Genomic DNA, 57,737 nt, shown 5'->3' on the forward strand with positions numbered 1-57,737 from the left:
CCAATGTTGTTGCAGAGGTCAGTTCTGCTGCATGTTATGTTAAAGCTGGCTAATATGTTAAATGAAAACATTACGTATGGTACCACTACACTGTACGGCGCAAAGCTAGATCTAACATTGGGGTTAGAATCTGCACATTTAAGTTTGCCAGGGATCTTTCTAACCATAAGGGCTGCTCAGCTACATTTAAGCAGACAATGGGGGTGATTCAGCATCATTCTTTAAGCAGCTGTCTTTCACTGCTTAGCAAGTGGGCTAATGCTGCCCGCTGGGCGAACGAATGCCCCCCCACTGAACCGGGGAATACACGCTGCAGCATGTGAATGGATGTGTATGCTCCCCATGTGCCAGCCTCCTGTCCGTCCCAATGTCTTCAAATGCCTCGGCAACTGTTTTGCCCGAAGGCGTTCACACAGCGCAAAACCGAACCATCAGTCATTGGAGCGAGTACACTGGGGACCACTGAATCACAACTGAATCAGGCTTAATGTTTGTTACACATGAACGGGAAGATTACAAGTCAATGAACACATGCTTTTCTCCAGATCTGCTCAGTATTATTATTAGCTCAGTAGTAGAAATGTTTTCATAGTTTTAAATATGTGCCATATTAAGATGTATAACATTGTATATAAATATGCACTAATTACATATTACTCTAGAACAGAGCCAGAGATAATTGTGTGAGCTTGAGAGATACAAGGAAGATGATGCTGTGTGAGATGAAGAACACAGCATAATTGTTGAAGAGGAGCACAGCAACACTAGGCCACACCCTGATGTGTGACCACACACGTTCCACAGTTGCCTTGTCCCTTGTTATATTCTTGCATGCCAAAAGTGCAGACAAAAGCCCCTACATTGGAGGCAGTGAACAAAATGTTACCTAGGGCACAAAATTGGTCAGGGCCAGCTCTGCTCTAGCACAGTGGAGTTGTGCTTATTCAGTATAACTGAAGGCACAGGCAGCTGGGCTGTACTTGTGCATAATGATAGTCAAATATTATTTCATTTTGATGCACAATAGAAAATGTCACAAGTTTACAGACTCATTTTAAAATAACAGTCTAAACTACTCATGTACCTAATGACATAAACCTAGTTGTGCTATTCATATATAAATATATAAATATAAAAATATAAATATTTTAAATTGAAATTTATAATCATAGTCTAAATATGCTGATAAATATTTGCTTGTATTGTACAGTACAGTTGGAGCCGCAGCGATGTTCACGGGGATGAGACGCACGAGCCTCTCATTGTATTTCTTTATTGGAAGTCATCAACAATGCTATTCTCACTTATCGGATGCTATCACCTCCACCTGTGATGACTTACTCCTCCATAAGGACCTCGTCTTCAAAACATACAAAGTCGATCCTTTATATGCACTGATACTTATGTTGTTACTTACCTCCAATACATTGTTAAAATGTGTCTTGTGATCCATGACATGTTCACTTATGTATACTTTAATCTTTTCAATAAAAATGTTATGGTTAAAAAAAAAAGAACTAACACAACTCACCTTGTCTGGGTCATTCGCACAGCTCATATCTGAGGGATTACCGCTGCCATTAGCCATATCCTTAAACTGGGGAAAATCCAGAGACTTCATATAACTGAAATCTTGCTGTTCGGGGGCTGGGGGAAAGTTAGTCTGGTAACATTGTCCTTGGGTCCCTGGGGGAACCATCCTGACCTCCATGTACTTTAAGGTTCCGTCTGTGTTCAGGTAAAGAGCCGGCTGATACTGATCTGTGTAGGGTTTGGATTGGGACCCACTAAGGAAGCAGCAGCTGCTGCTGTAATCATAACTTTCTTTCCTCAGACATCTCACCAGTAATATAATGAATGTAACAAGTGACACTAAGCTGATAGCCACTAGGGAAATGATTAGATACAAAGTCATATCTGATGGGGGTTTGGCATTAGTGATAAAATTACCAGATTTGGGGGTTTCTACTACAACCTCATCTGCTATAGTAATAAGCACAGTGACTGTCGCTGATAAAGGAGGATTCCCATGGTCACTGATAGAGATGAGAAGTTGTTGCTCTGTACTTTCTGTGTCCTGGAATCCTCGTACAGTTCTGACCTCTCCTGTATACTTAGACACATGAAACAACAAGGAATTGGCAGCGTCAATGAGACTAAAGACTAACCAGGCATTGTGCCCAGAGTCCAGATCCACGGCAGAGAGTTTTGTCACCAAATAACCAGCACTTGTAGATTTTGGAATCCTCTCTTGTACAATGAGATCCTCAGAGTGTTCTGGATACAGCAAGGTGGGGGAGTTGTCATTTGTATCCAGAATGAATATAAAAACAGGGACAGTGGAAAATAACTTTGGGGATCCAGAATCTTCTACTTTTATGGTGATTTGTAAAACCTGGATGTGCTCGTAGTCAAAGGAACGCTGAGCATATATATTACCATTATTAGAATTAATGTAAACATAAGAAGATACAGAGGAACCATCTATCTGGCTCTCAGCTATAGAGTAAGTCAGATCAGCGTTATCACCCTCATCTAGATCTGTAGCAGATACTGCACATAGGAGAGTACCCGGGTCACTGTTCTCCTTAATAAAAGCATTATAATTAGACTGTGTAAAGGTCGGTGCATTATCATTAATATCTGAGACACTGAGAATAACAGATGTCTTACTGTACAGAGGGGGAGATCCTAAATCAGAGGCCGTCAGCACAATAGTGTATTGGGATATTTTCTCTCTGTCCAGATTCCCATCTGTGACCAATGAGTAACGGTTTTTATTTTGTCTGATTTTGAAAGGCAGATTAGGTGACATATCCATCTGTATTTCTCCATTCTTTCCAGAATCCTTGTCTCTCACATTAATAAATCCAACAACAGTTCCTAGTGGTGCATTTTCTGATATCTCATTTGTCACTGTAGTAAATGTAATTTCTGGGGAATTGTCATTTACATCTTCTATTTCCACATGTACCAGACATTTCCCTTCTAGTGTGGGAATTCCTTTGTCTACTGCCTTAATAGATAATTCATAAAAATGTAATTCTTCAAAATCCACAATCCCATTACTATAAATCTCTCCACTGTCTTCATTTAAAGCAAATAATTTTCTAGCAGATTTATATGTGTTGTCACCAAAATAATACTGAATTTCCCCATTTGCACCATCATCCAGATCTGTTGCATTTAGTGTTAACAGAACAGTTTTTATTGGGAGATTTTCCTTTACACTGATTTTATAAACAGATTGATTACAGGCTGGTGCATTATCATTAATATCTAATACATGTATTGTTATGTGACATGACCCTGATCTGGCCGGCTCCCCACCATCAGTAGCTGTGAGAATCAGATTATGCTCTTGTTTATCTTCCCTGTCTAATGTCTTCTCTAATTTTAATTGAGGAATGAGGGTTCCGTCCTTATGGGTCTTCACAGACAGTGAGAAATAAGGATTTGTATTTAATGTATACTGACTGACACCATTGTTACCAACATCTAAATCCTCTGCAATTTCTAAGTCAAACAATGTTCCAGGACCTGTAAACACCTCTGTAATTTTAATTGTCCGATTATTATGTAAGAATGTAGGGGAATTATCATTTATATCCAGAATCTCTATTTCTAGACTGAAAAGCTCCAAAGGATTTTCAGCAGCTGCTTCCAAATGCAGCAAACAGCTCAGACTAGAACCACACAGGGTCTCTCTATCAATCCTGCTATTCACAACCAATCCTCCATTTGCCTTATTTACTGCAAAATATCTGTGATCATTGTCAGATGTTAAATGTAACCTGCGCTGAGAGAGATCTGCACGTTTTATCCCCAGATCCTGAGCTACATTTCCTACCAATGTCCCTGGCACAGACTCCTCAGCAATAGAATAATGAATCTGCCCAGAGACCCAGCCCCAGCTACAGAGGAGAAAGGAAAACACTACTTGCCATTTCCAACACTGAAAGCAGCCTCTGATGTCCATATCTTAATGATTTCCTTGTTATTTGATGTCATATATATCCTGTATTATCCAATATACATAGGAGGTTATGTATTCAGTCTTCTATCTCCCCCAAAAAATAAATCCATCCATAGGAATAAAACATCCACAGCGTTCTCATCTGAGCAGCAGCTTTTCTTTGTGTGAGAAGATGGGAGGATGATTCACTGAGCCAGGGGGAGGAGAGAGTGGAGTTTAATGAGCAGATCCACTGCTATAGCTGAATTAATCAAAAGAATGACAAGTCTGCCCTCTTCTGGTCATTTGTTATAACTTCATAACAGCAAGCAAATAACTAATGAATGCTTTTAGTTTTTCCCCATCATACTCAACAGTATTATATCTGAATGCTGTAGAAAGTTTAACTTAAATCCTTTACTTTTTACATTTATATCATCGGGTGTTATGAATCACCAAATGTATTTTCATTAAATAAATGTGTTCGTCTTGTACTCTTGTTCTAGAGTTTAATTGAAATACTCTCTTCTCTGAGGAACATTTTTGCAATCTTCTATACATGTTACAGTCATAATCTACTTTCCATTTTACCCTTACATATTATACACTATTAATACTTTATCATATTATTTGTAACAGTTTTTCTAGACCACCATTAACTTTTTTTCAATAATCTTCTGTACCCATCTATTTACAAATAACTAATACGGCAGTAATGAGGGTGAAAAACAGATATTTAGATAAGAGTTGTTGATGGCATTTTGTTATGAAATGAAAAAAAAATTGTAAAAAAGTTATTGAAGCTGTTTAAAACATAGAATTATAAAAAAAAAATATATTGCACCAAATTTAAATCCATACCACTATTTGAGAACATCATTCATTATACAGTATCTAGAGATGTAAAAATAAAAAATAATAAAAAAAAGAGACTTCAGTGGTGCGTTGGTGTTGATTTGCTAACTAATTCAGACTTAAGGAAAATATTGTAATTATAAAATTGAGTTATTTATATAATAAATGATAACATTTCAGGCATTTTTAATAAATGTTTTAAAAATATTTAATAACCTATTTTTAATCATATTTTGATGCAGCATTATATAGATATATATATACCATAAAAAATCATGCAAATAGAAATGTAGAAATGTTTTCATAGTTTTAAATATGTATCATATTAAGATGTATAACATTGTATATAAATATGCACTAATTACATATTACTCTAGAACAGAGCCAGAGATAATTATATGAGCTTGAGAGATACAAGGAAGATGATGCTGTGTGAGATGAAGAACACAGCATTATTGTGGAAGAGGAGCACAGCAACACTAGGCCACACCCTGATGTGTGACCACACACTTTGCATAGTTGCCTTGTCCCTTGTTATATGCTTGCATGCCAAAAGTGCAGACAAAAGCCCCTACATTGGAGGCAGTGTACAAAATGTTACCTAGGGCACAAAATTGGTTACGGCCAGCTCTTCTCTAGCACAGTGGAGTTGTGCTTATTCAGTATAAATTATGGCACAGGCAGCTGGGCTGTACGTGTGCATAATGATAGACAAATATTATTTAATTCTGATGCACAACAGAAAATGTCACAAGTTTACAGATTCTTTTTTTTTTTCAAGAATTGTAGAAAATAACAGTCTAAACTACTCATGTACCTAATGACATACACCTAGTTGTGCTATTCATATATAAATATTCTAATTTAAATTTATAATCATGGTCTAAATAGGTTAATAAATATTTGCTTGTATTGTACAGTACAGTTGGAGCCGCAGCAATGATCACAGGGATGAGATGCACGAGGGTCTCATACTGTAGTACATGTAAGCACGCTCCACTCAGCAAATGGCGCGGTTCCATCGGTATATCATTCCGCCGCTAGACTGGTGGAGCATTAGCCAATCAGCAGTGCCGATTTGTATTGCATGGTGAGAATCCACGCCCCTTGGCAGACGGGAGCGCAAGAAGAGATGATCGCCAAAACCTGTGCGATGGCACGCTGTCGGCAATAATGAGAAGTGCTCCATCTGTGTTTTGACCATGCTCATAGGGCATTACGCAGAACCAGCATATTTTAAAATTGAAAAACCTAAAGAACATTCTGTAACTTTTTCCAACAAATTGCTTAGACTTCTTCAAAATAGTTTGAACATTTCTACTATGTAGCTTTTTTTCTGTTGTTTTTTTTTGCCTACAGCACTTGGCATGGAAGCACTTGGCAAGCCACCCACATATATTTGAAAGACTTTTAAAGAGGAACTTCCATAAACATCTACTGCAGTTCTAGAATGAGTTCGCCAGCCATAAGGTTTGTTTCAACACATATACAGTATGTTCTTTAAATATTTCCATACTGGAGCTACTATAAAAATAACTATATCAGACACTGAAACTGAAACATTTAAATACTCTTTCAAAGTACACTATGTTGCATTCTACTTATAATAAAATGAAAATAAATTATTTAGACTTTTCTTAAACGAATTACAATTTTTACAAGTTCTAAACGCACTAAAGGACGTAGGGAATAGTACAAGCCAAAGACACAAATACTTTGAAATTAAATACCAATATTTTACTTTGCTTTAATGGGGTATTCAATCCATTCTGACTGTCGGAATGCCTTGACCGTCGGAATTGCAACCATTTTCTCCGGCTTCTGACACTATTCTGACTGTTGGTATTTAATGTACCAACAGTCGAGTGTCGGAAAGTCCTGAAATCGGCAAAAATGACCACGAATGGTCAGAAAACAGCCGTGAATTTGATCATCCACATCCGTTTTCGACAAAAGAAATCCTAGTTCAAAAATAGCCTTCAATGATGTCAGTAATGTCGACAACATTAAATAGGCGAGTTCTAATATTTCCCTAGTTTGGAAATATCAGCACAGATTAAATACCTCCCTAAATGTATGAATTCTATATACCTTTCCCTGGAATGCATGCCAAAGGTGCACAAGGAGTCCTGAATCAGCAAGCAGAAAAGTGGGTAGGTATAGATACTGTAGAGTCATTTATCACCAATGTTCTACTACATGTTATATTCAAGCTGCCTTCTATGTAATTCCTAACTATTACATATGACACTCTGCAGTAAACTGGAGCACAAGGTTTAACAAACAGTACATGAGAATCTGCTCACTATTTAATCAAGAAAAATGGAAATTATATAGTCCAAAAAATGTAGCAGTAATATACTAAGCCTCAGAAAATGAATAAAGGGATTGGGAAAAATACCAACCATATGTCCCTAGCTGTCATTTTTCAAATATAGCATGTAACGTGGAAGTTAGGAGCTGATTTGCAGGCAGTTTATCTCCATCCACATTATCTCTCATTAAGGCTTAGTACATAGACCCCCATAGTCAAATTTTTAAGACTAATACAAGCTGCTCAGCTACATTTTTTGCTGTTTTTGATTTAATCCTGTTAATGTTCATTAAATTAAGTAAACAAGAATGGATAAACTTTAATGGTGGAATTCAATTGTCAGCGAATCCTTTTGCATGTCAGAAGCTTCATGGCAGCCACCACACTTTACGGCATTAAGACTATGCACACAAGTTATTGCTATCTCATAGGGGAGCAGGCACTTTTGTGTGAATCGAAAATTCACTGCTGGTGCTTAAATGCTGTGACAACAGTAAATCACATCCTTCACACAGTAATATTCATTTCCTGTTACATACTTTATAGTTTAAGTGACAAATTATGTATATTGTATCCTTATAGAACAACTTAAGGAAATAAATACATAAATTAAGGATCTAACATAACTCACCTTGTCTGGGTCATTTGTGCAGCTCATATCTGAGGGATTACCGCTGCCATTAGCCATATCCTTAAACTGGGGAAAATCCAGAGACGTCATATAACTGAAATCTTGCTGTTCGGGGGCTGGGGGAAAGTTAGTCTGGTAACATTGTCCTTGGGTCCCTGGGGGAACCATCCTGACCTCCATGTACTTTAAGGTTCCGTCTGTGTTCAGGTAAAGAGCCGGCTGATACTGATCTGTGTACGGTTTGGATTGGGACCCACTAAGGAAGCAGCAGCTGCTGCTGTAATCATAACTTTCTTTCCTCAGACATCTCACCAGTAATATAATGAATGTAACAAGTGACACTAAGCTGATAGCCACCAGGGAAATGATTAGGTACAAAGTCATATCTGATGGGGGTTTGGCATTAGTGATAAAATTACCAGATTTGGGGGTTTCTACTACAACCTCATCTGCTATAGTAATAAGCACAGTGACTGTCGCTGATAAAGGAGGATTCCCATGGTCACTGATAGAGATGAGAAGTTGTTGCTCTGTACTTTCTGTGTCCTGAAATCCTCGTACAGTTCTGACCTCTCCTGTATACTTAGACACATGGAACAACAAGGAATTGGCAGCGTCAATGAGACTAAAGACTAACCAGGCATTGTGCCCAGAGTCCAGATCCACGGCAGAGAGTTTTGTCACCAAATAACCAGCACTTGTAGATTTTGGAATCCTCTCTTGTACAATGAGATCCTCAGAATGTTCTGGATACAGCAAGGTGGGGGGATTGTCATTTGTATCCAGAATGAATATAAAGACAGGGACAGTGGAAAATAACTTTAAAGATCCAGAATCTTCTACTTTTATAGTGACTTGTAAAACCTGGATGTGCTCATAGTTAAAGGAACGCTGAGCATAGATATTACCATTATTAGAATTAATGTAAACATAAGAAGATACAGAGGAACCATCTATCTGGCTCTCAGCTATAGAGTAAGTCAGATCAGCGTTATCACCCTCATCTAGATCTGTAGCAGATACTGTACATAGGAGAGTACCTGGGTCACTGTTCTCCTTAATAAAAGCATTATAAGTAGACTGTGTAAATGTCGGTGCATTATCATTAATATCTGAGACACTGAGAATAACAGATGTCTTACTGTACAGAGGGGGAGACCCTAAATCAGAGGCCGTCAGCACAATAGTGTATTGGGATATTTTCTCTCTGTCCAGATTCCCATCTGTGACCAATGAATAATGATTTTTATTTTTTCTGATTTTAAAAGGCAGATTAGGTGACATATCCAGCTGTATTTCTCCGTTCTTTCCAGAATCCTTGTCTTTAACATTAATAATTCCGATAACAGTTCCTAGTGGTGAATTTTCTGGAATCTCATTTGTCACCGTTGTAACTGTAATTTCTGGGGAATTGTCATTTCCATCTTCTATTTCTACATGAACTAAGCAGTTCCCTTCCAGTTGAGGAATTCCTTTGTCTACTGCTTTAATAGATAATTCATAAAAATTTACTTCTTCAAAATCCACAATCCCATTACTGTAAATCTCTCCACTGTCCTCATTCAAAGCAAATAATTGTCTGGCAGATTCAAATGTATGATCATCAAAATAAAACTGAATTTCCCCATTTGCACCATCGTCCAGATCTGTTGCATTTAATGTTAATAGAACAGTTTTTAAAGGGAGATTTTCCTTTATACTGAGTTTATAAACTGATTGATTAAAAATTGGTGCATTATCATTAATATCTAACACATGTATTGTTATGTGACAGGACCCTGATCTGGCCGGCTCCCCACCATCAGTAGCTGTGAGAATCAGATTATGCTCTTGTTTATCTTCCCTGTCTAATGTCTTCTCTAATATCAGCTGAGGAATGAGGGTACCGTCCTTATGGGTCTTCACAGATAAAGAAAAATAAGGATTTGCATTTAATGTATATTGACTGACACCATTGTCACCAATGTCTAAATCCTTTGCAATCTCTAGGGCAAACCGAGCACCAGGAATTGTAAAAACTTCTGTAATCCTAATAGTGCGATTATTAGATACGAATGTCGGGGAATTATCATTTATATCCAGAATCTCTATTTCTACATTGATAATCTGAAAAGGATTTTCAGCAGCTGCCTCTAAATGCAGCAAACAGCTCAGTCTAGAACCACACAGGGTCTCTCTATCAATCCTGCTGTTCACAACCAATCCTCCATTTTCTCTATTTAAAATAAAATATGTTTGGTTATTTTCAGATGTCAAATGTAACCTGCGCTGAGAGAGATCTGCACGTTTTATTCCCAGATCCTGAGCTACATTTCCTACCAATGTCCCTGGCACAGACTCCTCAGCAATAGAATAATGAATCTGCCCAGAGACCCAGCCCCAGCTACAGAGGAGAAAGGAAAACACTACTTGCCATTTCCAACACTGAAAGCAGCCTCTGATGTCCATATCTTAAATGATTTCCTTGATATTTAGTGTCATATATAGATCCTGTATTATCCAGTATGCATGTAGTTTATATATTCAGTTATCCATCCCCCCAAGAATCAATCCATGCATAGAAATAAAACATCCACAGGGTTCTCATCGGAGCAGCAGCTCTTCTTTGTGTGAGAAGATGGGAGGATGAATCACTGAGCCAGGGGGAGGAGAGAGTGGAGATTATATGAGCAGATACACTGCAATAGCTGAATTAATCAAATGAATGACAAGTCTGCCCTCTTCTGGTCATTTGTTATAACTTTATATACAGCAAGCACAATGAAACACATAACCAATGAATATATTTAGTATTTTTCATCATACTCAACAGTATTACATCTGATTGCTGTTGAACGTTTAACTTAAATCCTTTACTTTTATTTTTACATTTATATCATTGAGTTATATGAATCACCCAATGTATTTTTATTAAATACATTTGCTAAAGTCTTGTACCCTTGTTCTAGAGTTTGACTTATTTTTATTGAAATACTCTCTTCTCCGAGGAACAATTTTGCAATCTTCTATAAATGTTCCAGTCATAATCTACTTTCCCTTTTCTCCTTACATATTATATACCATTCATTTTTCATCATATTATTTCTAACAGTTGTTCTAGACCAGCATGAATTTTTTTCAATAATCTTCTGTATCCATCAGTTTACAAATAACTAATATGGTAGTAATGTGGGTGAAAAACAGATATTTAGATACGAGTTGTTGATGGTATTTTGTTAATGCAATTTTTGGAAATGTAAAACAATTGTAAAAAGTTCTTTAAGCTGCTTGAATGTTAGAATAATAAAATAATTTTTTTTTTTCTATTGCACCAAATTTAAATCCATACCACTATTTGAGAACATCATCCATTATACAGTATCTAGAGATGTATAAAATCAATAATAGAAAAAAACCCTAAAAGAATGGTGCATTGGTGTTGATTTGCCAACAAACTAATTCAGACTGAAGGAACATATTGTAATTGTAAAATTGAGTTGTTTATACTGTATAATAAGAAGCAAATTACAACTTTTCAGACATTTTTAACAATCTGTTTTAAAAATATTTAATAACCTATTTTTAATCATATTTTGATGCAGCATTATATAGCTATATACCATAAAAAATCATGCAAACAGACATGTAGAAATGTTTTCAAAGTTTTAAATGTACCATATTAAGATGTATAACACTGTACTAGTACAGTGGAGTTGTGCTTATTCAGTACAAATGATGGCACAGGGAGCTGGGCTGTACTTGAGCATAATGATAGACAAATATTATTTCCTTCTGATGCACAGTAGAAAATGTCACAAGTTTACAAATTCATTTTTTTAAAGAATTGTACAAAACAACAGTCTAAACTACTCATGTACCTAATGATGGGTGTGGTATGCGACTCCGACAGTCAGGATCCCGACAGTCATTATCCCGATGTCGGGATCCTGACTGCACGGAGTCAGACAGCATGGCGAGCGCAAAAAAAGCCCCTTGCGGGCACGCTGCGCTCACCACGCTGCGCTCGCCACGCTGCGGGCACAGTGGCTCGCTACGCACCACCTATTCTATTCTCCCTCTATGGGGGTCGTGGACCCCAACGAGGGAAAATAGCGGGTGGCCGTCGGGCACCCGGCTGTCGGCGTTTTGACAGTCGGGATCCTGTCGTCGGGTAAATGACAGTCGGGATCCCAACGGTCGGGCACCCATCCGGCACCCCCCAATGACATACACCTAGTTGTGCTATACATATATAAATATTATAATTGAAATTTATAATCGTGGTTTAAATATGCAAATACCTATTAGATGACTAAGGATTTCAAAAATATTTATGAAAACTTAACAGTTATAAAACAAAACTAAACAAAAGACAGAGTTTTTATAAAATACCTTTTGTCCCCATAACAGGGCTACACATATTCTTGATTGAGAAAGCCGAAAATTTTATTTGATCATTGTGAAAGCACTGATTTGATTCAATGAACTACAGTCAGTTTGCTAGCCAATTGGATACACACTATAAGATTATCTGTCTAATCTGGTTGACAAAAATCTGGTAATTTTGGGGAGCAAATGACAATATTCATTTGCTCCTAAACTCTGGAAAACAGACTAAATTGTCAATCAGACAAATTGGTTAAATCCATTCATTTAAGAAATGTATATGAATATCCATTTTTGCCCATTTTCTGGATTTTGGGAGAAAATGGTTGATTGCTCTTTGCTCTCATACACTACCACATTTTCATTCCATTCAACCAGATTGGAAAAACATTATTATAGTGTATATCCAACTGGTTAACTATCTTAAGATACCACCCTTATGTCCTGGACTAGCATCATACAAAGGCTATATAAATGTACTATGTTCAGCAAGAGTAATGCTAGGAACACACCAGAACAAAGCAGATCATGAGCAGATCGTAAGACAATCATACGATCGTCTCATTATCTGTTAAAACACATGATCGGCATATGATCAAATCCCGATCCATACCCAGTTGAAGGGGTAATTTTCAAATCCTACCTGCTGAAAAACGACCAAAAGACCATTGGAATCGTGCATCAGATCGGAATCAGATCAGAAGTGGCTCAAAACATGCTCAATTTACATACAATTGGTCGCAATTGTATTGAAATCGGGTGAATTGAGGCTAAATCATTCTGTTGTGTACCCTGTATTAAGAAGAAGGCCAAAGAGTTGAAATGTTAAAAGGAAGCTAACTTTTGTATAACATTTCTTAAACAATCCTTTATGTTATCTCAATCGGAGAGGAGGTAAACTATTTGAGCAAGTTAGAAACTGCTTAATTACTTAGTCGGTGGCAATAAGCATGTTAATTGTTTTCCTATGATTCTGCATCAGTTAACTTCCACCACATACTAAATACATTTTTCATAAAAGTGCCACACTGATAATTTTTCTGTCAAATGTACTGAAATAATGTACAATGCACAATTCAAGGACATTTAACAAATACAGACATATTACACCTATTTTGACCATGCTCCTAGGGCAGTAAGCACAATCAGAATCGGTATCTTTTAAAATTGAGAAACCTAAAGAACTTTCTGTAACTTTTTCCACAATTTGCTTTGACTTGTTCAAAATAGTATGAACATTTCTACTATGTAGCATTTTTTCTGTTTTTTTATGCCTACAGCACCACTGCATGGAAGCACTTGACAAGCCACCCACTTATATCTGAAAGACCTCTAAGGAGGAACTTTCATAAACATCTACTGAGGTTCTAGAATGAGTTCACCAGCCATATGGTTTGTTTAAACACATATACAGTATGTTCTTTAAATATTTCCACACTGTAGCTTCTTTAAAAATAACTATATCAGACACAGAAACATTTAAATACTCTTTCAAAGTACACTATGTTGCATATTACTTATAATAAAATGAAAATACATTATTTAGACTTTGCTTAAACTAATTACAATTCTACAAGTTCTAAACGCACTAAAGGACGTAGGGAATAGTACATGCCCAAGAAACAAATACTTTGAAATTAAATACCAATATTTTATTGTGCTTCAATGGGGTATTCAATCCATTCTGACTGTCGGAATGCCCAGACCGTCGGAATCCCGACCGTTTTGTCAGGCTTCTGACACTATTCTGACTGTTGGTATTCAATGTACAAACAGTCGAGTGTCGGAAAGTCCTGAAATCTGCAAAAATGACCATGAATTGTCAGAAAACAGCCGTGAATTTGATCATCCACATCCGTTTCCGACAAAACAAATCCTACTTTAAAAATAGCCTTCAATGATGTCCGTAATGTTGAGAGCATTGAATAGGCGAGTTCTGATATTTCACCAGTTGGGAAATATCAGCACAGATTGAATACCTCCCTAAATATAGGAACTCTATGTACCTCTTCCAGGAATGGGTGCCAAAGGTGCACAAGGAGTCCCGAATCAGCAAACGGAAAAGTTGGTAGGTATAGATAGAGTCATATATCACTAATGTTGTGGCAGACGTCAGTCCTACTAATTGTTATATTCAAGCTGCCTTCTATGTAATTCCTAACTATTACGTATGACACTATGCAGTAAACTGGAGCACGAGGTTTAACAAAAAGTACATGAGTAGAATCTGCTCACTATTTAATCAAGGAAAATGGACATGATATAGTCCAAAAACTTAGGAGTAATATACCAAGCCTCAGAGAATGAATAAAGGGATCAAGATAAAATACCAACCAAACAGCCCCTAACTGTTGATTTTCAAATACAGCATGTAACATGGAAGTTAGGAGCTGATTTACAGGCACTTTATCTCAACCTACCTTATCTCTCTTTTAAGGCTTAGTACGTAGACCCCCATAGTCACATTTTTAAGACTAATACAAGCTGATCAGCTACATTTTTGTAGTTTTGATACAATCCTGTTTATGTTCAATAAATTAAGTAAACAAGAATGGATAAACTTTAGTGGTGAAATTCAATTGTCAGCGAATCCCTTTGCCTGTCCGAATCTACAGGGCAGCCATCACACTTTACGGCAGTGGGACCATACACAAAAGTGTTTGCTATCCCATAAGGTAGTGGGTGCTTTTGTGTGAATTGGGGATTCTCTGCTGGTGCTTAAATGCTGTGACAACAGTAATTCACATCCTTCACACAGTAGTAAATCCCCCCTGACTATGAACATCTGTTTTTTAACATTGATGATGTTCCATATTACAATAGAACTTTAAATATATTATTTTTATTTCTTCAATTATTCAAAGCAAAAAACATTTGTTTTAGGAAAAGTGTAACAAAAATCACAAAATACTGGTCATACATTTTTCATGCTTTCTAAAAAATAACGTAATTAAAAGTAGGAAATGTTAGAAGTTGATCAATTCATTAGTGTGCAACACATGGGATTCTCATACATGACTAAGGGCCTTATTCTGGTTGGTGCGGTCCGTTCCGAATTCTTTTGGATGGTGATTTTTAGCCACCTGCGCATGCGCAAGCAACGCAATGCGCATGTGCAATGCAGTGTCTTCGCACTCATTCTCAGCAATACCGTCTACATATGTCTACCGAACTCCCTTGGGAAATATGGGCGTAATATGGGCATCATGTGGGCGTACACAAGCGTGCGGTTTCAAAGTGGGCAAAACTGGGCGTAAATCTGGGCGTACACGTGGGAGTGCACGAACAGTGGTAGGTGTGCATTCGGACTGGACACCGAGCGCAAGTGAACCAACACGGCAGAAATCTTCGGTGTCAATAAGCAGCTTTCATTTCTCGGAGGGCAATGGTTCATGCTCTAGGCATTCAGATCGCCCAATTAGTACGCCCGCACCTTAAACACTCGCAGCTGAGCACAATACAATCCAGTCCTCTAGTCATTAGTGATTAATTAAACACTTTCCACAGGTTCAATTGGAACCACTAAGACAGGTAAAGGTGCAACAATGAAGTAATAAAACTTAATATGATGTAATTGATTACATTAAAAATAAATATATATATATGTTATGAGGTACCCTAATTGGATAAGTGTGTCATGTTGCTGAAGCATGACTTTCGAATAGATTACTGAGGTTTGCGCACATATACCAACTTGGTGCGTACGGTCAGCTTCCCGTCCGTTCAGACACAGTAAGACCGTCCAGAATCTTTGAGTTCCCACTGCACACGCACGTTTGGATGCAGTCCGAAGACTCTTCTTAGAGAGTCCGTCTGAATGGATGCGGACGACCTATGGGCATGTGTTCTTAGAATGTCCACTGTGTGTTCCATTCGGGCATTTTCGAACGAACGCGCATTTCCAAAGAGTCAACCAGAATAAGGCCTTAAGTGCTAACATAAGGTTATTAGTAACAGTAATCATGATCAGGGCCGGATTATAATGGGGCACAAGGGGTCAAGTGCCCCTGGGCCCCCCTCTAACTAGGGGCCCCCTGTGGTTGGCATGTATTTTTCAAAAAAAAAAAAATTTAAATTTTTTTTTAGCTAAAGGTTTTGTGCATGGGAGTGGGGTAGTGCTGCAGCTTCACCTAGCTGCCAATGTGACAATGATTAATGGTGCTGAGCATTGGGAGCCAAGTGTACAGTGCATTACTGGGAGTTGACTAAGTCCCATGACACTTTGCACCAGAGGACAGAGGCTGAGACGTTTGTGCTGAGCTCTGATTGGTGGAGCTCATTACATGCTTCTCAGGCCCAGCAGCCTAGTCATGGGAGGGTTTTTAATCAGAGGCAGCACTGGGACTGTGAGGTCTCCTACAGAGTAAGGTGCAGAGGGACAAACACAGGCTTTTCATGTGGTATGTATGTATGTATGTATGTATGTATGCGTGTGTATATATATATATATATATATATATATATATATATATCCCCTGAAGTTACCCATTGACCAAGTTTATACTGCCTTTACTCTGTATTTTGACAGTGTAATATTCCCCATGCAGTTTGCGGCCAGTAATAACAAGTGCAAGGGGGCCCCCCTGTCTAAAGTGTCACGGGCCCCCCGAAGGCTTAATCTGGCACTGATCATGATACAGTAATATACATTTCCTGTTACATACTTTATAGTTCACGTGACAAATTAAGTAAATTGTATCCTTATAAAACAACTTAAGGAAATAAATACATAAATTAAGGATCTAACATAACTCACCTTGTCTGGGTCATTTGCACAGCTCATATCTGATGGATTGTCACTGCCGTTAGCCATATCCTTAAACTGAGGAAAATCCAGAGACTTCATATAACTGAAATCTTGCTGTTCCGGGGCGGGGGGAAAGTTAGTCTGGTAACATTGTCCTTGGGTCCCTGGGGGAACCATCCTGACCTCCATGTACTTTAAAGTTCCGTCTGTGTTCAGGTAAAGAGCCGGCTGATACTGATCTGTGTACGGTTTAGATTGGGATCCACTAAAGAAGCAGCAGCTGCTGCTGTAATCATAACTTTCTTTCCTCAGACATCTCACCAGTAATATAATGAATGTAACAAGTGACACTAAGCTGATAGCCACTAGGGAAATGATTAGATACAAAGTCATATCTGATGGGGGTTTGGCATTAGTGATAAAATTACCAGATTTGGGGGTTTCTACTACAACCTCATCTGCTATAGTAATAAGCACAGTGACTGTCGCTGATAAAGGAGGATTCCCATGGTCACTGATAGAGATGAGAAGTTGTTGTTCTGTACTTTCTGTGTCCTGAAATCCTCGTACAGTTCTGACCTCTCCTGTATACTTAGACACGTGAAACAACAAGGAATTGGCAGCATCAATGAGACTAAAGACTAACCAGGCATTGTGCCCAGAGTCCAGATCCACGGCAGAGAGTTTTGTCACCAAATAACCAGCACTTGTAGATTTTGGAATCCTCTCTTGTACAATGAGATCCTCAGAGTGTTCTGGATACAGCAAGGTGGGGGGATTGTCATTTGTATCCAGAATGAATATAAAGACAGGGACAGTGGAAAACAACATTGGGGATCCAGAATCTTCCACTTTTATGGTAATTTGTAAAACCTGGATGTGCTCATAGTCAAAGGAACGCTGAGCATAGATATTACCATTATTAGAATTAATGTACACATAAGAAGATACAGAGGAACCGTCTATCTGGCTCTCAGCTATAGAGTAAGTCAGATCAGCGTTATCACCCTCATCTAGATCTGTAGCAGATACTGTACATAGAAGAGTACCTGGGTCACTGTTCTCCTTAATAAAAGCATTATAAGTAGACTGTGTAAATGTCGGTGCATTATCATTAATATCTGAGACTCTGAGAATAACAGAGGTCTTACTGTACAGAGGGGGAGACCCTAAATCAGAGGCCGTCAGCACAATAGTGTATTGGGATATTTTCTCTCTGTCCAGATTCCCATCTGTGACCAATGAGTAACGGTTTTTATTTTGTCTGATTTTAAAAGGCAGATTAGGTGACATATCCAGCTGTATTTCTCCGTTCTTTCCAGAATCCTTGTCTCTTACATTAATAAATCCGACAACAGTTCCTAGTGGTGCATTTTCTGGAATCTCATTTGTTACTGTGGTAAATGTAATTTCTGGAGCATTGTCATTTACATCTTCTATTTCCACATGTACCAGACATTTACCTTGCAGTTTGGGAATTCCTTTGTCTACTGCCTTAATAGATAATTCATAAAAATTTAATTCTTCAAAATCCACAATCCCATTACTATAAATTTCTCCACTGTCTTCATTCAAAGCAAATAATTTTCTGGCAGATTCAAAGGTATGATCATCAAAGTAAAACTGAATTTCCCCATTTGCACCATCATCCAGATCTGTTGCATTTAATGTTAACAGAACAGTTTTTATAGGGAGATTTTCCTTTACACTGATTTTATAAATTGATTGATTAAACACAGGTGGGTTATCATTAACATCTAATACATGTATTGTTATGTGACAGGACCCTGATTTGGCCGGCTCCCCACCATCAGTAGCTGTGAGAATCAGATTATGCTCTTGTTTATCTTCTCTGTCTAATGTCTTCTCTAATATCAGCTGAGGAATGAGGGTTCCGTCCTTATGGGTCTTCACAGACAGGGAGAAATAAGGATTTGCATTTAATTTATACTGACTGACACCATTGTCACCAACATCTAAATCCTTTGCAAGCTCTAATGCAAATTCAGCACCCGGACCTGTAAACACCTCTGTGATCTCAATACTTCGATTATTAGATAAGAATGTCGGGGAATTATCATTTATATCCAGAATCTCTATTTCTAGACTGAAAAGCTCCAAAGGATTTTCAGCAGCTGCCTCCAAATGCAGCAAACAGCTCAGACTAGAACCACACAGGGTCTCTCTATCAATCCTGCTGTTCACAACCAATCCTCCATTTGCCTTATTTACTGCAAAATAATGCTGATAATTTCCAGATGGTAAATGTAACCTGCGCTGAGAGAGATCTGCACGTTTTATCCCCAGATCATGAGCTACATTTCCTACCAATGTCCCTGGCACAGACTCCTCAGCAATAGAATAATGAATCTGCCCAGAGACCCAGCCCCAGCTACAGAGGAGAAAGGAAAACACTACTTGCCATTTCCAACACTGAAAGCAGCCTCTGATGTCCATATCTTAATGATTTCCTTGATATTTGATTGCATGTAGATCCAATATTATCCTATATGCATGTAGGTTATGTTTTCAGTCATCCATCCCCCCAAAAAATCAATCCATCCATATAAATAAAACATCCACAGGGTTCTCATCGGAGCAGCAGCTCTTCTTTGTGTGAGAAGAAAGATGGGAGGGTGAATCACTGAGCCAGGGGGAGGAGAGAGTGGAGCTTAAATGAGCAGATCCACTGCTATAGCTGAATTAATCAAATGAATGACAAGTCTGCCCTCTTCTGGTCATCTGTTACAACTTCATATACAGCAAGCACTATCAAACACATAACCAATGAATATTTTTTCCCATCATACTCAACTGTATTACATCTGAATACTGTAGAAAGTTTAACTTACATCCTTTACTTTTCTTTTTACATTTATATCATTGAGTTATATGAATCACCCAATGTATTTCCATTAAATAAATTTGTTAAAGTCTTCTCCCCTTGTTCTAGAGTTTGACCTATTTTGATTGAAATAATCCCTTCTCACAGGGACCTTTTTGCAATCTTCTTTTAAATGTTCCAGTCATAATCTACTTTCCATTTTACCCTTACATATTATATACCATTATTTTTTTATCATATTATTTATAACAGTTTTCTAGACCAGCATTAATTTTTTTTCAATAATTGTCTGCACCAATCTATTTTCAAATAACTAATTCAGCAGTAATGAGGGTGTAGAAAAATATTTAGTTGAGTAGATGGTATTTTGTTGCAATTTTTGGAAACTAAAAAATAATGGCAAAAAGTTATTTAAACTGTTTGAAAGACAGAATTATAAAATATATTTTTTCTATTGTACCAAATTGAAATCTTTACTTCTGTTTGAGAACATCATCCATTATATATAAAAATGTATGAATAATAAAAAAAAAAGGACTTCAATGATGCATTTGCTAACTAAATAATTCCGACTGGGAAGGAAAGGAATGTAATACAGGTTGAGTATCCCTTATCCAAATTATTCCGAAAACCATACATTCCAGAAAGTGCAAAAAAACATTTCTATACTTGCTAAAACACTACTGGGGATATCTTTAACAGCACTGCTATGTACATGATATGTAATTGGTTTTAAGTATATACAAGAAAATGATTGCTTGCTATTCAAATTCAGTACCTGAGATAGTACACAAACTTTGATTCCTGTTTTGGAACCTTGTTTTGTGCAAAAATAAAATATATTTGTGTGTATTTCATGTGTTTGATGTGTTTGTACAACATAAATGCAAGATACAGATGGAGCTAGCCTCCCTCTTGCTGGCGAATTGCCAGATTGTATCCACTGGCGATCTGCCAGCGGCGAGGCGCTCCATCTGAAAATCTGACTGAGACGCACGTGCGGCGGGGCGACGGGAACTCTGTCCGTCTCCGCTTCAGGGAGACAGACAGGGTTAGGTAGGACAGCGGGGAGGAGGCGGAGACCCCGGGTGACCGCCGACAAGCCGGCGGGACCCGGGGGAAGCGCCGTCGGAAGGGGATGTGCGCGCGCGTCCCCTTTCACAGAACAGATGGCGGGGGATGGCGGCTGGCGATTGTTCCGCCATCCCCTGCAAGACTGAGTCCTGCTCCATCTGTACATCATTGAAATATAAAAATATTCTGAAATACGGAATAATCCGTTATCCAAAATTCTTCTGGTCCCGAGCATTTTTGGATAAGGGATACTCAACCTGTAGTACAATTGAGTTATTTATATAATAAGAATGAAATAATAACCTCCTTTAATAATATTTAATAACCTATTTTGAGCATATTTTGACACAGCAGAATATAGATATAGACCTAATAAATGCAAAAAGACATGTAGGCATGTATTTATAGTTTTAAGCATGTTGCATATCATAAGATGTATAACATTATAGATAATTATACACTAATTATATATTACTCTAGCACAGAGCATAGGCAGTACAAGCAAATACTATAGCTTCATTGTTATTAGGGCTTTATTGATTAGAGCTGCCAAAATAAAGTTACTTTTGTTCTTCGATGTCATGGCGTCATGCAGCACAGCTGGTAGAGCCAAAGCAGTAAAGCCATAGGAGAGCAGGCAGCCAGTAGAGATCAAGGATAACCATGGTAGTTGGAGAGACACGTTTGTGGGCTGGAGACGGATTCTGCAGAGATCATGTTGTTTGAAATATTATATATATAATATCGCATCCTGGAGCAAGACATACAGACATACTTGTGTAAGCTAGAAAGATACAAGGGGGATGAGGCTGTGTGAGATGGGGAATACAGCACGATTGTGGAAGAAGAGGACAGCACCGCTAAACCACACCCTGATGTATGACCAGATGCCTTCTACAAGGCCTTTTCCCTTTTATATGTGCTGGCATGCCAAAGGTGCACACAAAAGCTCCTACATGAGAGACAGCATAGAAAATGTTACCTAGGGCCCAAAATTGGTTTGGTCTAGCTCTGCTCTAGTACAATTACAGATGGGGCCGGGCTCTTCTTTGCTGGCGAATCGCCAGAACGTCACCGCTGGCGATCCGCCAGCAGCCCGGCTCGCCATCTGACTGAGACGAGCGTGCGTCTCAGTTTCCATCGGCGGGGCGACGGGAACCCTGTCCGTCTCCGCTTCAGGGAGACGGACAGGGTTAGGGGGTGTGCAGGGAGGCGGTGGGGACCCAGGGTGACCGCTGACAAGCCGGCGGTGACCCGGGGGAAGCGCCGTCGGAAGGGGACGCACGCGTATCTCGTGCGCGCACGTCCCCTTTCGCTGTACAGATGGCGGGTGGTGGGGGATGGCGGCTGGCGTCGCCATCGCCATCCCCTGCAATGATGAGACCTGCCCCATCTGTATGCTTATTAAAAGTACAAATGATGATACAGGGAGCTGGACTGCACTTGATTATAATCTGAAACAAAGTTACACATTCGAAAACATCACAAGATTACTGATTACATACAGATTACTTTTTAAAAAATTGTACACAATAACAGACTAAACTATTCATGTACCTAATGAAATAAACATATTTGTGCTATACCTTAAATATTCTAAATAATCTAAGGATTACAAAAATATTTATGAAAACGTAACGGTAATAAAACTAAACTAAAAAAAAGACCATTTTATCAAATAAATATAATAAATAAATGTTGTCCCCGTAATGAGGGTACATATATTTTTTGATGGGAAATGGCCCAAATATATTATATGATTATTGTGAAAGCACTGATTTCTTTCAATGAACTACAACCAGTTCATTAGCCAGTTGGATACACACTATAAGATTATCGTATACAGTAGCTAACTATCTAAAGATGCCACCCTTATGTCCTGGCCTAGCATCATACAAAGGCTATATACATGTACTATGTCCAGCAACAGTAAGAAGATGGCCAAAGAGTTAACATGTTAAAAGGATGCCAACTTTTGTGATAAACTTTCTTGAACAGTTATTTATGTTATCTCAATCAGAGGAGGACTTCCTAGTAGAGATGGCAAAACTATCCGAGCAAGTTAGAAACTGTTTAATTACTGTACTTAATTGTTTTGCTATGATTCTGCATCAGTTAACTTCCACCTCATACTAAATATACTGTTCCAAGTTCGACATAAACTGTAAATTATTCTGTCAAATTTACTAAATAAATGTATAATGCATATTTCAAGGACCTTTAACAATTACATACATATTACACCTACTTTGACCATGCTCCTAGGGTAATGAGCACAATCACATTTAGCATCTTTTGAATTGAACAACTTAAAGAACTTTCTGTAACTTTTTCCACATTTTTTTTTACTTCTTCAAAATAGTTTTAACATTTTTACTATGTAGTATTTTTTCTGGCCATTCACAGCTATATGTAAGACCTTGAAGGAGGAACTTCTATAAACATCTACTGAGGTTCAAGAATGAGTTCACCAGCCATAAGGTTTGTTTCAACACGTATATGTATATGTTCACTAAATATTTCCATACTGTCGCTACTATAAAAATATAACTATGTCAGACACAGAAGCTTTAAAATACTCTTAAAATACACTATGTTGCTCGTGACTTATAATAAAATAAAAATGAAACACAGATATACAGTATTTAGACTTTGATTAAGTGAATTGGAATTCTACAAGTTCTAAACTCAATACGGAATGTAGGGAATAGTACATGCCCAAGAAATTAATACTTTGAAAATGAATACCAATGGGTTTATATTTTACTGTATTTCAAATATGAGTTCCATGTATCTTTTTCGGGAGTGCGTGCCAAAGGTGCTCAAGGAGACCCGAATCAGCGAACAGAAAAGTTGGTATAGAGTCAATGTTATAGAAGAGGTCAGTTATACTTTATGTTATTTTAAAGCTGCCTTACAGTTTATGATGCCATATAACATACCATATGGCAACACTCTGCTCTAAACTGGAGCACTAGCTTTAACATAAAGTACAGTAGTAGAATCTGCTCACTTTCAAAGTTTACCATGAAGCTTCATAACCTAGAAAAATGGAACTTATATAGTAAAAAAAACTTTGGGGTTATATAATAAGCCTCGGAGAAAGTATAAGGGGATCAAGATAAAATACCAACCAAACAGTCATTTTTCAAACACAGCCTATTACATGGAGGTTAGGAGCTGATTGGCTTGCATTATCTCCATAAACTTTATCTCTCTCCAAGGCTTAATAAATAGACCCAATATTCAAATTTGTAAGACTAGTACAGGCCGCTCAGCTGCATTTTTTATATAATCCTGATACTGTTGATTATATTAAATATACAAGAATGGATAAACTTTAAGGGTGGAATTCAATTGTGGGTGAATCCCTTTGCCTGTCCCAATCTGCATGGCAGCCACCACAATTTACGGCAGTGTGACCATGCACAAAAGTGTTTGCTATCCCGTAGGGTGGCGGTGCCTTCAAGCGAATCAGGCATTCATTGCCGGTGCCTAAAAACTGCGATAACAGTTATTCTCATCCTTCACACAGTAATAAATTAAATTAACATCTTTTTTACCAGTTTTGGTCCGTATTACATTAGACCTTTACTTACAACATACATTTTTCAGTTCATACATTTTTCATGTATTTCTTAAAATAATGTAATTAAAAATAGTAAAATGTTAGAAGTTGATCAATACATTAGTGTGCAACACGTGCAAATATAAGATTATTCGTAAAAGTAATCATGATAACAGTAATATAGATTTCCTTTGACATATAGTTCAAATTACAAAATTAAGTATATTTTTTATAGAACGTTATGAGAAAAGAAAGAAATACAAAAATCTTATATAACTCACCTTGTCTGGGTCATTTGCGCAGCTCATATCTGACGGATTATCGCTGCCATTAGCTACAGCATTAAACTGTGTAAAATCCAGAGACTTCATATAACTGAAATCTTGCTGTTCGGGGGCTGGGGGAAAGTTGGTCTGGTAACATTGTCCTTGGGCCCCTGGGGGAACCATCCTAACCTCCATGTACTTTAAGGTTCCGTCTGTGTTCAGGTAAAGAGCCGGCTGATACTGATCTGTGTAGGGTTTGGATTGGGATCCACTAAGGAAGCAGCAGCTGCTGCTGTAATCATAACTTTCTTTCCTCAGACATCTCACCAGTAATATAATGAATGTAACAAGTGACACTAAGCTGATAGCCACTAGGGAAATGATTAGATACAAAGTCATATCTGATGGGGGTTTGGCATTAGTGATAAAATTACCAGATTTGGGGGTTTCTACTACAACCTCATCTGCTATAGTAATAAGCACAGTGACTGTCGCTGATAAAGGAGGATTCCCATGGTCACTGATAGAGATGAGAAGTTGTTGCTCTGTACTTTCTGTGTCCTGAAATCCTCGTACAGTTCTGACCTCTCCTGTATACTTAGACACATGAAACAACAAGGAATTGGCAGCGTCAATGAGACTAAAGACTAACCAGGCATTGTGCCCAGAGTCCAGATCCACGGCAGAGAGTTTTGTCACCAAATAACCAGCACTTGTAGATTTTGGAATCCTCTCTTGTACAATGAGATCCTCAGAGTGTTCTGGATACAGCAAGGTGGGGGGATTGTCATTTGTATCCAGAATGAATATAAAGACAGGGACAGTGGTAAATAATTTTGGGGATCCAGAATCTTCTACTTGTATGGTGATTTGTAAAACCTGGATGTGCTCATAGTCAAAGGAACGCTGAGCATAGATATTACCATTATTAGAATTAATGTACACATAAGAAGATACAGAGGAACCGTCTATCTGGCTCTCAGCTATAGAGTAAGTCAGATCAGCATTATCACCCTCATCTAGATCTGTAGCAGATACTGTACATAGGAGATTACCTGGGTCACTGTTCTCCTTAATAAAAGCATTATAAGTAGACTGTGTAAATGTCGGTGCATTATCATTAATATCTGAGACACTGAGAATAACAGAGGTCTTACTGTACAGAGGGGGAGACCCTAAATCAGAGGCCGTCAGCACAATAGTGTATTGGGATATTTTCTCTCTGTCCAGATTCCCATCTGTGACCAATGAGTAACGGTTCTTATTTTGTCTGATTTTAAAAGGCAGATTACGTGACATATCCAGCTGTATTTCTCCGTTCTTTCCAGAATCCTTGTCTCTCACATTAATAAATCCAACAACAGTTCCTAGTGGTGCATTTTCTGGAATCTCATTTGTCACTGTGGTAAATGTAATTTCTGGTGCATTGTCATTTACATCTTCTATTTCCACATGTACCAGACATTTCCCTTCTAGTGTGGGAATTCCTTTATCTACTGCCTTAATAGATAATTCATAAAAATTTGATTCCTCAAAATCCACAATCCCATTACTAGAAATCTCTCCACTGTCCTCATCCAGGGCAAATAATATTCTGGCAGATTTATATGTGTTGTCACCAAAATAATACTGAATTTCCCCATTTGCACCATCATCCAGATCTGTCGCATTTAATGTTAATAGAACAGTTTTTAAAGGGAGATTTTCCTTTATACTGATTTTATAAACCGATTGATTACAGGCTGGTGCATTATCATTAATATCTAATACATGTATTGTTATGTGACAGGACCCTGATCTGGTCGGCTCCCCACCATCAGTAGCTGTGAGAATCAGATTATGCTCTTGTTTATCTTCCCTGTCTAACGTCTTCTCTAATATCAGCTGAGGAATGAGGGTTCCGTCCTTATGGGTCTTCACAGACAGTGAGAAATAAGGATTTGTATTTAATGTATACTGACTGACACCATTGGCACCAATATCCAAATCCTGTGCAATCTCTAAATCAAACACTGTACCGGCACTTGCTAATAATTCTGTAATTTTAATAGTGCGATTATTATGTAAGAAAGTCGGGGAATTATCATTTATATCCAGAATCTCTATTTCTAGACTGAAAAGCTCCAAAGGATTTTCAGCAGCTGCCTCCAAATGCAGCAAACAGCTCAGACTAGAACCACACAGGATCTCTCTATCAATCCTGCTATTCACAACCAATCCTCCATTTGCCTTATTTACTGCAAAATATCTGTGATCATTGTCAGATGTTAAATGTAACCTGCGCTGAGAGAGATCTGCACGTTTTATCCCCAGATCCTGAGCTACATTTCCTACCAATGTCCCTGGCACAGACTCCTCAGCAATAGAATAATGAATCTGCCCAGAGACCCAGCCCCAGCTACAGAGGAGAAAGGAAAACACTACTTGCCATTTCCAACACTGAAAGCAGCCTCTGATGTCCATATCTTAAATGATTTCCTTTATATTTGGTTTCATATACAGTAGGTCTTGTATTATCCAAAATGCATGTAGGTTATATATTCAGTCTTCCATTCCCCCCCAAAAAGCAATCCATCCATAGAAATAAAACATCCACAGCGTTCTCATCGGAGCAGCAGCTCTTCTTTGTGTGAGAAGAAAGATGGGAGGGTGAATCACTGAGCCAGGGGGAGGAGAGAGTGGAGCTTATATCAGCAGATCCACTGCTATAGCTGAAATAAATTATTGCATGGCAAGTCTGCCCTCTTCTGGTCAAATATGCTAACTACATACCCAACTAGCAGTTCAAATATAAAAACACAGAAAATATTGGTATGAGTTATAAAAATAGATTTAGTTTTTTTCCACTGCATAGCTGGGACATTTTTTTTTTTTTTTTACCAAATACACATTGTGCCCTATTTTCCTAGAGTTTTAACATTTTAATTCACATTACAGAATCTTGTTGAAAAAATTATATACTTTGTATACTTTGAAATTAAATTATTGTTCATTCCATACATTTATCTCTTCTAAACTCTAAATCACAAAATCTTAAATCAGATTTTTGAATCAGAAAATGCCCTTCTTTGGACATTATATCACTTTTTATGTTGCTAATATAATGAACACAATTAAATAATACTAATAATTATGACAATGATTGTAGCAAAGTCATAATAGGTTTGAGTTTGGTGTTGCAATTTTATTGATGCTTTTAGCTAACCAGTTCAATGAAATATATAATTAATTGCTAGGTTTTTTTTCAATTTTATTTATGAATAGTATCATCTTCAATTTAGTCTCAATACAGTCCTTGTTTTTTTTTTTTACGTAAAAAACACTGCAATATCAACTTTATGATTTTAAATATGTAAGCAATTAACTGTACTCATTTAAGTAAAAAATATACAGCAACAGTGAAAATAGTTTTTGAAAAAGTTAAAGGTTGTAATTTTGCTAGTGTAATTTTAGTAATTTTTAATATTCTCTTAGCTATTATTTACAGGTTTTTGTTTTACATAGTATCAGACTAGCTAAACATATACTGCAGTTTCAGCATTTACACACCAACTGTATATGAATATATATATATATATATATATATATATATATATATATATATAGTGTATTAATATTAACAATAATAACAATATTTCTATGGCTGCATACATTATGAATTGAAGATATTTGAAAGCATCACAACTGAATTCATTCATGATTTGGTCTAAATATACACCAATAAATGAATGCAAATTGCAGAACCCGACCACTTGTAGTGACAAAAGTGCTACACCATTAGATACAGTAATTTATGATAATCATAAAAAATAAGTTGATGTGCTGTGAATAGATTCTTACATCATGTAATGCGTACACTAATGGGGTGTACACACAGTTTACTTTCTATTAGATTTCCTTTAGATGTCCTTTAGATATGACCTATTCAACTTCCTTTCGATACAGTCTTGCCTGCACAGCCTACGTTCTATTCAATACAGACAAAACAGGAGCGCAGCGCACATCAGCATCGAATCAAGATCGAATGCAGCTGGAAACTGTTCAATTTTGATTTGATTTATTTCGATTCCGACTATATATGTAAAATCTAATAGAAACTTAGTCAAATTAGATCCGTGTGTACACCCCCATAAGCAATAAATGCATTTATTAAAAATAGATATTTTGCATATTAAGTGTAACACTAAGCAATAATTGTATACTGTGACTTCTCTGAAGTGTGATGGAGGTGTCCTCATTCAAAGCACCAATAGTAATACAAGTACAATAAGTGAGATCAGACTGATTCTCACATAGGGGTATAACGATGGTCAAAGATATTTTCCTTAATATAGCCCTCTGATAACAAAGAATAGGACTTGAGAGTAGAATAGAAAGAGATGTCGACCTTTGTGAAACCTTTTGGTCCTGCTTGTTATCACAATGAGAAAAAAAACTATCTAGTAGAGATGCCAAACTGTATAAACATGTTTATAATTGGATCCAACAGGTCAGTTCAATTGTGTCAATCTTGTTCATGGTTCAGTCACTAATTGGGGTCAGTTTGATTGCTACTTATCCTAAAATACAGTAACTTGAACTCAGCCATTGATGTGCTACAGTATGTGCACTACATGTGTGTTTGTCCTCATTGCACACAGTGGGGCACAGTTACTAAAATGGGAGTTCTACTGAATATAAGATGTTGCCCATAGTAACCAATCAGATTCTATCTATTATCTTCTAGAATGTGCTAAAGAAGTCGAATCTGATTGGTTGCGATGGGCAACATCCCATCTTCAATAAAACTCAAATTTTAGTAAAATTACCCAAGAACCTCTATTTTATAGACAATCAAAGCATATGTTACACCTTATGTTGGTACCCCATGAACATAACGAACATCTTTTAAACTTGTAAAAGTTTAAGAATTTCCCACAAATATTAAAACATTTGCTATGATTTGACAAACTAAATCAAAATGGTTCAATCCTTTGAATTCATTAGTATTTTGTTGATATATCCTAGCAGCTTCGCTGCACACAAATACACTGCAACCAAATCAGCAGGTCTTTAAAAGTTATCTAAGGGCAATATTACATAAGTCTTATAGATTTGTAATACTCTGCTCCATGACTGAGCTCTCCGTGCAAGAATCCCACATAGTCTATGACTGGGGTAGCCAACCCTAGTCCTCGAGAGCTACCAACAGTGCATGTTTTGCAGGTCTCCTCACAGAATCACAAGTGAGCTAATTAGCTCCATCTGTGGATCTTTTAAAATGTGTCAGTGATTAATGAGTGCAGCTGTGCAGCAGCTAGGTTGTCTGGAATTGTGAACTGTTGGTAGCTCTTGAGGGCTAGGGTTGGCTACCACTGGTCTATGAGATACTGAAGGCTCGCTCAGTGTAATTTGTTTAAAAATATTGAAAGCTGGGGCAAAGTACAAAGAATAAACAAACCTCCCAACATCGTCTTTAAGGAAAATGGAATTCAGGGGGGATCCCTGCACTGTGAATAGATGTCAATGCACCTGTACACTGCATCAATTCACCTGCTGTTCTGCATGTAACAGAGATGACAGTGCTTTCCATCAACATTTTCTATCCAGTGGGACACTACAGCCTGTGGATGGGACTGTCCCACTGAAAGTATATTTCATGGGAGGAAACCGGAGTACCTGGAGGGAAACCGCACAAGCATGGGGAGATTATACAAACTCCACACAGTTAGGGCCATAGTGAGAATTTAACTTATGACCTCAGTGCTGTGAGGCAGCAATGCTAACCATTACACCATCCGTGCTGCCACATAAAAAGCATACAGCTTTTACTTATAGAAAAGTGACATATTGCATATCAACATAAAAGTATAAGCTGCGTTCAAATTATTAAGTCTTAAACTTCACTGAAATTTAAAAGATCGCTATCCATGATGACCCCATAACTGCTGTAAAGGTGCACTAAAAGTCATTGGTGACCAATTTTCCTTGAACTTTCTTTGTCCTGGATGAAATGCATACGCACTTAACAATTTGACAAATGATGAACCATCTATCTCCAGTCTACAGGCTTTTTTAAAATATATCCAAATTCAGCTGCCTGCACAGTTGACAAACAACCTTGGTGAACGACTGGCGTGTACACGCATCATAGTTCGTAGTATACACACAGAACAATATTTTTACCAATATCATATCAAGAGGGGCCAAAATGAACAATATTGGTCAAAAAATTGTTGAGTGTGTATACTTGGTTATATAACGTATAAAAGTTGGTTTAACAATGAGTTAAAGTATTTTGGACCTTTTTACATCCTTTAATTGGGTGATCCTAATATAAGTATGCAGCACTTTGATGTGTTTGAAAATGGGAATGAATGAGAATAAATTCTAATATATGATAAACTATATGAGCATTGTACAATTGTAAATTCCTTTGCAAAATCTAAAGCATGCAAAACAAATCTGTGATTTTTGCTGATTTTTTTTATGACCCTGATAAAGTTTTACAAAATGAACCAAAGAAGAATGGGAAGATGATATACTCCTGCATTTCTACATCTGTATCAGGCATCGGTTATTGAGAAAGGTGGTTCTATAGGTTTATCATATAATCTGCCCAATTTATGAATGCATATATTTTAGGAATTAATTGCAACAGAATAGTATATTGAATCTACAGTTGGCAAACAATTATATTCATTTCTTCAATAAGTACTGTAGTAAAAACTAACTAAAAAAAAACAAACAACAGAAATATTTTGGTTCTACAGATATAGAAAAACAAATGAAACATTATTTATGCAAACAAAATGAGGAAATATTAGGAGTTTATCAGTATTGTAAATGTACTATTTATATTACTAATGGTATATCTAAAATTAATAGTGAAAAACAATGTTCCCTTCATGTTATATACTGTATCATTAATGTTCAAATTACAAATGTAACATAGTTAATTGGTATAAAAAATGGAATTACACAAGAAACAAATGTTCTAATACTAACTCACCTTGTCTGCGTCATCCGCACAGCTCATATCTGAGGGATTACCGCTGCCATTAGCCACATCCTTAAACTGGGGAAAATCCAGAGACTTCATATAACTGAAATCTTGCTGTTTGGGGGCTGGGGGAAAGTTAGTCTGGTAACATTGTCCTTGGGTCCCTGGGGGAACCATCCTGACCTCCATGTACTTTAAGGTTCCGTCTGTGTTCAGGTAAAGAGCCGGCTGATACTGATCTGTGTAGGGTTTGGATTGGGACCCACTAAGGAAGCAGCAGCTGCTGCTGTAATCATAACTTTCTTTCCTCAGACATCTCACCAGTAATATAATGAATGTAACAAGTGACACTAAGCTGATAGCCACTAGGGAAATGATTAGATACAAAGTCATATCTGATGGGGGTTTGGCATTAGTGATAAAATTACCAGATTTGGGGGTTTCTACTACAACCTCATCTGCTATAGTAATAAGCACAGTGACTGTCGCTGATAAAGGAGGATTCCCATGGTCACTGATAGAGATGAGAAGTTGTTGCTCTGTACTTTCTGTGTCCTGAAATCCTCGTACAGTTCTGACCTCTCCTGTATACTTAGACACATGAAACAACAAGGAATTGGCAGCGTCAATGAGACTAAAGACTAACCAGGCATTGTGCCCAGAGTCCAGATCCACGGCAGAGAGTTTTGTCACCAAATAACCAGCACTTGTAGATTTTGGAATCCTCTCTTGTACAATGAGATCCTCAGAGTGTTCTGGATACAGCAAGGTGGGGGAGTTGTCATTTGTATCCAGAATGAATATATAGACAGGGACAGTGGAAAATAACTTTGGGGATCCAGAATCTTCTACTTGTATGGTGATTTGTAAAACCTGGATGTGCTCATAGTCAAAGGAACGCTGAGCATAGATATTACCATTATTAGAATTAATGTAAACATAAGAAGATACAGAGGAACCGTCTATCTGGCTCTCAGCTATAGAGTAAGTGAGATCAGCGTTATCTCCCTCATCTAGATCTGTAGCAGATACTGTACATAGGAGAGTACCTGGGTCACTGTTCTCCTTAATAAAAGCATTATAATTAGACTGTGTAAATGTCGGTGCATTATCATTAATATCTGAGACACTGAGAATAACAGATGTCTTACTGTACAGAGGGGGAGACCCTAAATCAGAGGCCGTCAGCACAATAGTGTATTGGGATATTTTCTCTCTGTCCAGATTCCCATCTGTGACCAATGAGTAACGGTTTTTATTTTGTCTGATTTTGAAAGGCAGATTAGGTGACATATCCAGCTGTATTTCTCCGTTCTTTCCAGAATCCTTGTCTCTCACATTAATAAATCCAACAACAGTTCCTAGTGGAGCATTTTCTGGAATCTCATTTGTCACTATGGTAAATGTAATTTCTGGGAAATTGTCATTTACATCTTCTATTTCTACATGAACGAGACATTTCCCTTCCAGTTTGGGAATTCCTTTGTCTACTGCCTTAATAGACAATTCATAAAAATTTGATTCTTCAAAATCCACAATCCCATTACTATAAATCTCTCCACTGTCTTCATTCAAAGCAAATAATTTTGTGGCAGATTCAAAGGTATGATCATCGAAATAAAACACAATTTCCCCGTTTGCACCATCATCCAGATCTGTCGCATTTAGTGTTAACAGAACCGTTTTTATAGGGAGATTTTCCTTAATACAAATTTTATAAACTGATTGATTACAGACTGGTGCATTATCATTAATATCTAACACATGTATTGTTATGTGACAGGACCCTGATCTGGCCGGCTCCCCACCATCAGTAGCTGTGAGAATCAGATTATGCTTTTGTTTATCTTCCCTATCTAACGTCTTCTCTAATATCAGCTGAGGAATGAGGGTTCCGTCCTTATGGGTCTTCACAGACAGGGAGAAATAAGGATTTGTATTTAATGTATACTGACTGACACCATTGTCACCAACATCTAAATCCTTTGCAATCTCCAAAGCAAACCATGTACCAGGACTTGCAACTAATTCTGTAACCTCAATAGTGCGATTATTATGTAAGAAAGTCGGGGAATTATCATTTATATCCAGAATCTCTATTACTAGACTGAAAAGCTCCAAAGGATTTTCAGCAGCTGCCTCCAAATGCAGCAAACAGCTCAGACTAGAACCACACAGGGTCTCTCTATCAATCCTGCTGTTCACAACCAATCCTCCATTTGCCTTATTTACTGCAAAATATCTGTGATCATTGTCAGATGTTAAATGTAACCTGCGCTGAGAGAGATCTGCACGTTTTATCCCCAGATCCTGAGCTACATTTCCTACCAACATCCCTGGCACAGACTCCTCAGCAATAGAATAATGAATCTGCCCAGAGACCCAGCCCCAGCTACAGAGGAGAAAGGAAAACACTACTTGCCATTTCCAACACTGAGAACAGATTTTGTCGTCCATATCTTAAAGTATTTCCTTGATTTTAGATGTCATGTAGATCCTATATCATCCACAAACCATGTCATTCATTAATTGATTCTTCCATCCGTCCATAATAAATAAATATCCACAGGATTATCATCCAAGCAGCAGCTCTTTGTGTGTGAGATGAAAGATTGGAGGGTTATGGGAGGCTGATTCACTGAGCCAGGGGGAGGAGAGTGCAGGGCTGACATAAGCCTATGCACTATTATACTTGAACAGACAGATTGTATGACAATGCTGCCCTCTTCTGGTCTACAGTAGTCATTTCATACCCAGTAATTGATCAGAATAGACATTTTATTCAGCAGATATCCATACAAATATTTTATTTAAAAATACATTTCTTCAATACAATTGGTCACCTTTCATCATTAAAAAAAATGAATGAAAGAATTTACATGGTATTTTTAAACTTAAATAAATCAGATTATGTTATATGCTTTATTTTGCACAGTTGCATCTTGTTTTATCAACATTCCTTAATCAGGTCAGATCTGATAAACTTTAAATAAGGAATGAGGAACCTTTGTCCCTCCAGCTGTTTTTGAACTACACAGCCCAGCATGCACTGCTACAGTTTTGACCATGCTAAACTGTTGCAGGGCATGATGGGATTTGTAGTTCAATAACAGCTGGAGGGCAAACGGTTCCCCATCCCTGCTTTAGCTTAATGAGGAATGTAATACTACAGTCATAGTAGGCTGGACATGATGTTTCTATTTTTTCTGAAAATTAGTATTTTGCAATTTTTTCAACATGAAGGGTATAGCACTCTTTAAATAGCTGTTATTTCTCAGTGTTTATTTCTTATCTTTGTATTTTAAGAAAAATATTATTCTCATAATTGTTCATTATTTAACAACATTTTGCGACATGTATAGTGCAATATAGAGAAATAGATTTTAAAAGGCAACCACATATCATACTGGCCAACACTGGCCAGTGGTGGGGTGCTGGAGTTAAAGGTGAGTGATCACATTGTGCAATTGTTTCAATATTACTAGTTGATGTCCAAACTATATATAAATATATATAAACATTTTATAATGCGCACCAGTGATTACTGTGTGTTTACAATGTCGGTTTAAGACACACCTCCCAACAGTTCTGGCAGTCCACAAAAAATCCTGAATGTTTGTGCAATGGGACAAACTCTCCCAACTGAGAGGTATGGCAAACACACACACACCATACTTGCCTATCTGACCCTCTCCATGCGGTAGAAAATGCTCTGTTTCTGGATTTCCCTGGTAATGTATGTTCGCCATCACCTGTGGGGAGCTAGGTAAAGGTGTTTCACCACAGGTAGTGTGGCCAATCCCGCTGCCCGGCTGTTCCCGTAACCTGACCCGGCGTGCGGCCTGCGTAGCGTGACAGTAGAGGTCACGCTGCGCAGGCCACACATCACCAGTGACCGCCTACCCGCCTCTTCTCCGCCGCCCGCCAGCATGCCGGCCTGACTCCGCCCGCCTGCCCGCCTCCGCCTGCCCGCCTCTTCTCCGCCGCCCGCCTGCCTGCCTCCACCCGCCTGCTGTCTTCTATGGAGGTGCACTTGCCGGGAGGCACCGTGCACCTCCAAACCCACTCCCGGCCGCCCGCCCGCACCCTAATGTAAGTAGATGTGCGGGTCGGCTGGGGTGGGTCCTATGCTAAAAATGTTTTTTTTTTGGTGGGGATGCCAATCCCGGGATCCCGGGAATTCTGGGATTGAAAAAATGCCCCGGGATTGGCATCCCTAACCACAGGTGATGGCAATCATACATTACCAGGGAAGTCTAGAAACAGAGCATTTTCTCCCACATGGAGAGGGTCAGGTAGGCAAGTATGACACACACAAACATTTCAAATGTTTCAAAGTATTCTGAAGGAATTGAAATATAACTGAAATAGGTATTTATCCATGCATACATATATGTCGACTAACATCCTGGCTGCGATTTGCCTTCGATGAAGGAAGGATAATGCCGCATAGTGGGGAGTGGCCATTTGCATGCTCCCACTATACCACTACATTGAATGGGACTTGGCATGCCCATGTGCCCGCCTGCCATTCACTTCAACGTGACCTGGTAGTGATGCAAATAAGCATGGATACCAAACATTGCAGTCCCGCTACAGTAGGCTGCTATATGCATCAACAATATAGCAGGACACATCTGTAGTTATGACAAATACTTAAAGCAAATACAGATAAAGCGCATCTCTTCTTGCTGGGGAATTGCGATGGAATGACCAACCGCCACCCACCGGAAGGGGATGCACGCACCCCCCTAACCCTGTCCGTCTCCCTGAAGTGGAGATGGGGAGGGATACCATTCCCTGCCGTCGAGTGTTAACTCATCAGTCAGATGGAGTGCCTTTCCGCCTGCGATTACCAGCGGGGGCTTTCTGGCAATTTCCGGAGCTGCATGAGAGGTGCCATCTGTAAATACTTACCTACTTTCCCAGAATATCAATGAGACACCAGAATTCTGGGTATACCTCCGGGATTCTGTATATGTTAGAGAAGTGTTCCTTATACCATTCACTGCTGGTCCCTTCCTGACTGAAGTGTCTGGACAAATTTATGGTATCTCATAGGTGGCAGCTTAAATATTAATAAGTACTGTTTCCTTTTGTTCCTTTGTCCTTATTCTAAAAAAACTTTAAAGAAACAAAAACTAGTGCAATATTGTCTGCATCAGATGGAATTTTTATTCAGTCAAGTTCACACTCACATGTGCCTCCACATAAATAGGCATATCATTCCATCCATATGCCTATTTATGTGGAGTTTTCTCAACGCCTGTTGTATTATTTTAATTTTAGATTCCCAAGCTATACAGTTTAATACATAAGCAATGTCACACAAAAAATAAATGGTAACCTTATATATCTAATAAATGAAATAAATACATTCACTAAATTTTGTTATTATGGTGTAATATTTGGTTGGTATTAAAGTATTCTTAATATATATTCAGTATTCAGTATTCATATAAACATCTTTTGTATCTTAAAATACACATCTCTAGCAAGGTGAGTTGCAACACAATAATTGTGCTTACACTAAATTGCAATAAATGTATTGATTTATTTGAATATTACAACATTACATACAGTACAGTCCTTAAATGTACATTTTAAATTGCTTTGGTTGAAATCATGCCTCCCAACTGTCCCAATTTTCTAAGGAATGTCCCATTTCTGTTCCCATTTACCACTCTGCAGTGAAGAGGTGCAGGCAGAGGATCTGGGGGCATGGCCAGCAGCTCACAAAGCCACTGCCCATGCCTCTCCACGGGAGTGATGCAATTTATAGGCCATGCCTCCTTGATGTTAAACCACGAGGGTCCCTCCGAGGGACAGTCTAATGTCGGAGGTATAGTGAAATGTACAGGATTATCTCCCCAGATGATTCACAAGAGAATGTTTTAAACTGGCAGGTTCACTTTTATATTACATTCATTATAAATATTAGTATAGTATACAGATGTAGCACCTGTCAACTTTGCTCGGCGCCTGCCAGAACCTCTCCTCTAGCGATCGCCGGCTGACAAGGACTCCATTGAACTGGGACGTATGTGCGTTTCATGCGCACACGCGTCCCAGTCTTTCGGCAGCAGGGCAGCGGCATCCTGCCTGTCTCCGCTTCAGGGAGAAGGGCAGGGTTAGGAGGGGGTTGGCGTGTGAGGGGGACCGGTGGCAAGGGAAGCTGCGGTGATCGGCGGGGAGCTCCGTTGCCACGGGGCGCGCAAGCCTCTCGTGCGCAAAAAAAAAAAACCCTGGCGGGAGCTGGCGTGGGCTCGTGAAAATTTTGCCAGCCCCTGCCTGGATGAGCCTGGCTCCATCTCTATTACCCTTTTATCTTCTGCTTGGAATAATGTACCCTGTATTATGTGCTCAGCATCGGTCATGATGATATAGTATAAATATAATGCTACAATAACCTTCTTGGATTATATTTGTAAAAAGGAGGATCGATGATAGTAATATAATATATGGCAAGTTATCCTAAATGAATAACTACCTGTAGCATTCCAATAATATATCTATAGTTTTCAATTTAGAAATACATACATGTATGACACAAAGTAGGTGCTAATAATATTTAATGTAGGACCACCAGAGCAGAGACATCTGGCTTCCCATATGTTTGCAAATGTATGTAGCTGACATCTCTGCATGTTATTATCATATACAGTATGATGCGTGGCTTGTTTGCATGATGGTGTTCTGGAGGAATTTGTTCATACCTTTTTTTTATAGTCTAGATTAACTCCTCCCTTACAGGCAACTGTGATGCAATAAATAAACGGACTCAGCAACTGCCATTCGGTGTGCCACAACAGTACACAGATGGAGCCACACTTCGCACAGCTGCATCCATCTTCGGCTCGCCAATCCCGAGAAAGGGATGTGCAGCAATGGGGTGCACGAGCATCTCACATGCACACGCGACCCACTCTCGACAATCGGCGAACAAAGGAGGGATGATATAGAGCAAAGGGAGCAAATATAATTATATAATGTTATATAATACAGCTATTTAATATAAAATGTATTAATGCAATTAATGACAGTTAATAATTGTAATTGCCACTTTGTGCTCTGTTTCAACAAATAAGAAACTGAATAACCCAATAGCTCCAAACACATTTATATAAAAATGACATGCAGTAATCAGGCATACAAAAAAAATCCATACAGAAAATGTTTAATGAGCTCAAAATAACATCGCCCAGAAGAGAGCATCCAAAGTTATTTTTAGCTTTACAGCTAACGCTGTTCATTTCATCTCCTCCCCCTGGCTCAGTGAACTACGCTCTCTCTTTCCCTTTCACATGCACACACACAAGAAGAGCTGCTGAAAGCAGAGTAATGTTCTTTATGCCTCGCACTGAGTTAATCATTCAGATTCCAATCCTTTATTCAGACAAATCAAACATTCTAACTGTGATTTCAAGAGGGCTAAAAGGCAATATGGCGAGACTCGATTGCAGATGCTTTTAACCCAGTAATTAGAAAATAATGACTTTAGCAGATAATTCTGTAAATTGTTTGGGTATAACAGAATACTATTGTTATAATAATAATTATTATTATTATTATTTTTATTATTATATTATTTTACAATTTATACCACTGGACCCTAATTTGAGGAATCCATTATCCTCAGCTGTTGCTATAAGCTATAAAAGATTAATATGTTCATAGTCCTAAAAATGTTCTATATTACTGTGATTTCTTAAGTTAAATAGTTACTCTTGAATAGAGCAGCATCCTTATAATCCAGAGATTTATTTGTCCTTTAATTGATAACTCATAAGAATGAATAAAATATTTGCTTATTAAACATCCCCAATTTTCTAAAATTGTAATTTTGTCTGTCTGAATTATGACTGACTGTGATCATCAATATACTTCAATATACAATTAATTCCTCACCGAAATCTGTAAAACTAAGCTTTATAATACCCACATTTTGTTTAGATTTTTTTTTTAGATTTATTTTATAGTATTAGTGTTCATACTTCTACAGTGCCATTTAAATCTCAAAGATAATTATTGTCCATTTATCAGGGACAAGGCAGTGCATCCCCATCTAGTGTATTGAGAACATAGTAATACAGGTTGAGTATCCCGTATCCGTATATCTATTATCCGAATTATTCCAAAAACCGTGGTTTTTGGAATCATTCAAATTTTTTTTTTTTTTTTTTTTACCCTCCCTAACCCTCTTTTTATACTTACCAAGTCCCAGGGCGTCCACAGCAGGCCTCCGGCATCTTCTTCTGGGTCTCCAGCGGTCCCAGGAATGCATTGCGCGAGTGTGCGCGCGCGCCGGTGACGTCACTGGTGCGCGCGCACACTCGCGCAATGCATTCCTGGGACCGCTGGAGACCCGGAGAAGATGCTGGAGGCCTGCTGTGGACGCCCGGGGACTGCGTGGACGCCGAGGGACCACCGGACACCATCAGGGGACAGGTAAGTATGGCTAAAACAATTTATTCTAAAAACCGGAATATTCCCCTATCCGGAATGCTCGTGGTCCCGAGCATTTCGGATAGGGGATACTCAACCTGTACCTTACCATGGAGATGTTAGGAGGAGGAATGTTAGGGATCAGCTACACCCAAATACACATTTTCAGTGTGTATATATATATATATATATATATATATATATATAGAGAGAGAGAGAGAGAGAGAGAGAGAGAGAACGATCTGAAGCAGCACTCCTCAAATGGTATCAGGTGCGGTGCCGGCCAATAGCACCCTGTGCCGGGGGCAACAAATAGCAGTCTGGATGATGGCAGCATTTGCTCAATAAAGATCAATATACATGTCTTGTAGTCAATGTTGAAGCTTTAATAACACGATTCATTTTTTCCTGAAGAAGCGTGTTATTAAAGCTTCGAAACGTTGACTACAAGACAGGTATATTGATCTTTATTGAGTGAGTGCTGCCATCATCCAGACTGCTATATATATATATATATATATAAAAAAAGGGGGGGGATTGGAGTGCGCAACCTATTGTCTCAATGGTGACATATATATCATGTACCACCCAGTTCATCCAATCAGTCTATAAACTCAGAAGTCCTTTCTGAAGGTGATTCCTGTATGTCCAATATTGAATATGTTCGCAATGATCATGCAATTTTCATTTTTGAAAAAACTTTTTATTTTAAAACAGCCCGACGCGTTTCGTCTTTACGACTTCATCAGGGGTACAACCGATGTATGATCATATGAATGATGATCCATACAGTAAGTTTTGCTGATCTAAGTAGATTATAATATATCAATATGGTATTGTGGGTATAGCCAACCTATTACAAATAAAGAAAAAGAAGAGAGTGGGGGTCTACAATGATCTGCGCAATAAAAAGCTGCCTGTATTTATAATTCAAGTTGGAAAAGGACACACCCGAGCCTTTTATAGAAACTGTGCAAAAAAAAAGGGATTACTTGAACCAGTGAAATATGGGCGCTAATAATTGTGTGTGAAGGAAGGATATTCTATGTAAAAGGAGACTTATACTCCCCTGTTTATGTCCTCCTGTTGTCTTCTTTTTCACTGTCCCCTTCCGCGTTTATGTATTTATTGTATATAAAGAGACAAGGAAAGAAGAAAGAGGGCAATGTCCCTCGTGTAATACTGTTTTGACTGATTTGTCAAACACAAAGATATTTTAAAATTTCAAAAGACAGGGAGTAGTAATATATATGTATATATATGGATATTGGAGGTTTTATCCCCCGTTTCCAGTACACTCACAATATATCAATTTCAATAACGCTTATCACAACTCATGTGTATGATCACAAGGAAACTTCAAACAACGACTTTATGTTGGGGGTAGGTCCCCCTACCCAAAGTACTCACTCAACGTCCGTTTGAAAATTCGTATATCGTATGGGTCTTTAATCCTTAAAATCTTCTTATTTTGGGTCCTGTAATACAACTCCCAAAATAGAGGAGGAAAAGCAAAAAGACACTGCGAGATACTGTATATGGTAAAAACAAGTATCTCTTTATTTCAGAATAAACAGTGTCTAAAAATGTACAATAAAACATGTACCACTTTGGAGCCACTAGTACTACTATAGACCGGTCATACCTGGAGACCTGAGATGTTGAAACAGTGGGCAGGGTATCTGGGGCCCCGTTTACCTGACCACTGGTGTCTTGCAGGTGTTCCCGTCCAATAGACCATAGGCATCCAAAGGGTCAAAAAAGTAGGTGTAAGAGAGGATCGTCCACCGACGCGTTTCGACCCAAACTGGATCTTTTTCAAAGGTGTATCCTCTCTCTATAGTCTTCTTGTATATATAGTAGATTTCCTGGTGTTTGATTGGGGGCGGTATCCTCCCGTTTCCCGCCATTTTTCTCAGCGCTGTATACTTCATATAAATCCCGTTCACTTTTGCTAGTGTTATATATAAATACATGGTATCACGAAAAGGCTGGTTAACAGCTTCCTGGTTTCTATGAAGTCACATCCTGTCCCCGTCTTTAAACAGTCCCGCCGTCACTTCCTGTAGTTACGTATCCTGGACTAGCGTGGACCTGGTTGGCAACTCACTACTAGTTTCCGGATGGCATCTAAACGTCATATCCTGTCTTTAGAGAACGTCCTGCCGTCATCTCTGATGTCCCCTCACCAGACGTGGTGCGTCCTGGCCGTTGTTTCTCCTTTCAGTCTTATGGTGACGACTTCCGGTTTTAGCGTCTTTTTGCGTTCCAAATATATTTCCTGTTTGCGTTCCATCGGCGTAACTGTCATTCCATGCTACTATATTGCGGTCTCTCAAATCTAATAGCAGTTGTTCACAGACCTGAGAATGAAGCTCTGTTTTAGCGACATCATAACATTAAATCCTACAATGGGCAAAGCTAATATAGTGCTTAATTATAGAGCTACATTTTGACATCCTAATCAAATTCTATTTTATAATTAGAGAGTTCAATAAGGTGCTTGAGAGGGGGATTTGTAAAGTGCATAGTGCATAGCAGCTCAAGAGGGATGATACCGTGCCTGAATATTAGTATAATTTATAAAATACTATTTTTTTGTTTTAAAAAGGAAGGTACAATGATATATAGGGAAAGAAGAATAAAAAATCAGGGACGAAAAGACTTATAAAAAGAGAAAATTTTCCATTGGGAATCTAAAAAGGGGTTTCCTAAAAGAGGGGGGAGGAGGATTTTGAACGATGCAAAAAAAGAAAAAATTAATAAAAGAATTAATACAAACTATAAAAACCACTTCAGTTCGAAATCTTGGTTCAATCCTGAAGGCACTAGTGTTTTATAATTGTAAATGCACTTCATCTCTGTCTGGGCCAAGAGTTTGCTAAGATTTTTATTCCTTTCTGTGGTTTTTACGAGTTTGATCCCCCAGAAACCTTTTATATGGTCTGTAGAGCACTGATGTTCTTTTTTAAAATGTGCAGACAGTGAGTGTACTTCAAGACCCTTTCTGATATTCCTCAGATGTTCTCCTATTCTGGTTTTAAGGGGTCTTGATGTTCTCCCGATGTACACTTTGTCACACGTGCATTTGACTGCATACACAACATTTGGGGTATTGCATGTGACGAATTCAGTTATTTTCACATTTTGTCCATTTATTTCAATTTCATTGAATTTGGATTGACTAGGACTTTTTATGTTGCGACACCCCAAACAAAGCCCGCATCTATAAAAGCCAATAGAGCGGTTATAGCTATGGCGAATAATGTCCGTAGGGCATAGACTACGGACTAATTTATTCTTAATATTTTTGGATTTGCGGTAAACATGTATTGGTTTGTTGGGCAAAAGTTTGCCCAACACAGGGTCCTGTTTCAGGATAGGCCAGTTTTTCTTAAAGGCTTTTTCTATTGCCTGATGCTGGGAATTAAATTGTGTGATGAAAGCCCACTTCATTTTCTCATTTTCTTTTTTCTTTCGTTGTGGTTTCAGAAGGGTCTCTCTTTCCACATTTCTGGCTACCATCAGGCTCTGTTCTATATTTTGACCCTCATATCCACACAGTTTAAAAGCCTCCATCATTTTTTTGGACTGGTCTTCAAAGGTGTCTTTATCCGTACAATTCCTTCTTATTCGCTTGAACTGGCCTCCCAGAATTCCGTTAAGCCAGTTTCTATGGTGGCAACTATCTGCCTGGATATATGCCACGGAATCCGTCGGCTTCTGGTAAGTTTTTGTACAGATGTTTCCGTCTTTGATAAAAATAGTCAAATCCAAAAAATTAATAGTACTTTTGTCAATGTTAAAAAGCAGTTTGATGTTAAAAGGGTTGTTATTTATTTTTAGATTCCCAATGGAAAATTTTCTCTTTTTATAAGTCTTTTCGTCCCTGATTTTTTATTCTTCTTTCCCTATATATCATTGTACCTTCCTTTTTAAAACAAAAAAATAGTATTTTATAAATTATACTAATATTCAGGCACGGTATCATCCCTCTTGAGCTGCTATGCACTATGCACTTTACAAATCCCCCTCTCTAGCACCTTATTGAACTCTCTAATTATAAAATAGAATTTGATTAGGATGTCAAAATGTAGCTCTATAATTAAGCACTATATTAGCTTTGCCCATTGTAGGATTTAATGTTATGATGTCGCTAAAACAGAGCTTCATTCTCAGGTCTGTGAACAACTGCTATTAGATTTGAGAGACCGCAATATAGTAGCATGGAATGACACTTAACCCGATGGAACGCAAACAGGAAATATATTTGGAACGCAAAAAGACGCTAAAACCGGAAGTCGTCACCATAAGACTGAAAGGAGAAACAACGGCCAGGACGCACCACGTCTGGTGAGGGGACATCAGAGATGACGGCAGGACGTTCTCTAAAGACAGGATATGACGTTTAGATGCCATCCGGAAACTAGTAGTGAGTTGCCAACCAGGTCCACGCTAGTCCAGGATACGTAACTACAGGAAGTGACGGCGGGACTGTTTAAAGACGGGGACAGGATGTGACTTCATAGAAACCAGGAAGCTGTTAACCAGCCTTTTCGTGATACCATGTATTTATATATAACACTAGCAAAAGTGAACGGGATTTATATGAAGTATACAGCGCTGAGAAAAATGGCGGGAAACGGGAGGATACCGCCCCCAATCAAACACCAGGAAATCTACTATATATACAAGAAGACTATAGAGAGAGGATACACCTTTGAAAAAGATCCAGTTTGGGTCGAAACGCGTCGGTGGACGATCCTCTCTTACACCTACTTTTTTGACCCTTTGGATGCCTATGGTCTATTGGACGGGAACACCTGCAAGACACCAGTGGTCAGGTAAACGGGGCCCCAGATACCCTGCCCACTGTTTCAACATCTCAGGTCTCCAGGTATGACCGGTCTATAGTAGTACTAGTGGCTCCAAAGTGGTACATGTTTTATTGTACATTTTTAGACACTGTTTATTCTGAAATAAAGAGATACTTGTTTTTACCATATACAGTATCTCGCAGTGTCTTTTTGCTTTTCCTCCTCTATTTTGGGAGTTGTATTACAGGACCCAAAATAAGAAGATTTTAAGGATTAAAGACCCATACGATATACGAATTTTCAAACGGACGTTGAGTGAGTACTTTGGGTAGGGGGACCTACCCCCAACATAAAGTCGTTGTTTGAAGTTTCCTTGTGATCATACACATGAGTTGTGATAAGCGTTATTGAAATTGATATATTGTGAGTGTACTGGAAACGGGGGATAAAACCTCCAATATCCATATATATACATATATATTACTACTCCCTGTCTTTTGAAATTTTAAAATATCTTTGTGTTTGACAAATCAGTCAAAACAGTATTACACGAGGGACATTGCCCTCTTTCTTCTTTCCTTGTCTCTTTATATACATAAACGCGGAAGGGGACAGTGAAAAAGAAGACAACAGGAGGACATAAACAGGGGAGTATAAGTCTCCTTTTACATAGAATATCCTTCCTTCACACACAATTATTAGCGCCCATATTTCACTGGTTCAAGTAATCCTTTTTTTTGCACAACCTATTACAAATAGTTGGATTTCAATGTTGTGGGTGATCAATCGGTCACCGACTTGGATCAGGAACTTTTTCTAAATGAATGCCTCCTCATCAATACCTCTGGTGTCCCAGGAGTGCCTTCTCCACAAACCTCTGTATTTGGCGAGCGATTGCCATTAGACAGGCACCCGGGCAAGTTGATTTCTATTTCTGTATTTGAGTGCCGATCATCCCTGCAACATATGTGTGTTTTGTAGATGAGTTCGCAAAACGCTATCCACTAATAGCAAAATGACCATGCCAGGTCAGATAGTAATATAGCGGTAGATCCCAATGGATAGGGAAGACCACCACCAGTCCAATTAGTATTTAAATCAAACTCATGTTTATTGTCTAAAAAATACCAAAAATACACTTTTCATGCATCATCATGTCAAATGGAATAGGATAAGTGACACCCAACAGGTTATACTTTACATAGTCGTCAAAAACATCCTCTCCTCAACGGTCATTTTGGTGCTGCTGCACATTTGCCAAGAGCAGTCATCAAGAAAACAGCGCACAAAAATGCATTAAATAAGGTCTCACAAGCCATCTCACCTACATGTTATCAGCGCTCATCTCCGTCATGCTGGACCACCTCCTTGTCGTCCATAGACGACATGTAGGTTAAAGATTAACTAGAAGCTTCACTACTAAACAGTTTTTATCTATTTTTCCTGTTTACTTTATGTCTATTTATGTTTTATTAAATGTTTTATTAAATGTGATTGTTCTAACTAAGGTGGCCACCTAAATGATATCTTCTAATAAATTTGTATATTTATAAACATAATTTTTATATTGTTTTGTGCATTTGAAAATGGTTCAAAGTGCTCATTAAGCTAATTAGCGCAGAATTTAAATTTCTTTAGTTGAACATATACGGAATATCATACTGCGTTCGCTATAAGCAGCAACAATGGAGCAGGACACGGTACTTGTGTATTATCACGGTGCCCATCGCATACCATAAGGCATACGATGGTATGCGATGTGATGCGATACAATGTTAGCAGATGTTATACAATTTCAATACCTAATGGGTGTTTTCAATGTTAAATGTGCCCCCTATAAGATAAATAATTGTATAAGCACCATAATAGGTGCTTACAATGTTAAAAGCACCCCCACGCCACCCGTGCTATTAATGCCAACCCGAAGCATGGCGAGCGCAGCGAGCCTGCGAGGGGCGTCGGTACGTGTCCTCCGACCTTTTCATACCCCCACTATCCACGTCGGCGTGGAGTTGACCTTATATAGTGCCCTGCGAGGGGACGCAGAACACTATCCGACGTGGATAGTGGGGGTATGAAAAGGTCGGCGGAAGCGTACCACCGCCCCTCGCGGGCTCACTGCGCTCGCCACGCTTCGGGTTGGCGTTGATAGTGGCAGTGGCGTGGGGGTGCATTTAACATTGTAAGCATTAAACTATTAAGGTGCTTATACAATTAAAGATTGTATATACAATTTAAAATTGCATCTCATTGCATTGTATGCCATTGTATGCCATATATAAAATGGTATACAATTTTAAATGGAATACAATGCCATACGACTGAATATCGTGGGCGCCGTGATAATACACAAGTACCCAGGACACATCTGTATTGGCTTTATCTTATGACCAAACTTATTGGGGACATCTGTAACAGCACTACTGAGAAAATGATATGTAACTAACACTATATATGTGCAAGAGATGCCTGGGATAGTAAACAAACTTTGTTTCATGTTTTGAAACTTTGTTTTTTGATCAAATAAAATTTATGTGTGTGTATGTCATGTGTCTGATGTGCTTATACAGCATAAATGCAAGATACTTCAAAATATATAATTGAAATATAAAAATATTTCGAAATACGGAATAATCCGTCATCCAAAATTCTCCTGGTCCCGAGCATTTTGGATAAGGGATACTCAACCTGTATCAGTAATATATTCCATATATACAAATATGCCTTTTAGCAAGTACTAGCATATACCTTTCAGCCAATTTCCCAGCACTAAATGAATAATTCACAGACTATGTACAAATTAACATCTTATTAACGAGTTTATATGCAAACTAATTATGGTTTAAAGAAATATTCCTAAAATACATTTCTAAACTGCAATATGTTATGTATGAATATAATTTTATTATATCTAAGTTTCAACTGCATGCTATAAATGTACAGTTATTATTAGTATTCCAGTTCTCACTTTCTGTTATTTCTAATTATCACTTGATGATTTACTGTATGTTGCACTTTGAATTATAATACAATATGTCCTTTAAGAAGTATGACAATGATCCCCTAGGAAATAGAGACCAGTCAATAAGACTTTCATATTATCATCCAACATACAGTATAATCGAATTCAAGATAATTTCTTGTATTGTACTTTTATAATGTATTGTACTTTTAACAGCAATTGGCAAATAGAAAATGTGACTCACACACGTACATGTGGGCAATAAGTAGCCCTCCAGTTGCTGTCAAACTACACATCAAAGAATGCTGCCACACTTTTAGCATGCCCTAAGAACAAAGCTATGGCACAGTATACTGAGATGTGTAGTACCACAGCAGCATTATGGTCGCTTATTGGCCACTCCTTAAGGGGTGTTATTGGCCACTCCTTAAGGGGTGTTATTGGCCACTCCTTAAGGGGTGTTATTGGCTACTCCTTAAGGGGTGTTATTGGCCACTCCTTAAGGATTTTGTGTGTGATTCGATCCCGGTTCGATCTAATCAAACAACAAGCAAAACTAAATTGATTTTGACTATACAGTACAGATCTGTACTATATAGTGTTGCCTGCACAGTCTATTTTTCTATTCGATTTTGATGCTGCAGGGCCGCGCATCGGGGTTGAATCAGCTGAATGCGGCTGAAAACCGTTCGATGTCCATTCGATTATATAAGCAAAATAGAAGCAAAATTGAATAGAAAAATGGACCAATTGAGCAGTGTGTATGGAGCATAATAGTGGGTACACACAGTTAGATTTCGTTTTAGATTTGTAGTTTACTTGTTCTTTATAATTTTACTATAGTCTTTCCTGCCAAGACTATTTTTCTATTCGATTTACGCTACATTTGCGATCAAATCTGCATCGAATGTGGAAAAATCATTTGATGCCCATTCGATTCCAATTAGATTCCGACTTGATTTTGCTTCTATAAGCAAAATCAAATAGTAAAAGAGTGGAAATCTCACCATTTGTAACCACTAAAAGAGTGATAATGTGATCACACATAGGAGAGACAAAGCATTTCTTTACAGAACATTATTACTACATTACAATGGATCGCTAGTGCATTCGTATACTATAGCAGTAAGACAAGGATTCTAATTTGGGAAAGGGGCAAGAGGTCAGGGGCTAAAAAAATTAATTAGACATGTACGCATTAATATCATTTAAAAAAAAAATCATCCAAACCCATAAAATAAACCAGAACTGAGAATTTACCATATCAAACTAGACACTATAACGTTCATTATCAACTTGGACTATCAAAGAAAACATGTCTTGTCTTTAGAAAATATCTATCTCGCTTTGCTTTGGACTAATACATTAGTATGCATGTGAATATGTAAATCCTCCAATACTTCATTTAATCCTTACTAATTGAATTACTACATATAATGCACGGAAGACAACATGAGATTTACTAATATGTCAGGGTTCCACATTATTGTCATGAACATATTATTGTAAAGTTAAGGTAAACATTACATTGTTTATAGTCTGAAGTGAATAAAGTTGTATTCGTACTTAGACAATAGTAAACTCAATTGCATTTGTCATGAACGGAATCCTCACCTGTATTACCTCGCTGAACCCGCTATTAATAGAGAAGGAATCTTCATCATTCAAAATATCCTTTAGTTGAGGGAAATCTAAAGGCCTCAAAAAGGTGAAATCAGTTCTCTCTAATGCTGGTGAAATGCAAGTACTATAACATTGATTTGTAGGTCTAGTCAACGTCTTCACTTCCATGTACCTTAAGGTACCATCCGAGTTCAGCTGTAGAGTTGGTTGGTTGTGACATTGAAAATCATTAATTTCAGATGCACCAAGACAGTTGCAGTTACTTTGGGTACTCTTTGTCCTTAAACACTTGGCAGTCAGAACAACGAATGTGATGAGAGACACTGTTCCGACAGCTACAAGAGATATTATTAAATATAAAGTCATGTCAGATGATTTGTTCTGATCTGTCTGGTAGTCTTGGGAGTTAGGTGTTTCATCATGTACAAACTCTTCAAATGATACAAAAATAGTAGCTGTGCTAGATAAAGATGGCTCTCCATTGTCTCTTACAAGAACCAAAATGGTGTAAAGGCTTTCATCTGAATCAAGTAAACGTCTCATCATTCTTATTTCTCCTGTATGTTGAGCAACTCTAAACATGGATGGATCAGATGCCTCCAAGATACTGTACGAAAGCCAGGCATTGTAACCTGAATCCAAATCTACAGCTGTTACTTTGGTGACCAAGTAACCTGCAGATACAGGACGTGGTATTTTTTGATGCTCAATGGCTTCGCTAGTCAAAATAGGGTAAAGAATTTTTGGATAATTATCATTTTGATCCAAAATAAATAAATAAAGCGTAGCATTTGATTTTAATCTTGGTGACCCTCCATCTTCAACAAAAACAGTTATTTCTAAAAGCTGGATCTGTTCATAGTTAAAGGAGCGCTGAGCGTAAACTTTGCCATTGTGATCATTTATATATACATAGGAAGATATTGGAGAGCCTGCTGTATATATTTCTGACACGGAGAACCTTAGTTGGGAATTCTCGCCATCATCCGCATCGGTTGCAAATAAAGTGCAAAGTAAAATTCCCGGGACATTATTCTCATAAATGTACGCATTAAAAGAATGTTGTGCAAAAATAGGATAATTATCATTGACATCTGAAACATTAAGAACCATTGTTCTTTTTGTGTACATTGGTGGGAATCCTAAATCTGTGGCAACTAAGTGGATATTGTACTGAGGTGTAATTTCCCTATCTAGCACGCCATCTGTAATCAAGGAATAGTGGTTTTCGATGGATTTAAATTTAAATGGAATCCCTGGAGTTATTTCTAACTGTACTTCTCCATTTTTGCCTGAATCTCTGTCAATTATATTAAACAGACCAACCACTGTGCCAACTGCTGTATTTTCTGGTACTGAGCTCTCCAAGGAGGTCACAAAAATTTCAGGAGCATTATCATTAGCATCTTCAATTTCCACTTGAATAACACAATGTCCTTCCATCACTGGAACACCCTTATCCCTCGCTCTTACATAGATTTCATAGAAAGTCATTTCCTCAAAATCAATACTTCTTTGAACATGAATCTCACCAGTAAGTGGATCAAGATGAAACAACTGCCCCACCGATTTTAAGGTATGGTCCTCAAAGAAGTATTCAATTTCACTGTTTGGACCATCGTCCATATCTGTAGCATTAAGTTTAATTAATAAAGTTCCTGGTAGATTATTCTCTAACAAACTGGTCTTATAAACTGGTTGATCAAATGAGGGAGGATTGTCATTGTTGTCCAAAACTTGCACAGTTATTTTCGTAGTCCCCGATCTGGCCGGATGGCCGCCGTCTAATGCGGTCAGTATCAGGTGATGCTCGGCTATTTCCTCTCTGTCTAAGGCATTTTCTAAGACTAGCTCGGGAAAAATCTTGCCATCTTTTAACTGTTTGACATTCAAAGAAAAATATTGACTTGGGCTCAACTGATAATTGCTTACGGCATTTGTGCCAACATCCCGGTCAATTGCATTTTCCAACGGAAACCTCAGCCCCGGAGCTGCCAGCTCAGCAAATTTAATGAGCCGTTCATTATTACCAAAATGAGGTGAATTATCATTTATGTCCAACACTTCAATCACCAAACTAAACAGCTCTAATGGCTTTTCTATGATCAGCTCAACAGGCAGCACACAGCTTGCACTAAAACCACACAGACTCTCTCTGTCTATCTTTTCATTCAGTAGCAAATCTCCGCTTTCCAATCTAATAACAAAATACCTCCTGCTTTCTTCAGATCCCAGTCTCAGTCTCCGCTCGGAGATTCGTTCAGCATTCAAGCCCAGGTCATGAGCTACATTTCCTATAAGTGTTCCAGGCTCAGATTCCTCAACCATGGAATAATACAACTGTGCACAGACCCCTTCCCAGCAACCAAGAGAGAAAACATACAATACTTGCCATATCCAAACATTCCAACACTTCTGGAAGTCCATTTTAATTGAAATGCTTCCCTGGGATTAATAAGCCCAACATGTCAGCTTCTTAGATCAATTCACAAGTCATGATGTGGTCTCAATTAATCCAATAAAGCAAATTAAATCCTTCCCAACTGTTCCGTTTTTCAAAACGACTTTGCAAAGCTTTGTTATTCTTACTGATCAAAGTGAGAGAGGGAGGGTGAGTCACTGCCGGGGGTGGAGAGAAAGAAGACAGTAATAGCATATATTATGTGCTAGCTCATACGATTATTGGGTGAGAGGAACTCCCACTCTTCCAATGACTAAATCTGCCTTGGCATTACAACACACACTAATATTATAGCACAGAACAGCCCGTATTCTCAAAGGCTCATTTAACAGCATTAAGCAGCAATTTTGGTGTAGAAAAAAAAACAGACTGCACACAATAAATAAATTAAAAACTCTAGAAAAAAAATGTTTTTATGAATTTTGAATATATACTGTAGTCACTTCCCTACATCAGATGGATCAGAGATACAGTCGTTGGTTCTGTCCTTAGCATACTGTATATTCGAGCGCTTCACATTTTGTAATTATACATTTGCTAATTCTACCATGGTGATATGCAAATCAAATAACAGATTTCTCAGCATGGGGGAAAAAAAGACATAATTTAATGCTCGCTTTATCTGTGTTTGAAGTGAAAATAATGTACAGTAATCGCCATTCATCTTACAAAGCAGAAATGTTCATGTTCCATTACTTTTGTATGTTCTTTCTAGATTCTTATTCTGTTCCAGGAACACGTGGGTACTGAATGCTGAAGCCCCGTCTGTTCCAGTGTTATTAAAATCTGACTGAGTGGGCAGTTATCTAATTCCGCAGCTTCGCACACAAAGTACTTCTGCTTATAGACAAGATTATATAATACTGCTAACAAGAATCACATATAGCAAGTATTATGTAGTTCATATTATCTAAAGGTAGATACTGTGAATGTCTTTACACAAGGAAAGTTGTTTTATGTAGATTTCTTGACTTTAAATTCTGCATCAGTAAAAAAAATAACCGCAGTAATTACGAGTTGTCAGATTCCATACTGTAAATGTGATTGCTACTATATACCTAAAAGTTGTGCTTTCTGCAGGAGACTCCCTGAAATAGTAGTCTCATGGAAGAGTATAACAACCTAAGGATAGCCATCGACCATCGATGATGATTCAAAATCATCGATGGTTCATGGCCGATGTCGAATACTTTTGCCATCGATGGGGGAGAACCAGATGGTTTCCCTCCGTCGATGGAATAGCAAAACAATGTTTTGCTTTTTTTTTTTCAAAGTGCTGGGACACGGAGCATAGCTCCGCCCCCCGACACCCGCGAAGCCCCGACCCCGTGTTTTGATTGGCCCATTATGTAAAAATATCGATGGTCATCCATTGCATAGTTAAGCACTATTGATGGCCAGTTGCAGAATTGCCATCGATGTCAACCATCGATGGCAATGGCAACGATGGCCATCCCTATAACAACCTCCCTGATTTCACCTGTCCTAATGCATTATTTTAAATTTTTCGTAAAAAAAAAAAAGTAAATCCTCATTTGTTATAAAGCACAATGGGGCTAATTCAGTAAGCCCTGTAGATGTGTGAAAATCATTATTTTTATAAGTCCATGTTTGTACTTCTGCACATGCGCAGTGCCCGCAGTGCGCAAAGCTCGAAGTGTGACTGCATCCCGGAAGGGGCGGGGGATGGCGGGGGAGGGCGATGCAGTGTTTGATGGACGTGGTCCAGACAGCTCAGGCATGTCCGGACCATTTTCAGGACCTCTGCTTGATGTCACACAACTGCCGTTGCATCTAAAAAAATAGTGGCACTGCGTTGGGGGCTACCCTTACCACTGCAAATGCAGTAATTTCTGCAATGCTATTGCAACTTAATTGTGATTGCATTACAGGGAGGGACTTTACAGACTGGGTGGCCTTTCCCTGTGCTGGTGGCCCCTAGTATGTTAGAGACAGCGGCTCCAGTTTTGCTATGTTAGCAAAACTGCTGCTGAATCGGGACCCATACAGCTACCGTACTTGCATTTCTCCTAGCCACTTATAAGAACCACGTGTAAAACAAAGTACATGAACAAGCCCATACACATAAAGATGTACTTTCTTCAACAACTACAGAAGCTCTTATTAACTGCTTTGGGGAACATCTACATTTAGACATAAATCATTTTAGGACTCAAAAGTAGGCAAGTATGAATTACATGCTTGTGTTGTGTCATATATTCAGCCGAATATGGTAAGTACAATAACAAGAGCCACTGCAGGCAGCAGACTAGATTGTCATATTCATAATGACTTTACTCCAGACTTGTTATAGACAATGATAGGAAAGTGGCAAGTAACAAGACAAGACCATAGAGAGATTGCATGGGCCTTGGTAAAGTTAGTAGGTGGGGGATAATCATGAGATGGAGCCATGCCTACTTTTAAAATCCCCTAAAACCCTACTATAGGTGCACCGACCTAGAGAAGGGGGGGGGATGGATGGACAGGGGGGGTGGTTGTGAGCAGGGATGATAAGTACAGATCTTGGTGCACCTCACTGTGTATATTGTGGAAGGACCTACAATGTGTGTTTTAAAACAAAATCAAAGTAAGGGAGGTGTGGGTGGGTTATAGTCAGGATGCCGATCAAAATACTGGCAGTAGCCAATAAAATGAGCCTGCCTTCTCTACCTGCCCGACTGCATCTTCAGCCTCTTGTAGAGACAGAGAAGTCTTGCCTCACAACAACCCTCCCCCAAACACACACACACACCTGCAGGCATTACAGGATGATGGCATCAATTAATAATGAGACTCTCTTAATATGCCATAAAGTTCTATTTTTGTTCAGCATTAGATGGTCCTCTGAGTTATATCTTTATCAATCTTTCCATTATTTGGTCACAATGGTACAACATACTGTAGATATGAATGCTACAGACACAATATACATGTACTGTACATTTGTTCTAATTAGGAAAACGTGTCACTTTACAAGCAGCCGGTCGAGTCACACACACACACACACATACACACACACACACACACACACACACACACATACACACACACACACATACACAAGGCATTTTACCCATTGGGTAGAAGAAGCATGATGAGTAAGCTTACAGCATTTTGCAAAATGTACAGTACATACTGTAAGTAGTAGCAGACTGGCTAATTATATGCATTTATATGAGTGTTGAGGTTTACGGTAAAGTACATAATATTATTAACCTTAAAATACAGTATTTCCTTATTGATTCCCTATTTCACTATGAACTGTATTTCATAAGTAGCATCAGTTATTTCCATTATTTATAAGTGTTCCCTTTTAAAATATGAGTTTTAAAGTCAATAATAAGACTTAACCTATCATACATATGCAATTAAGTAAGTGTGTGTGATTGTGAAAGAAAGAAGGTGAGAGAGGGAGAGAAAGACAGATAGAGTTAATAGTAAATGGGTAACCACTCATCCCGGTGCTCAGGCATCCTGACACTGCTCATAATGCCGATGCTGGAATCCCAAATGTAAGCATTCCAAACATAAAGTGAGGGAGGATAAGGCTGTGTGTATGGGGGATGTTATGTTTAGGCACTATGGGGAGGGTTAGGGTTACGCCATGGTAGGGTTAGGATTAGGCACTAAGAAGGGTGGCTAAGGTTAGGCACTAAAGGTGGGCAGTAAGAGTTAGGCACTACGGGCCACGTGTAAGCTTGAAAAGTAATAAAATGGAGAGTGATAAAGTACTAGCCAATCAGACTCTAACTAGTTGGGCTTTATATATGACAGTTAGTAGCTGATTGTTTGGTGGTTTATAACTCTCCATTTGATCACTTTTCAAGGCTTAGTACATATCGCCCTAAGAGTGGACAGTTAGGGTTAGGCTGCAGGACGAAGGGTTAGTCTATAGGTAGGGAGGGTTAGGGGGTGGTGGGAGAGGGTTAGGATACCTAATACCTAGGTATAAGGTTCCTGACCATCAGCATGCTGCTGACGGTCATCCGACAGCATGTTAGGCGACAAGATCCCGTACCCAACCCATTTGAACATATGATTTCTCTTGTCACATTAAAGTTTATGTACATATAAATTTAATTACAAATAGCGCCAGCAAGAAAATTGATAATACAATGTTATCTGTAAAAGGAAAGAATCATTTAATTTATACTTGTTACAGATTTACATTTAATTATACAGTTTATTGGCTATATAAATATCCAATGTAATGTTTACAGTAATATACTTTTAATACTTTTGCTGTTGGTGTCTATAGAGAAAGGTACTGTAACTGCTTGTATGTATTGAAAATTCAATATAAATAAATTGGGGAGTTTTACAGCAATGACAATTGTTTTTCCTCCAAAATTAGATAGATTTTAAGCTTGCGAGCAGGAAAGTGTTAATAAATAAATGTAGTCCCCATCACCATCACTCCATCTATTCACTGCGACCAATGTAAGAAACCTCTTTTGATTGGCTTTGAAACTAAACTCCATGATAATTATTCTGTAATTTTGTAGTAGGACTCCCACCAACAGTTTTCAGTGTCATGTGCCCTTATTCTGGTTGGTGCGGTCAGAGCCGCACACGGGGCTCCGACCGCACAAACCAAGGGCCGCCCACCCGACGGATCGCCACGGCCGTCCGTACACGGACGGCTGGCGATCCGCACAAAAATGGTGGAGGCTACGCCTCCACCATGGTGGGAGCTGCCCCCTGCCTTCGATGGTCGACGACCATCGAAGGCAGGCCCGCACGCCGCGGCAGCTCCCGCAAGCTCAGACCACACGGACAATCGTCCGTGTGGGAGCTTGAAAGGGGGCTGAAAGCTGACATCCGGCGACGTCAGCTTTCCGCCCCCATGTCATGGTAATGAGGGCGTCATGCCCTCATTACCATGCATACGCCCCGCGTTTGCATGGGAACGCCCATGAAACGCGGGGCGTACACATAGGGTAATGAGGGGCTGAAGCCCCTCACGCCCCTATACGCCCCCTTTGCGGCGGACGAAATCCGTCTGCGGCGAAGGGGGCTGCACATGCGCAGAATGACCTCTGCGCATGTGCAGAACAAAAACATCGGCGGTACGGCCGCACGCGGGCCGTACCGAGCCGAGTAGAATAAGGGCCATGGTTTTTTTTTCCAATCGGATTACAAAATACACAATTAGTTCTGCATGTAAAAAGAAATATAATCTAATTTTTATAATAAATGTTTATTAAAAAAGGGCTTCAAGGAGCCTCTATGGATTGGGTGTTTCTTATCAATTCCACAAAGGGCTCCATTGCTAAAACAAAAATAATTGGTGAAAGGGGACACCCTTGACGAGTGCCGTTAGTTATCTTAAATTTAGAAGAAATGTTAGAATTGCATAGGACGTGGGCTTCTGGGTTAGAGTATAGGGCCATTATAGCCTTCAAAATTTCCCCAGTGATTCCAAATTTTCGTAAAGCCTTTTCCATATAGCCCCAATGGAGCCTGTCAAAGGCTTTTTGTGCGTCTAACGACATTGTTATTAATGGTCTTCCTTTCTTTATATGGTATTCCATCACGTCTATGGCTCTTCTTATATTCTCGGTCCCCTGTCTATTTCTCACGAATCCCACTTGGTCTGGGTTGATCAGTCCTGGGAGGACTTCTTTTAGTCTAATTGCAATTATTTTTGCATAAATTTTTACGTCTGAGTTCAATAATGCAATTGGCCTATAATTCTGTACTAATTTTGAATCTTTATCTTCTTTTGGTATTGTCACTATCCTGGATTCCAGCATTTCTGCTGGAAACTCCCCTTTTTTTATTGCCTCCTCTAATACTGGGGTTAGGATAGGACCGATCTTGC

At 38.5% G+C, this 57,737-nt stretch overlaps 1 protein-coding gene and 1 pseudogene across 1 annotated transcript; both read right to left on the reverse strand.

Annotated features, from left to right (window-relative positions):
* Nucleotides 1–21,253: 21,253 nt before the first annotated feature.
* Nucleotides 21,254–27,279, reverse strand: LOC146073923 (protocadherin gamma-C5-like). Its single transcript, XM_083181503.1, has 2 exons — nucleotides 24,636–27,279; nucleotides 21,254–21,490 (listed from the first exon to the last, which is right to left on the reverse strand). The coding sequence occupies exons 1-2, from the start codon at nucleotides 27,081–27,083 to the stop codon at nucleotides 21,374–21,376; spliced, it is 2,565 nt and encodes an 854-aa protein (XP_083037629.1). The 5' UTR covers nucleotides 27,084–27,279; the 3' UTR covers nucleotides 21,254–21,373.
* Nucleotides 27,280–31,275: 3,996 nt separating this feature from the next.
* LOC146072922 (protocadherin gamma-C5 pseudogene) lies at nucleotides 31,276–42,343 on the reverse strand (annotated as a pseudogene).
* Between the last annotated feature and the right edge of the window lie 15,394 nt (nucleotides 42,344–57,737).

The sequence above is a fragment of the Crinia signifera genome, chromosome 4, assembly GCF_055691185.1.
Source record: "Crinia signifera chromosome 4, ASM5569118v1, whole genome shotgun sequence".
NCBI lineage: Eukaryota > Metazoa > Chordata > Amphibia > Anura > Myobatrachidae > Crinia > Crinia signifera.

Bases quoted from the DNA above. Each gene is read 5' to 3' on its own strand.
- LOC146073923 (XM_083181503.1), bottom strand. From the start codon at position 27,083: ATGGACATCAGAGGCTGCTTTCAGTGTTGGAAATGGCAAGTAGTGTTT. The intron at 21,491-24,635 runs GTGAGTTATATA...TGATCTCTGCAG, and splicing joins GCGCAAATGACCCAGACAAG to AATCCGTCTCCAGCCCACAA.